The following is a 72,089-nucleotide window of genomic DNA, read 5'->3' on the forward strand; positions in this document are numbered from 1 at the left end:
AAATGAATCTTAAGATATCTTAAGGGTATCCCAAATATTGGTTTATGATACTCTAAGGGATCCTCATTTGAATTACAAGCATTTTTTTATGTCGATTTCGGAGGCTGTCGAATAGATAGGAAAAACACCAATAGTACTTGTCATTTTTTAGGTAACATGCTTGTCTCTTGATTTTCAAAGAAACAAAATTTAGTGGCAATATCTACTACGAAAGCCAAATACGTTTTTATGGCTAATTATTGTGCACAACTCTTATGATGATACAATAACTTATAGATTTTTATTTTGAATTTAAAAACATTCTAATCTTTTATGACAATACAAGTGTCATTCAGCTTTCCAAAAATCCTATCTTGCATTCTAAGACAAAACACATAGACATTAAACATCACTTTTTGTGTGATCATTTTAGTAAGGGTGATATTCAGATTCGATTTAGTGATATTAATCATCAACTTGTTGACATTTTTATTAAGCCTTTTGATAAGGATCGTTTTTACTAAGCTTGCTATGACTAAGGCAAATCAAGTAAGTGTTTAATGCTCTTATTGATATAAATTTTGATTGTGTTAACTCTACTATTATGGTATCTTGATTGATTATGATCTTAATTATGTAATGTTTGTGCTTATTAAAATGAATCTGGATGATTTGTGCTCATTTGAAAATGTATTTCCATTCACATAACATAAAAACATAATATGAATTCGAGTCAAATCAATTCAAACTTGTGTTCAAAGTTGATCGAATCTCAAATTATATCAAATGTCCTTGATTTGATCAAAATATTAAAATTTTATATTTTTTGGGGATATTTTCATCAATACATTTTTCTCTTTTTTTTTTGTTGAAGACAACCTATATTTTTTTTTGTTTTTGCTATAATTGTTTGGAAAACCTTGATCTGAAAAGACTTTAAAAATTTTATTTGATCTACATTGTCATTTATTTATGTTCCAGGCATGACAAAAATCAACTTTACTAATTTTTGGAAAATGCATCTATTAAAAAGGATTTTTGGCACAGCTAGCTCAGTGTGATCTGGACATTCACAATATTTGTATAAATTTATTATTTTATTTTTATACATATAATATTCTATCATTCTTTTATTGTATCACATGTATACATATTTACATATATTATTCTTTTTTTGTTCACGTGTGTCATAGTGTGCATGCAAATCATACCACCCGTGATAATGCTACTTTATGTATTTATATATTTAAAAAAAAAATCTATATGTGTGTGTGTGCGCGTCATATAGTGTCATATGTTACTTTTTATTATTTTTTTCCCAAACTGTCTATTCACTCTTTTTGCCAACATACATTTCCTTCTTCTTTGTTTCTCTTTGCTTCACTTTGCTCCATTTTGCTCCATTTTTTTCCCATAAAATTCTCATAAGGACAACATTCATAGCATACTCATGTCACATTATATTTCTTCACGAAAGCTCCTTGTTGACAAGTTCTCACAGTTTGCTCTCAGATTCATCACAATTCTCACAAATTTATATCGTCAACAAATTCAAGTCTTTAGTATTGTGATTCATCTTCATGGCTCCAAGAACTAGACAACCTAAATCAAGGATTTAGGTAATTCTCGATCATATTACAATATCCTTGTTAGAAATGATGAACAAAAGAAATGTTTGAATGAAATTAGAAATAGAAAAAATTTTATGGGAAGGAGTGTGTTCTCACCTACAATAGAGGAGATTGATATTGCTTATAAGTTTATGGAGATAGTAAATAGGATGAAATGGACGAACCTATTTTTCATAAGACTTAATGTTTATAAAAATCCGGTTTACAAGTTTTATAGTTCTTTGAAAGTTTGAATGGATGTTGAATATTACATTATAGATTTTACTATGAAATTTAGATTGAATGGTAATGATTATACTGTTGCTCTAAAAAAGTTTATCGAGTGATTAGAATGTGATTGTGATGGAATATTAAGTGCTTTAGAAAACTTTAATCATTTTATCACTTGGAATGAGTTATGAGGTCGAGAAATTTATGATTCATATTTGTCTAAATCCAGAAAGTTGGATAACTTGGTCTATAGGGTACTCCATAGGTTAATTACCGATACTCTAAATGCTCAAACAAACTCAATGGATCTGTTTCAATTCGTGACTTACAATTAATGTATACTGCTCAACATAGAATTTAAGTTGATATTGTTCATTAGTTTATCCATCGATTGTACCTCATTAAAATTGATGATCATACAATTCAATTTGGTATGATTGTATCCTTCATTGTAATAAAACTTAGATTAAACCTAGCAACAAAAGGTCTAGTTTACCTTGTACAATTCAGAGATCTAAACCTTCTTTCAACTCAATCCTTGATAAAGATGGAGTTGATTGAATGAACTGACTAAGAAGGCTATTGAAGGCATTAAAGAATTATTGACAGTGAAGAAGAACAAGTTCCTCTTAAGTATCAAGTTCCTTTAACACCTTAAAATATTCTAGGATTGAGCTCTCAGATTGAAAAATGACCCAAAATGGAAGGTGAAGAAATGATGAACCCATTCTAAATTCAATACACTAATATGATGAGTTTCATGAGTGAAAGGTTTCAGGCTTTGCATCTTCGTTTAGATGGAATTCATGAAAGACAAGATCACATCATGTTTGAACAACAACGCTTAAGAAAAGATCACGAAAGCTTTCAACAAAAAGTTCGTGATTGGATGTATTATCATCCATGATCATGTATTTCATATTATGACATTTTGCATTTTATAATTTTGGTTTCTTGTTTTATTTTTTTGCTATGTTTTAATGCTGACTCTCATTTATTATCTATTAATATTGAATGCTGATTTCTTTACTTGATTGTCATTCCCTATTAAGTTTGTGTAAAATTGTTTGATATTGGTGTTCAATTGATATCAAAAAGAGGGAAAAATTAGTAAAAGAAATATAAGGGCTAAAAGTGAGGGGGAGTAAGTGTGATACAAATTTAAATTTCTCACTTTGTATTATAATTTTTTTTCTAAACTATGTTCTTGTCATCAATCAAAAATAGGGAGATTATTGCATCTTAATGTTTTGATGATGATAAAAATGTAAGTTTACTATGTTAACATGTCCAAAGAATGCATAAATACATTACAAAGATAGACAAAATGTGAAATTTATAGATAAATCTTAAGCAAGAAAGTATTGATCCTACCTCTTCCATGAGGAAATCATGCGTTAATCATTTAGTGTTCTAGAAATAAAAATTACTTGAAAAGAGAAAATGTCTAGCTGTGATGTTCTAATTGCTCAAACCGTGAGTTTCATGCCATGTGTAAATTGCCCAACCTTACCACATGTAAAGCTATCCAGTTGGTCACTTCATCACATCACGTGTTCAAGTAATAGGAGCTTAAAATGTCCCAGCCGTGACACTTTCTCTTTACACATCACTATCATGTGTCGTCTCTAAGCAAGTGTCCAATGCATCATTGCCACGTGTCCAAGGAAGTATGACCAATCTATTGTCTCGGTACCATGTGTCCAAGTCACATGTTGCCTTAGATGTCTCAGCCGTGAAATTAGAAAATAATCTTAGTCATGACATTTTCTCCATTGCATCACTGCCATGTGTCAAAGCTCTTAAATGTCCCAGTTGTGACATTTGAAAAGTGTTCCAGCCATGACACTTTGCATTACTACACCACATGTCCCAGCCATGCCATACCACGTGTCTAAGGCCTTAAATGTCCCAACTATGACATTTTGAAAATTATCCCAACCATGACATAGAATACCAGTCTAGTTGTGATACACAATTCAATCAAATTGTGACATGTGTAAAATCATTCTAATAGTGCAGTTTTTCAAAACCTTTTAGTCGTGCCACACTTTAGTCCAATTATGGACCTCTTACAATCAAACTCATACTTCAACCATGTGTAAGTTAGCATGTACCCATTCAAGCTTCTAGAGTTTTATACTAAACATAAAAATGAAACAAACTGCTTGTGAACAGATCTGTCGCCCATGCTAAAAGCATTTAAAGTTATCTATTAAAGCATTTAAAGATGTCTATTACGACTCTGATTGAGGTTTTTCTTGGCTGAATTTTTCCATTGATTTTTCACAGAAACTCAATTCCAATGGCACACAACCTAACTCTATAAATTCAGATTGGATTGAAGAGCAAAAGGTTAGATAATTTATATGCTAAAAAGAAAAACCTAAAAGAATTTGTTTTCTTTATAACTTTCTCCAAGCTTCCTTTTATTCATTGAGAGACCAAGTGCATTGAGCTTGTATTTATAGCTTTATAGAGGCATTTAATACCTTTATCTCTTTGTAATCAAACATCTTAGGTGCAATCTCGTATCAACTAGTGCAGTGGGTGTAACCCCAAATATACTATGTGTAGAAAATTTTCAAGAAATAGTGAAACTCTAAAGTGTTTTACTTGGAGAAGTGGCTATAGGAGGCTTGTAAAAAAAAGCTTTGAAACACTCTAAAATTAAGCCTTTCTAAAATTTAACTCTTTAATTCTTTTTTCAGTTGTTTGTTGATTAATTGCCTATTTTGCATTGATTACTCTTGTTATTTATTACTTAAATTGTTGTTGTTGTTATTGTTATTTATTGTTGTTGTGTTTTTGTAAAATCTTACTCTATTTTTGTTATTTTATTGTTGCTATGTGTCTTGTAAAATTTACTCTAGTATTTATTGTTGTTCTGCATAAACTTGATTGCTAAGAAAGTGTTTCCTTTAATTTTTTTAAAAACCTATTCACCCCTCTCTAGGTATAGCCATTTCAAAATTGTTTAAAAGATATGAATACAAAAAAAAAAAATCTCGAGGGGTTAGATACCCAAAGAAAAGAATAGATATGATCACATAAAGAGAAAATATTAGGTAGAGAATAGATTGGACTCGAGATAAGTTCGAGAGTGTTTCAGTAGATTGGGTATCGATAAGGATTAGACATCCCATTGAGATTTAAGATTATATGATACTTATAGGACATCGAGATTGAGATTATTAGGCTAGTAAGAGAATACTCGCGACCTAGGTATACTCATAGATAGGACAGAGTCCAACGATTGATGTTCTTAGATGAAGAGATGCATCATTGCTAGGATAGTAGGTCTGTCAAGTGGCTAGGACTTTTCAAGGCATAAATAACTCGTTGATTTAGTGGTCCAAGACTTACCAGGGCGTAAATAGTCCATTGATTAGGGGTCCATAGATTAATCTAGTTAGGACTGTGAGTTTGTCAATTGGCAATGAGTGATATATGGTTCAGGACTGCATGTCTATCAATTAACTAAGATATACTAAGACTTAGAAAGTCTATTCATTGGGGTCCATATATTAGCTAGGACTACAAGTATGTCAATTAGCCTTATGAGATTGGATAACCAGGACTAGAGAAAGTTACCTAAAAAGTGGTCATTGGAATAGGTACATTGATTCCTTAAGATTCGAATAAGACCAATGACCTAAAATCAAGATCAAGATATCTTGGGTAGTAAAAAAAAGAGATATATTGAGATTTGAAAATGTAGGATAGGTGATCCTTACATACTAAGTTTTATACTCATCTCATTCCTTTACATTTTGCAGGTGATAGTGGCGGTGAGGTGGTGACTCAATGATGGAGTAGCATGCGAAAGATGGACTTATAGATGTAAATAGCCTAAGATGATGACTCTAATATTATGATCATGATTATATGATAGATTTGAATATATGATTTCTAGTACATGAATTTAAAGGATTTTATATTATATGCTTGAGGATTATTCTGTGATTATTGAATTATTAGTTTTTATTATCTTATTAATAAAAATTTTAGTAATTATTCAAATTAAAGTAGATACTGTGTATGTTGGAATTGATAACATTGATTTTAAATTGATATATCATTTATGCATGTAAAGATTTTAGTAATACTTCACCTCGAAGGATAAGACATTTGGGAAAGGTGTTGTAGAAACAATACTCTCTGACTTACTTGGTTTCCAAGCATACAAAGTTCCATGTTACTCACTTCTAATCTCTCTCTCCCTAAAATGATCTCTAGTTATTAAAATGAGTGAAAATATGTTAAAAGATACTTTCAATATTTTGGATGCTTTTTTTGGATGATAACATGAAAGTCATGGGATCATTCCTCATTTTATAGAATTTCAATTAGATAACCCTTGGAATAGGCATTCTTATTCAAATGATTTTTTGCCACTTAATCCATTTATGGTACGACATGTTATCTGATTCATCGATTTGGTACTTACTGAATGGGTGTTTACCCTCTAGAATTATCATTCAACCATTTATTTCTTAAATAATTTAACTTTTACAAAAAATCACTTAATCTTACATTTACATGAATTCATACTATATAAAATGGAAGAAATATTCTTACCATACATATGTGGGTATTACATTTTTGTGGTGTTTTTAATTTTTGGGACTTATTAGATCCTTTCAGTAATGATACCAAAACAATTAAGAAAGATGACTGTACAATTAAATAAAAATAATTGATAAGATAAACCGTTATCGAATTTTATTGAGATTTGGATACTGGACAAATGTAATAACTATAAGGTTAACTTTAGTACAAGAAAATTATATAACTAACCAATAACAATATCTGATATATGCTTAGGCTAATTAACCTTTAAATAATTATCCTTTAAAACCCTAGTTAAGAGAAATAAAAGTTTAACAAAACTTAAATGCATAAATTTTATTGAAACTAAAACATGATGGAATGATTGAAATTCCTCTTCTAGAATTATTTCATGGTTGTTTTGCCAAGAATGATCTCGTTTCCCCAATTGTTTGATATCTTGTCCAAATTAGGGAAAAATTAATGTTGCCTATTCAAGTGTGGAACGATGTCCTTCGCATGCTTGTTCATCATTTTGTCCACATTTTGTCCTTAAAATAAGCTCGTTCACTTGTCTGTTCAAAAATTTATCTAAAATTGGTGTCCTTGAAATTCCTATGCTAACACTCTGCTATTGTTAGAAAGCTCATTCCTACCTTGGTACACATATTCTATAATTTTTGCACCAGAATGGATTGCTTCTCATCTCGCTCGAACCACTTGTGTATCTTAATGGAATTGACTACTTTTCATCTTGATTGAACCATGTTCCAAATATGACAAAGTCAATAGAATCAATCTCATCTCCCATCCAATGGTGGTTGGTGTTCTTTCATTAAGGATTTCAATGTCTTTCATTAGAATATTTCAATTCTACCTATTTTTCTTATTTTGGCACATTTCACTAAGGTTTTTGATGTTTTTCATGGAAAGATTTTGGTGGTTGGTGGTGTTTGAAGGATAATTATAATTTAGAATGAGAACATTTTTGTTTTAATGATTGTTTGAGTAAAAGTAAAGTAGTTACAACAAAGGTTTAGGTTTTTTTTTTTTTTTTAAGTAAAGGGTTAGGGTTACTTATGATTTTAATTAAAAACAAGCATATTTTTTCTAAAATTTTAATAAGGGTAAAATTGTAAAAAATAAAAATAAATTTTGATAATTTTTATACCTATAATAGAACTGGTAATCAAATTAAATTATATTATTTATCACATCAATTTAATAAAGATAATATTATGTGCATAATTTTATACATAAATAATAATGTATCATTATGTGATTGAGTATTGTGTTATCTTTAATTTTTAACTGTTCAACTAAATAATAATATATTATTATTTATGCATATAACACATTAATTTAATAATAAGAGGACGTTTGATTCAAAGGGTAGAGAGATTGTTTGGATAATTTATCTTTTATTACTTATATTACTTTGTTTGGTTAATAAGTAATAAAAAGATTTCAGTAGTATTTTATTATTAATAATGATGTGGTAGGTAATATAAGAAATAATCTAATTATTATCTTCACTTTAGATATTAAAAAATTATCAAGGTAATCTTGATTTTATTATAATTATATTCGTATATATTAAATATTTTAGGATAAAAATAGTTTCATTTTCAATTAATACAATAAATAATATAAAATAATTAAACTCAATGACATTTTAGAAAAAATAATACAGTACTATTTTTTTATTATCTCAAATTAAATACAATAATTATTTATACCTACTATTTTTAACAAAATTTATAAAACATAGTAATAATTTATAGTCAAGAATTTTTAAGATAATATTTTAATTTTAATAATAAAATATTCTTCAAATCAAACATTTCCTAAAAGTTATCTTTCATTACTTGCTTTATTAAACATAGTTTTTAAGATATTTCATATTATCTCGAACGAAAGGCCACTTATTATTATTACACTAGTCTCTTTACTTGACTTAAAATATGACACTTATTTTTCTCTTTTTACTTTTTCTGTTCAAATTCAATTTATTGGATATGATTGATTTCTTCGTAGGGGTGATAAATGTAATTTCATCCAACAAACAAATAATTGAAGTAAAATACAATGTTTAATGGCTATGAAATTTTTATAGTTTAAATTATAAAGATAAACAATTAAAACAAAATCTAAAATTGAATAGGAGCGTATTTATAATTTGTACTATTATTGATAATAATTTTTATTAATACTAAACTTCTCAAAAACAGAAAATATTTTAAAAATAATGATATAAATAGGTTAATAATAAATAAATAATTTTCTTTAATAGTTATTATCCAATAAGATGAAAATTATTTCTCTCCATTTCCCAATATGTATAGCGCAAAAGTTAGGGCTTAGGAGGTTTCATCTTCGTATTGTGAACAGCAATGGCTGAGGAAACAGGAACAAAAACAGAAATGAAGCCATGGGAACAACACTCAAAAGTGATTCGCATTCCTCGTTTTGATTACAACGCACCTTCATCTATTCTTCAACATTCGTACTCTGGCTTCCTCATCACCTGCCCTCTAAGTATTCTTTCATTTCTCTCTCTTTTTTCTTTTATTGATTCCCTGTAATTTTTAAAATCTTTCTTTCTTTACTCATTTTGAATTTTTGTAATCAGAGAGGGAGAAAAGCGCCACCAAAGAAGCCATCTCTATTCTTCAAAAGGTTTCCTATTTGTTTTTTTCTTTTCTTTCTAATCATTCACCAATGTTGATTATTATATATTAGTGTATATTCATTTTAATAATTGGTAGTGATTATCATGTAGTTTAAACTCTATAGAGCTGATAATTTTCTAGTCCACAACTACTACATGTAATCTGTAGGAGACTTTCTTGCGTGACAAAATTTTATCATGTTTTTATAACAATTTTAATTACTCGTGCTGTATTATATTTACAAATTCGTTCATCCTGGTTTACATTTGAAAATTCTATAGTTGAAAATTTACCTGGTTGGTTTTTTTTGCATGTTTTTTGTCCTGTAATGAGTAGGGTAGTATTTGGATGAGAACGAAGTAAAATTTAGGGATAATTTTGTTTTGGGTAAATGGTTTTAATTACTGGCAATGGTGTTTAAGCTTATTGCTTTAAATGGGAGACTGCTGGGTTGGTGTCATAGTTGGCCTAAATGCACTATTATTCATAGTTCTGTATTTATTTATTTTGTAGTATCTTGGATCCTGCTACTGTAACAGTTCTGGAAGTCTGGACAGCTCAGATACAAATGGTGACACTAAGAGAAGGAAAATCTACATAGATGATACAAGTGAGAAATGTGCCAATGTTGTGGAAAGTGGGGGAACTAAAGAGGATGCAGGTTTTATTATTTCCTTCCAGACAAAAAGATAGATTCACATACAAAAAATGTATTTTAAATTTTGATTAGGGATTATTCTTTGCTTATGAAGTTATTAATTACACTTCTAAATTGTAGGTGGACTTCCAAAGGATGATTGTATTCCTGATTCAAAAATAGATTCAAATACAGAAAATGATTTTGATATGTCTCTAGTGAAGCTAACTAGAAGTGGTTTACTTCTCTTTACCTTCCCAAGGGAAAAATCTTCTAACGTTGTTAGTGTTGTGTCAAACATTGTTCAATCTATTGACTCTGGTAGTTTAAAGTCACCACTGTAAGTAGTTTACGTTCTTGTTATAATGTCTCCATTGAAACTAGTTAATGTGCATGTTTTTCAATATGCTTAATACTTTTGCATGCATATACTACATGTACATGAGTATTATGGATGTATTTATATCAAATCACTTAAGGTATGACATAAAGTATTTTAGCATAAGGGTTTCAAAGTTGGTTTAGTAATTTCTATTGTTAATTTTACATCTTGATTATTAAGGCCTGTTTTTTATGATTAGCAAATTTGTCATTTATCGTTTTATATATAGAAGTTTCGTTAGCATTGACATAAACCACTTAATTTTTGTTATAATTTAGTGTTACTTGTTATTTTCTAGTAATAATGAAGAATTGAAATTTCGTAGTTTAGCATTTTAAAAGTGTCATCTAGTTTCCTTCCAAAAACTTAAGCTGTAATGGAATATAAACTGTGCTTTTTTCTTTTAAGTGCTCTTGACCCCTTAGGTGCTATTAACCTCAAGATGATTAATGTCTTTTTATTGGAGAGACTATAAAGTATAATAGGAAGATTAACAACTTTTCTGCTAGTAAACTAATATGTTCCTCGGAGCATTAAGTTTTATTGTTCTTGCTTGATTCATATCCTTTTTCTTTTCTTTCTCCAATATTCAACTATAAATTTTTATCAAGTAGTTAGAGGGAATTTGAAACCTTTTATTTATGGAGACAACTTTTAAATTTAAAGATAATGCTATTTTATTTTGTTATTTCCTTTGCTTTCAATGAATTATTTCACTTGGAAATTTTCATGAACTTATGTGGTTAAAGTCGTCCAGTATTGATTTTTTTTTTTTGTCTGTTGGGACAATAATGAATTCTATATGGTCAAAATTGAATTAAACAAACTTTTTCTAGTCTTAGGGAAATTAATAACCTAAGAAATGCAAAACATTTCTTGGCCTATTGGTGCCAAACTGTGGAGATGATCTATGAAATTTAGTTTTTAATTATATGCACCATGAAATTGATGCATGTGACATGTCCTTGTTCATAGAAACAATCATTTCCTTGTGGAAAATAAAGAGAAGTGAAGCATAATTATATTAAGTAATAGCTAAAGCTTCCTTTGATATTCTACCGAAAAGATTTTATATTTTGTCAGATCGAGCTTTTGGGATTACTAACTTTTTCCTTTTTAAGAATAAAAAGACATTATTATTCTACTTCTTTTTGGTGTATTGGAATTGCATATGGCTATGAACTGTCTAATTCTTTGGCAGGTGAAGCATGATTGATAATTTTGTAAATTATTAAATTAATCCATGCATTCAAGTCCTATTTGAAATATGTGAGGAGCATTAATACGGGGCAATCAGATTTGAATATGGTTCATTCAGCTGATTTGCTTGTATTATTTAATAAATATTTGCCTTTGCCCTTTTGGCTATGTAGATGTGACTTGTGCATATTTTTGTTGTTTATATTATTTTATTTCAGTACTTATTTATTTTATTCATCCACAATGGTATTCAATAACTCTTAAGGTGAATCTTTTGCCAAGTGTATGCTTATGAATCTGTTAGTTTTGGTGGGTCTACTGTTGTTTCTGTGTTTATATGTTTTATGTGTTTTCAGCTAAAAATATGAGGTGCATATATTCCCTTTGATTGTATCTATTTGACTCATAAATAAATTGACATTCCCTTGGTGCAGTTGGTGTCATAGAATTTTTCCTATCCAATCTACTTGTATTTTGAAGGAGACAGACCTTCAGGCAACTGTATCAAAGTTGGTTCGTAAATTTGTGATTGATGAACAAAATAAACTCTCCCACCCCGTTAAGGTATACATTACTTTATAATTATTGCACAATTAAGCATTTGTATATGGGCTACATTCTTATAGGAGGACAAGAAAGCATGTTACTAATGAGACATATAATGGTTGAAAGTAACTAGCAAAGTTTCATTTAGTGCTCCTGGTTTATCTCATGTTTAACGTCTGTTTTTGGTGCCTTTATGAGGAAAATTTTTGTATTCTTGACACTTTAATCTCTCACATTAGTGGTGAGCACAGGAACCAGGAGAAATTGGAACCAATAAGTACTTGATGTTTCGGTTTCAGTTCCTACTTGAAACCAGCCTATCTCAGATAGGTTACGATTCTTTTTTTGTAGAATTGGAAAGTTATAGTTTTGGTTTTGGTTACGATTTCAACCCTCTAAGGAATCGAAATCAACCCGAGAATGAGATCTAAAACAAATTTAGGTGTTTGAGTTCCCTTTTTTATTTTTTGATACCGAAAACTGAGCGATTATCCTCTAGCGACACTAAATTTATTGAACTTTAACGGGATGGAATCTTTGGGGCTTTATGCAAACTGCAATGGAGAATAAGGAAGAGGAAGTTGAGATTGATCCAAGAAGACTCCCAATTGATTAGGATCTAGCTACTTATGATCCCACAGAGCATTGTAGTCCTCCAACTAAGCATATTTTGAGGCTTGTAGATGAAATTACTGGACTCACACTTGATGAAGTTGCAGAATTGGGTTCCGTTATAATGAAGAAATGGGGAATGAACAAACCACCAGTTGTGGGGGTTATGAAGCCAGGTGTTGCTGGTATGTTTGGAATGGCAATGAAGGCAATAGCTACAACAAGAGAAGAAACTTGAGAAGACTGTTTTTTAGGTGAAACTGGAATCATATGAAGCTTCTGCAAAGATTAAAATTATAAAGGAGGTTAGGAGTTTTACAGATTCAACTAATTTTGATCCTACTACATCGTAGATTAAAATTACATCCACTTAAAATCTGGGCCATTCTCTCCCAAAGTAACACCTATAAATTAATAAGGAGAATTAAACTTGGCCAACAATTCATGAGGTGTCTTTGCTTGATCACACAAGAAGGTATGATGCTGTTCAAGAGAAGTTAAAAGTCAATGCATTTTGTATCTCAATGAGGGTGGCATGGATCCAAGTCAAATGATTTGGATAGTTTGTGTTGGCAGAGTAGTGAGCCTATAGGAGAAGATTGGAGCAATGAGGAGTTCAACTAGTATTGTCTAGACACCATCGATATTGAAGAAAGGCATGTTGAAAGAAGGTTAGCAAATAATTGAGAAGATGAAAACTCTGGGGGCAAAGTTGTTATGGAATGAATGGAAGCTGATACTGTGTTAAAAAATTGTAAATAGTGTTAGGTACCCAAAATCTGAACCAGATCTGACTGCGTAGATTCTGGGTGGGAACCTTTCCATACAGGTTCCAATTCTGGTTCCCAAATCTTAGGAACTGGTCAGTTCTGATTCCGGTTTTGGTTTCTGCTTCTTCAACAGGATACTTGGAACTGCTTTTCCCTATCTCTCACTTCATCTTAGGGACAGTAGATTCACTTGTGTGTTGGAAAAAGAGAGCTTTAGAAATAAATTTTTTTTGGAAATACATGAATTCTGCTATAACTGAAATCAGCACATGAATTCTGCTGTAGATTATTTTTGTTCTTCCTGCTCATCATCATTATGCATGATACATAATAACTGCAATGTAATGCATGCAGATACTTGTCGCTACCCCACATTATCCCTTTTTAGGTGGGGTTCTCTGCTTATCTCTCTCTCCTCATGTTTGTGGTGGTGGTTTGTTACTTTCATAAAATGAACAATTGTGGTTTTTTTTTTTTATGATAGCTGTGTAAAAAATTGTATCCGACATTTTAGTTTGCAGTGGGATATAACCGAAGAGGATGTGAAGAGACACAGATGAAGACTACAAAGGATGCTTTAAATGGTTCTAATCTCTTTGCTCTGTTGGATCGCAACAAATGCTTCAATGTAGTGGCTGCTGCAGTTAAAGATGTTGTATCAGATTCAGAAGTTGACCTCAAATCTCCAGAGGTGAAATGCTGAAAATCTTGTTCTAGTTCCGAAGTATTGGAAAAGTCTTACCTTTGCCTTTCCCGTTACTCTGTTTGATTGACAAGAATGGCCCATTTTGCAGCTTTCTATTCTTGTAGAGTTGCTCCCCGTTGCTGTACCACCTACCGAGCCATTAGTTGTTGCCGTCTCTGTTCTTCCTCATAACATTGTGACGACAAAGCCTCGGCTATGCATCAGGGCATTGGCCTCCAATATGTATTCAAAGAATGAAAGGACTTGAAAGAAATCAATATGTGAGAAAATTTTACTTGACGAAGAATCAAGGCATTGACAAGAGGTCCAAGGTCCATATTTCGGTTAGACTTCTTCTCCTGATAGCACAAAATTGCTTTGTTTTTATGCTTTAAAGATTTTTGCAAACCAAGGAAATGATAATTTCTATGGGTGCACTCTATACCGACAGATTTCTTTGTGTTCTTGCTTCAACATTTTCTACTATCTTTTGTTTGTTTTTTAAACGAAAATGTTAATACTGTGAAATGCTAAAGGTTAGATGAGTTGAAAGCTCAAGAGTGTGCAAAATGATAACAGCTATTTTATTTTTCTTGTAATTTCTGAGAGAAGATTTATTTTCCTGTTTCTAGTTGAGGTGGAAATTGATTGATACTGTGCATCAAAAGCAGGTCAGTGCAAATAGTAGCATCTTGTGGGATGACATGAAACTGGCTAAAATGAGGAATGAAAATATGTGACATGTATGGTATAGGTTTGTTTTTGAATTTCCATTGGCAAATAGGACTGAGAGTGTGGTCATTACAGTGGATTGTGGGTAGAACTAGAAAGAGTAGGATATATACATATATTGAAGAGCTGTTTGTTAACCAAATTTGGTGTATTAGATTAGATGGTGATTGGTTTTAAATAAGGTGAGAGAATCACGCAGTACGGGTGGCCAAACCCCAAAACAAATATTATAATATATTAAGAAACTCAATTAATGGGATTAGGAAATGATTTAGGATATTTTAATATTAAATTCCCAAACTTTGATCCAATGATAATATTTAACCCTCATATTAATTTATTCACTCATTATTTATTTTAATAGAAAATGTTTGATTTCATTGTAAATTATTAGTTTATCATTCTTAATGATATTATGAAATTACCCTAAATACTTAATACAAGTATCAAATATTAATTTGTTCATTTTTTTTATTAAAATTATACAAGTACCTTTAACTAATTTTGATTACAATTATAAGTATACTATTTTGATATTTTCTTATATTTTTTTTAAATTTCATTTCTCTTAACCATTGGTGGCGACTGACTCAACGTAGCTCCCTCTCTTCCATGGGCGTTCATATGACCGGCTAGAGCTTCAACAGATCTTAGTTCTCTTTTGCAAAAGCTACATGTGTAAGATCTTGGTGGCCATGAAATCCTATTAAGATATTCGTCTCTATTGCTGTTGTTGTTGTTGTTGTTGTTGTTGTTTTTGTTGTCTTAAAGGATTTTACTTCCAATTTTCTGGTTTTTAGAGTTGTTGCTTTGCACCGTTGTTATGACATTGTTGGTCTTCCTTCATTTACGCTACGTGGACACATCACTTCTCCCTCTTCTTGATCATTTACACTTCTTAGACCTCTACGACAATTGCTAAATGGGACCATCATTTGCCTTTGTCAGGCTCGTCAACTAACTGAACATGATGCCCACATACAATACGTTTGTTGTGGATTTGAAGGATGTCGTGACCATTCATAGTGTGTAAAGTAGGGATTGCCGATTAGGAGGGGAGGCAACCGAAGGCAATAGAGGAGTCGAATTAGTAACCAGAGATGTGAATTTGGTCGACTTGAGTCAATAAAAAACTAGACAACTCTAAAGTTGATCATGGGCAATAGTATTCAAGCCATGATTTGACAACAAAATGTGTGTAGGTGAGATTGTAGATTAAAGGAATCAGAGAGAAATGTAGTCACGTGTGGGAAAATGGAAGGATTGGATTAAAAATTGATACAAAAGATGCAGGTTTTGATAGATTGACCAGTTGAGAGGGATTGAGTTTGCCTGATTAAAGTAGAAAGAATGATGTGGGTAGGGAAGGGGAGGCACTGTAGTGTAAAAAAAGAAAAACGGACATGTTTTTCCTAATCTTATTAATTAAGAGATAATTAATCTGTGTTAAATTTTACATTTTCGTAATGAAAATATATGACAAGTTTGAAAAAATAAATTTTCAAATTTAACGATAAAAAAATTAATATTTCAGTAAATTTCAGTGGTCATTCAGTATATTAAATTTTTGTAAACTCAATGGTGAGATTTCTGATGATGAGTATAATTATCAGTATCATACAATATGTGATACATATTATATGATATGATACAAATAAAAAATTATATATATCTTAAAGTATATTAAAAATTAATATGAGATGGTGTGCATGTCATACGTATAATACGTCTTGGTAAAATTAATGATATAGACTAATACATCTTTTTGAACTAAATTGGGTATGTAATTAGGGATGGATAAAAATCGGATTGAACTTAAACATTCTCTAGCTCAAGTTTAACTTAAATATAATATCATTTGATTCCGATTGAATTGAATCGATAATTTAAATTCGTGACTAAATTTGATTTAAATTTATGGCTCAGATTCATAGTTTGAGTTTACGACTTATTGACAAAACAATGTTATTTTACCAAATAATAGACAAAACCATTTATTCAAACTGAACTTGAGTCAAACTGAGCCAAACATAGTTGAATGTAATTTCTAATTGGATCAATACTGCAATGTTCACTCAAAAGTTGGATAAATCTCTCAAATATTGTTTTAAAGAGAATTTTAACCAATTGTTTATAACCTCCAACGTACTTCATTGTATTCTCATCATGTAGGATCTATTTTCCTTGGAAACGAATAGAAGCATAACCAGTCATTTAAATTATCAATCTTACAATAAAGGGCAAAAGACTATTTCCTATCCAAATTTTAGCTCAATCTCAAAAAAATACATATGACAAATAAAAAACCTAAACACCTACGTACTCATAAACTGTCATTAACTTTTTTATTAAATGCAAGGGTAAAATCGTTATTTAATAATAATATTCGAAAATATATAATTTTATCTCATTTTTTCCTCAAATTTTAAAAATTAATATTTAACCCCCATACCTGAACTTTAAAAAGTGACTCCCTCCAAATCTCTAATTTTTTCTTTACCTTCCCTCTAGCCACACAAGACCAATGTGGCTCGAGGTTAAACGATGAGCATTGTCCAAATTTGGACAACGCTCATCATCCTTCACTAGATGACAAAGCATCATCTATTCTCTGAACGACTCTTGTCGTCCATTTTAGATGACCCTCGTCATCCAAATCTGGACGATGAAGAGTCATCTAGTAAGGATGACGCTTATTGTCCAGTCTAGACGACGCTCCGTCGTCCAGAGATCATACTTGGACAATGATGGTCATCTACAAGAAAAACGAATTTTTTAAAATTTAATTAAGGGGGAAAATGTTACTTTTCAAAATTAAAGAGAGAAAATGAGATAAATTTTAATTATTTTAATATTATTGATAAAATGATTAATTTATCCTTCAAACCTAACAGAAAATATGTAGGTGTGCCCTAACAGAGTAAACTTTAGGTGGGTATTTGGATTTTTAATCTGCCATGAGTATATATTTGTCTTTTCAACAAAACTTGGGTGGGAAATTGTCATTTTCCCTACAATGAAAAATTTTGGGAAAAAATTAAACATTTATAAGAAAAAAATCTATAGTAACCACTTATGGATATATGTGTCACCTCTAATTTTCTAAAATGTCTCTATCTATTTCTAATATTTCATTTAAAGTTTTTTTACAATATTTAATATCAAAATACTCTCATATTTTTTAACATTTCATTTAACCTCCGTAATTATCTAAAATTTCATTTAACACCCTCATATGTTGTCTTGTATCAAAATGCATCTATCTATTCCTAACATTTCATTTAAAACCTTTTTATAATGTTTAATATCAAAATGCCCTCGTATTTTTCTAACATTACTTTTATCTAACATTTTATTCAACATCCTCATATATTATCTTGTATCAAAATGTATCTATCTATTCTTAACATTTCATTTAAAACTATCATACTTTGTTTAATATCAAAATGCCCTATTTTTTAAATATTTCATTTAACACCCTCATATATTATCTTGTATTGAAATACATCTATCTACTTATAATATTTCATTTAAAATCGTCTTACAATATTTAATGTCAAAATACCCCCTATAGTTTTCTAACATTTCATTAACACTTTCATATGTTGTCTTGTATTGAAATGCATCTATCTATTACTAACATTTCATTTAAAACCTTCTTACAATGTTTACTATCAAAGTGCCTCCCATATTTTTCTAACATTTTATTTAACCTTACATAATTATGTAACATTTCATTTAACACCTTCATTTATTGACTTGTATTGAAATATACCTATCTATTCCTAACATTTCATTTAAAACCTTCATACTTTGATTAATATCAAAATACCTCTATATTTTTTAATATTTTTTAACCCCTAAATTATTATTAAATATCCAAATGCTCTTTTTACATAACATATGAACTAGATTTAACAAATAAAATTAAGTTTAGAGTTAAAATTCGTATAAATACTTTTTTCTTATTAATTGATTTTTTCGATTCGAATTTAAGAATACGAAGTTGTTTCTTTTGAACAAACTTGTAATATCAAATATTGCGTAAAAATAAGAGTGAGAGTGAATGTTTGAATTATATGAGAAATGTATGTAAGTGAGGGGTTTATATAAAAGTGACGAAGGATAGTTTGGTATTTTAAAAAATATTTAAGGTATTTTTATTTAAGAATAAGAATAGTAGGTATTTTTGCTCAAAGGAGGGCAAAATGGTTATTTACTTTAATTTCCCTCCCTCAAGTTTTGATTCATTTCTATAGACGAACATCAAAGTTTGAGCTTAGTTTATCAAATTCAAAATTAGTTTAAACCTCAATTGGTTGATCTTGAGTTAAACTCAAGACGTGCTTTTTGGATTTGACCTAATATGGTGTTAGGCTTTATTTGGGTTTGGATCAAATCAACTCCGACCCTACTCTCATGAAGGAACCCAAACCTCATCTTCCTCTTTTTCTTTGCCATTGAAGAATTCTAATTTTTGTTAGTATCATAACAATTATTGAATGTGAATGATTTTTTTTTTCTTTTTCTCATATTTCAGAATTTAAATTATAAACCTTAAAAAGTAGCAGATCAAAAACGATACTCTTTCAAAAGCCCAAGTGTAGGTGATGAGTATCATTACCCCACATGGTTAGATGTCAAGGGAGTGATTTTTTAGCTCCCACTCATTTTATCCTTAACTCATTAACCCCCATCTTTAATTTAAAAAAAAAATAATTATTCATCTCCATATATTTACCTCAATGCTTTATTTACAGTTCTTAAAATCAAATTCAAATTTAAATCAATCAAAATAAGCACTAAAAATGTCAAATAAATTAATAAATACTACTCTCATATAAATAATAATTAGAATAAAATATATATACTTATTTTAAATATATAAATAAATTAAATATTATTTTATTATTAATTCAAAAAAAATCACTAAGTATTTGATGATACCTATTAAATGTGTAGTTGAAATATATACACATAGTTTAATTGTAATAATTAATTTTATCAGAAAATCGTAGCCTCTAAACTGTTACAATCAAATAATTACACCAATTGAAACAAAACACTTGGTATCATAAATTCATCATAACAAAAATATATATTTTTTAAATAGAATTTTATGCCATGAGAAATAACGTTTTTATAGTATTGTGGATGCTTCAATTCTTTCAAAAATATATATTTTACACCATTGTTTTTAAAGAGGGAGACTCTATATACAAATTTTTATTAATAAACTGTCTCATACAAATTAATATGTTTTAAGTATATACAAAATTTTAATAAAAATTGGTATGTTTTAAAATGATTGAGCATATTATAAAGTTATTAAATAATGTATTTTTTTTTTTGGGATGAAAATAAATTACAAAAATGAAACAGAAAGAAAACTAAGATACTCAAAAAATGTTTATTGTTTATTAGGTTGGTGAAGAAAAAGAAGATGAGTCAGGGGCTGGGAGTATGAGAATGAGACGCACATGAAGATTTAGTAAATAGGAATAGAGTAATAATTAATTAGAGATAGTAAAATTACCTAACACTTTTGACTTTTTTTTTTTAAGTGACTGTGTTTCTCTGACTGACGGACGTGTGATGAATGCATGCATGAAGTTGGAGGGCAAAAGCAAGAAGAATAAGAAGACAAAAGTGTAATCAATCAATATTCCTTATAATTTTCAATCACCAAATTACAATGAAAAAGGTCAAAGAAGATGGGGTCCAATTTATCCCGAACGTACGTGGTTGTGTTATTTTATTTGTTTGAAATTCCAATTCCAATTTTCTACTACATTTTTCCATTAAATAAAATATATATTTCTTCTTTGAAGCCCTTTCATGCAATTATTTTAATAATATGAATTCTCATAATATGAAAGATCAACAATGAATTGATATGCTATTAAATATAATTCTTTTAGCCAATTTAATCAAGTATGTTAAATGGGTTGGATAAAATTTTAAATAAAAATTGAAAATAAATGTAACATATGGTTACAAGAATGATATTTAATAATATTATTTATTTAAATGAATATTAAAATATTTTAAGGTTTGCGAGTTCAATCCTTGACATCACAATCATATAATAATTCTAAAAGTCATAATTAAATTAATATAATTATATGATGTGAATTTTGACAGCTAGAAGAAGTTGTCTGAATTATAATTAATTAATATAATTCTAACTTTCTACCTAATTCCATGCCTTGAGTTTGAAAAGTCTGGGTGGGACTGGGACTGGGACTGGGACTGGGACACCCAACTCTGTAAAATCTTTCAATTCCCATCTACATAAAATTAATTTATATAATAGAAACACGTAAATATTTACGTCATCTAATAGTGTCAAACTTAATTCTTGCAACGCATTGGATACCATACATTTTATATCAGAGGTCTGAGAAGCTTAAACAGAGTTAAATTTGGGTCAAAATGTTAGGCTTAGTTAAGCTATACTTTAAATATATAGGAAGACAAAAGTCTAATATTTGGACTAAAATTATACATAATCAACTACCAATGCTAATGTCTCCTCCAATTTTGACAATGCCTTAGGCCAGGGGAACTTGAGTCGAGGTAAAATGAAGAATAATTTAACCTATAAAAAAAATAAAATTTTAGATAACCTTTTTGACAAACAATTGCACTTGCAAGTGAAAGAGAAATATGTCCAAGTTGTAGTTAGTAGGTCATATTATTAATAAAGTCACGTGGACAAATTGAAAATTAAAAGTCAAGAAACAGATTCTCTTTTCTCCCTCAAATGACGGGCTACCTTCACAAATTCCAGATTATAATTAGTCAATCAAAAGAAATGATTTTGTTTTTTTTTTAAACTCTAGAGAAGAATATAAATTTATGTAAAGTTTGAATTTGTATCAATTAAATTTGAAAGGATTGACAACCCCATCATGAATTTTTCGATCAATCATTTTACTTGATTGATAAGTCATGAATGCAGACTATTGTTGATAAAATAATTAGTAGTAATTGACTTGATGCAATCAAATGACTTTTGAATAGGAGGCTTTGTCATGGCAATCTGTTATAATGTAACATTCAACCAAGTGATCTCATACAATATTATCTCTTTTCTAGACCTTTTTATGATTTCTCTTAACCTTTATGTTTTAAAAAAAAACAAAAGAAATCTCTTTGTATCTAATGAATCTAGTGGCATCTAATGAAACATGTATATTTCAACTTTACTCGAGATATGATGAAAAATACACATATACGCACATATATATGTGCATACATTCATAAACAAATAAATATATACATATTTTGATAATCAAGAAAAATAATACCAATCAATTATAATGTAAACTCTCACTAATTCTAACTATTAAGACTCTTAACACTCATATTTTCAACATGACTTTAACGATATTCTTTAATTAGAGGCTTAGATTATATCAACATTTTATTTATGTAATCTACCATAATATCTCTATTTTTATAAGGTTCATGATGGTAAAATATTCTATTTCTATATGTCTTAATACACTAGTGGTTCTACATAATTACACTATTATCACAGTAGATAATTTAACACCAAGTAGTCATAAAAATGTAATATTCAACCACACAACTTGATAAACTATCTTATAGCAAGTTACATATTCAATGTACAAGGTTAAGGATGCTACTAAGGACTATTTAATGTTTTGTAGGATATGTCCATTTTCTACAAGCATAATAGTATATTCAAAAATGGATTTCAAATTATTTTCATAACCATCAAAATTTTGATCTTCTTCAAGTATCTTATCATCTCCTTAGTTGCAACCCAATGATAAAGACTTAGATTTGAGAGGTTTTGATTGAGAGCCTTAAATGCAAAAGTTGTAGGACTGTTATTTAAATTCTTGGGTGGCCCCTACCATAGGTGCATATGTGATACATCTTGCTGACTACGTGAGAAACTAATTGAAATATCATAATCTCTTACAATGCGCACCTGAATTTAATTTAATTGAACTATGTGGCTAATGTGTTTGAACATCGAGTGCATGATGTATCTCATAGGTATTTATCTTTTGTATAACCTTATTGTTAGGTATTTATCTCTTGTATAACCATATTATTTTCACATATCTTGTCACTTACGTGTACAACTGGTGGTTATCTAGGTGTACATCACTTTCCCTAACTTTTCTTATGTTCAACTCTGATTTGATTCGGTTAGGGTCTGTGCCACCTTCCATATAGTCGAGCACTTGTACTATAGCTAGCTATTCTATTCTTTTGCCTTACTAAAGTCTTTTTATCTCTTCTTTTCTTTCCCCCTCTTTGCATATAACCTATGGGTAAAGTAGTTTTTTTCTCTTTATTAACATAAATAAGGGTGTCCTTCATCCCTTCTTTCCCTGTGTTTGTTACCTAGTTCCTACATAATGTGTCCTCTTATTTTAACACATACATCCACTTTTGGGGAAACCACACATAGGCATATATCTCATCCCATACTATCGTGCGAATTTCTATTCAAAATGAATGCATACTCATCACAAAAGTTTTTCTCTATAAGGGGATACACAAACATGTGAGACATCACACACAGTCTTGTATCATGATTTACAATTTTTTGACTTATTGGTTTTTAAGTTTTTCAACCAAACCATACAAAATTTTCCATTCACAAAAACATCAAACCAGATTCTAACTATCTTATTTTCATTCTTGAGTATCATGAATCACATAGCCATGCCATAAATCTCAAATCACATCTCAATCTTTGCAAATGATATACTTATAACATGAATATGCAAAAGCAAGTGATCATGTGAATAAGGCCCTTAATAGATTCAAATACATACATAAAGCTTACTGTTGCTCAACATAAAATGCTTTTGATCACACCAAAGTCTATGGACACAACACAACAACAATATTTATCAAACCTTTAAAAGAAAAAAAGGTGAAAGAGGTCAACTGCTTACCTTTCTTCTGAAGACTTGCTAATTCTTGAAGTAGCAATGGAGATTCTGATAATCTTTCTCCTTTCTTGGTGATCTTAAGCTACCTTTCAATGCTCTACACCTCTTTGTTTGGTTGCTAAACATATATGCATGAAAAATGATCTAAGTTAGACCTTGTGCCTATTTTTATTTTGCTAGCAAAACACAACACACAGACGTGTGTGATGTTATTCAATAAAGGCAATTTTCAAAATCATTGAGAAAGTGATCTTATCTAAAAATTCAATTTCCTTGAGTACATACAACTGTGTGTTGTTGCATACATGGGTATGTGCCCTTGTTTACTTAGTCATTTTACATGCTTAACGTGAAATGACTTTTTTGGCCTTCCACGACATGAATAGGCATCACCTTCGTGGTGTCTTACTAAAAAATTTATCATGACTTAACACAATTCATAAATAAATTTAGAGAAAAGACTAAACTGTCTTTGGCTGACTTGTAGGTGTTACATTTTCCCATTTTTTAAATTAATTTTGTCCTTGAAATTTATTGAAAGAATTGTGGAAATGTCTAACTCATATCCTACTTAAGCTCTCATGTGGCTTCCTTAACTTTATGATTCCTTCATCAAATCTTGACTGGGGGAATCTACTTATCTTTGAGCTCTTTCACCCTTTTGTCTAAAATTTACACCAAATGCTCCTCATATGTTAAACTCTCATTGAGCTCAATATCTTCAACATTTAGCATATAGGTTAGGTCACTAATATATTTGCATAACAATGACACATGCAACTTGTTATGAATGTGATTTATGCTCACTACAACACAAGTTAGTATGCAATCTTATCTACATACTCTAGCACCTCAAGCAGTTCTATAAACCTTAATGCTAACTTGCCTTTCTCGCCAAATCTCATGACATGTCTATAAGAGGCTACTCTCATAAAGACCTTATCACCCATCTTAAAATCAATACCCCATCGTCTTTAGTCTAAATAATGTTTTTAATGATTATGAGCTTGTCTCATTATTTCTATGATTTGTTTGATATCCTCTATCATTCTCTGGGTCATCTCTAGTACTAAAGCCTATTTTAAGGCATCCCTCTTACCTATTTCATCCTAATGTAATAGGGATCTATACTTTCTACCATAAAGTGCCTCATATAGAGCCATCTTGATGGTTTCTTGATAATTGTTATTATATGCAAACTCCATTAAAGGCAACACTTCTATCCAACTTGTTCTTTTATCTAGGTAATAAGCCTTCAACATTACCTTGATCACCTATTGACTTTCTCGGTTTATACATCTGTTTGAGGAGGATAAGCTATACTAAAAGCTAACTGTGTACTCGAGAGTTTTGCATACTTTGCCAAAATGTTGAGATAAATCTAGTGTACCCATATGGATTTTATCTAAAAGGGTTAATTGAATTTGTAAACCTATCAATTACTATGTCTCTAAGGCATTGTACATGAGTATGATGTATGAATGGAATTAAAGTGAATTTAATGTTAAAGTATGATTTTTGGGTGACACACAATCATGAATAAAGAGGCCATATCCATGTATTCAATGCCATGTTAATTGGACAAGGTGATCACGTGTTAATCTTGAATTGAGTAATACATAACCCTGTGTGGTAAAGCATACACCTGTGTATGGCGTTATGTGAAAATAACTTTTATAAGACATGTTTGCTACGTTTTAGGGATTTTGATCTCTATCTAAACGCACGTATTGATCTAAAAGTAACATAAAGAATTGAAGTATGAGTATCGATGATTTATGCAAGACCTTCAATGATCAATTTTCAATGACATGGTGAGAAAGAAGATAGAGAGAAGAAGACTTTATAACACCCTCTTTAGGCACATACCCATACACGAAATATGCACTACCAAAGACATGACCTAATAAACTTCCATGATAAGCTATAACAATTATTTAATGCAACACATTGAAAACGGTCCTATAATCCCAAAAATAAATTATGTATTTAAATCGATTACTCAAACAATATCTAAATAACATATATAAAACAACCCATACATAATTATGAATCCATACAATCCAATGCAAAGTAGATATCTATCAAGTCCGAGTACATAAATACATTTGAAAGAAAATCAATATAAATATAAATCAACAAATCATGTGAAAAGACATCTAAGCCTACCCTCATGCATCACATCAAGCTATACCTTTGGTCTCCCCACCTCATCCCGTTGCTTTAAGACTTTACCTATGGAACCATATAATAAACACGTGAGCGAATTTACACATAGTAAGTAGTAATGATAATATATGAAACAATGCAATTCCCTTCACATAAAAATTCACAAATGTTTTTCTAGCATCTCGTATACCTATCTAAATTATCTCAATGCCTAACACCCTTATTTACTTAATAGGGTGCCATCCTAAATGACAGACCGTAACGATTTAAGTTGACGTCTTGTACATCACATGAAAGTAGATGACAACCTGAATACATTCTTATGTTTGACTCATACATATCACTTGTACGTAGGTTGTTGATATGATATTACTCATATAGTGAGACCTTGGGCCCCTCTCATCTTTGCATAGGCATCCGAAATGCTTCGATGCCATCATTATTATGAAATCACATAGATTCATTAGCCTAATTATTTTCATTGCCACTTTACTCACAACTTGGTGGCTTGTATCATTATTATACATCGTTTTCAAATTTTTTGACCAAAACCTAATTCAGTTAGGGTATATGTTGTCATTCGCATAGTCGATCACGATCTCTGTATTCATGTCATTATTAACTTCTTATGTCCTTACTTGAGTGTGATTATACTCTTCTTTAAATTTCTTAGCTTATCCTTCATTTTTCTTAGAGACACATGGTTGTGTACTTTCTACATATGGGTATGTTCTCTTTTCTGGTACATGACTTCCTACAACACATACACAGGTGTGTATCCCTGGACAGGGCACATGACTATGTTTCTTATAATATAAGGTCATGTGTCTGTGCCATGCCAATGCCTTGTGTCTATCCACTACACTACTGTAAAAACTATAAACACACACAGCTGTGTATCTTCTTATACATGGATTTGTGTGACATCTTTTTTTAGAATTCAACAGATAATTTTGTTATTTCCAACACTCCAAAACAACTTTTTTCCATCTTTTTCAACATCTTAAGTGAAGCTTATGTTATCACATTAAGTTTTAACAACCAAATACCTCATCCATTACCATAAACACTACCTTAAAAAGTTATCATACACATTATAGTTGTACACAATTCTACTCCCTCATTTCCATTAACCCTAAACTCATTCCTGACTGTCCACTACAAATCATAACAAATTAAATTATGCATCTATTCACTGGATCACACATACTGCCTTTAATCTACAATATTAACCTTATTTCATACATCAACACTTCATGATTTATGATTTCAATCATAAAAAGAAATGAGCATACATACAACTATTAATTCACCTATAAACTAAACAGTAGATTTACACATTAATCACATCATCCAAATAACACAAAACTATACCATAAAACAACAAGCCAAACGAATCAGCCAAAAAAAGGAAGAAGAAACTGCTTACCTTAGTGTGACAATAGTGATGATTTTCTCTTGGCTTGAAACGACTCAAAAGACTTCTCTTTTAGCAAATTGTGGCTTTGGCACTCTTCAATACTCTCTTCTCTGTTATTTAACTAAAAGGAATTTAGGGTAAAAGTGAATGTTGCACATTATGCGATTGCTGTCATTTTCAGGTTAATCAAACATAAATAGGCATGTATACTAGATCGTGTACCTTACCTACACAAGCATGGATAATGACTAATTTTGACCAAAACATGTAATACATGAAAAAGACCATTTTACCCTCTCTATCATATCATATAGGGGCGTGTAGCCTCTCATACATGACCATACATATCACTATTCACATAATAAATTCTCAAGCATAATTTCACATAGAAAAAACTAAAAAAAACCAAAATAACCTCAAGCTTACTTGTGGATGTTACATTTCTTCCCTTTAAATGAATTTCATCCCCAAAATTCGATCGAATAGTTATGGAAACTTCTACTTCATATCCTACTCTATTTCCCAAGTGGTCTCCTCTATTCGATGATTCATTCAAAGAACTTCAACTAGAGAAATCTATTTACTCATAAGCTACTTCGCTCAACTATCAAGAATATAGATCGACCTCTCCTTATAGACCAAATCATCCTTAAGCTCTACATATTTAACTCTTAATACATAAGTTGAGTCACAGAGATACTTTTATAACAATGACACATGTAATACATTGTACATCTTATCCATACTCATCGATAATGAAAGTCTATAAGTAACCTTGCCCATGCTTTCTAAGATCTCATAAGGTCCCATGAACCTCGTTGCCAACTTACCTTTTTACTCAAATCTCATCACATGGCGGTAAGAGGTAACTTTTATAAGAACTTAGTCACCTATAACAAATTCTAGAACTCACATTTTTAGGTTTTCATCGACTAGCCTTTTATACAATTTAATCACTTATACAAAATCATGATTACATTTTTGAGCCTATTCCTTTGCGAATTCTTATAGACACCATATTTATCCCCATGCTTATGAATAAAGTGATAATTACCTTCCCAAGATTCGATGCAAATCATGGCATACTTAATATGTGTGCATTACAAGCTGTATGAGTTTTAAATAGAGTAGGTGCACTATAACATGTATGGATGTACACATGGCACCCCAGTTCAGAACAAATACATTCTTGGAATGCATCATTTTCGTTTAAAGTTGATTAGAGATTTCGTCCTTATTTGGCATGTATGTCATTTGTCCAGTGTACGTGTCATATATTCGGTATGCATGTTACACATCTGACATACACGCTACATGTTTAGGTAATGTGCATTGTCTTGACCAACAAGGTACATGGCTAACATTCAAGTGAACATCATGCATGCACCTACTATAAGTCCAACTCTTAGTAGTGACCCAACCAAGGCACAAACCTGCAATTCCCATGCGCTATCATGCCAAGTTGCTGCCGTTGTGCACTCCTGCTATATTACAATTTGGAATAACCATAATCATAGTTTTTTATAAGCTTCTAATACATGATTGTCACTTTTATTTCTCATGTAACTCAAGACTTATCCCGACATGCAAATTTCAATTCATCACCGCTTATATCATCATCTCATATCCAAATATATTCATTCACAGATGCCATTCACGTGTATCCTAATGTCAGAAGTATACACACACAAACTATAACATATATGATCATCGTTTAAGAGAATTCTGTATTCACACATACACAAATTTTAATCATAAAATTTGGCACAAGAAGAAATTGGGATTGAAGGTCTATCTCTTTTTCGACGATTATGACAACTTTTTTGTGGCAAAGGTTTCCCCTCTCTCCCCCTGTGAGTGTGGGTATTGGTTAAGTCAAAAAATATTCTCTAGTTCCTCTTCTAGTGCTGTTGCTTTTGAATATAAGCTGAAGTTGGTGCTGTCCAAGGAAACTCTCTCTTATTCACACTTATCTTGATGCATATTAATTTGGAAGTCATGATCATTAAGGTGCAAGATTTATAGGATCATTATTCTTAATTCCCAAATTCCAATTATAATATTTGCATAATTTCCCAAAATAATATATATATAAATATATATATATTTGTGTGTGTGTGTGTAAACATATACACAATTTCTGAATATGGGCATATACCCATAATTCAAAATCCAAATTTGAGCAATAAAAATATAGCACCAAATAATAGGAAAATGATCAAATTGCCCTTTATACTCACCCAAGGGTATGATATTTCTCCCCCCTTAAAAGAATTTAAGCCACGAAATTCACTCGAATAATTAAGGAAATCTTTGCCTCATATCTTCCCCTATCTTCTAAGTAGTTTTTTCCAGTCGATGATTTTGCCACTAAACCTTAACTCGAGGAATCTAGATGCCTAAGTATTTTAATCTGTCGATCCACAATTTGTATTAGGTTATTCATGTACCAAACTATCATCCAATTGAATATCCTCGAGTCTAACTACTTAGGATGTATTGCCAAGGCACTTGTGCAATAATGATATATGAAACACGTTATGTATATGTCCTATGCTTACTAGCAATACAAGTCAATATTCCATCTTATCAGTCCTCTCAATGATTTCATATGACCCACTATAATGAGGTGTTAACTTTCCTTTCTTATCAAATCATATCACATGCTGATAAGGCACAATCTTGATAAGCACATGGTCACCAACCTTAAACTCTATGTCACATGTCCTTTGGTCTGCTAGCTTTTTAATCAATCCTGGGCCTGTTTCATCCTTTCTCGAATCAACCTTACCTTATCAATCATTTGCTAGATGACCTCAGGTCCTAATGCCTTAACCAATTCATCTCTTTCCCCAATCTTATCCCAATGCAATAGTGATCAAAATTTTCTTCCATAAAGTGCCTTGTACTTGGCTATCTAAATAGTTGTTTGATAACTGTTATTATAAGTGAACTCCATTAAAGGCAAATGTCAATCCAACTTGCACCATGATTTAGGCTACATTCCTTCAACATATCCTCAATCACCTGATTGACCTTCTTAGTATTACTATCCAACTGAAGGTGGTATCTTATATTAAAAGATAATCAGTTACCCAATGCCTTTTATAGTCTCTAGTAGAAAGCTAAAATAAGTTGTATGTTTCTACTTGACACAATCTTCTTTGGTATCCTATGAAGCCTAACCATCTCCTTTAGATAAATTTGTCTTAATTGATTCGTGTTCATATTATCTTTGATTGGGACAAAGTATGCTGGCATGGTCAATCAATCCATAATAACCCATAAGACATTAAATCCACCTATGATCTTTGGTATTCTAACCACAAAGTTCATTGATACCTCTTCTCATTTCTACTAAGGGATTATCAAAGGCTGCAACGATTCTAATGGTCACTAATGTTTAGCCTTGATTTGTTGACAAACTATTCACCTTGATATGAAATAAACCATTACCTTTTTCATTTTAGACCATTAGTAAGATTTCTTCAAATTGTGGTATATCTTTACACATCTAGGGTAGGTAGTGTAAAAGGTATTATAGACATCTGTAAGACTATAAGCCCCCAAGTCATCCTCTTGAAGAACATATACACGTTCTCTTCCCTATGAATCACTGGAAATTTTGGTTTAAGTCCATTAGCAATCCCTTTGCACCATTTGTACACACCACTCATCAATATTTTGTCTAGCCTGGATCTCATCTAATAGAGTCGATCTAATGTCTAATCCAACTAATAACTTGGTGGCCACCTCAATCTATTCGTAGAGAATATCCTACTATAACTTAAGAAATACAATTATTTGAGACAACACTACCTTTCTACTCAAAGCAACGATTACTAAATTGGCTTTACTCGAATGGTATCTAATGTCCATGTCATAATCTTTAACCAACTCTAACCATTGGCATTGTTGCTTATTCAATTCCTTTTGAGTGAAGAATTATTTCAAAATTTTGTGATCAATGTATTCATTCGTCTTTTCCCCATACAAATAATGACGCCAAATCTAAAAAGCAAATACCACTGTAACAAATTCTAAATCATAGGTGAGGTACCTATTCTAATAATCTTTCAGCTAACAAGAGGCATATACAATTAGCTTGCCTCTTTACATAAAGAGAACCCCAAGCCCCTAATATGATTCATCTGTATACAGATCATATTCCTAACCACCCATCAATAGAGTCAAAACTAAAGTTATGGTTAGTCTTTATTTCAAGGCATGGAAACTATCCTCATAATCTACAGACCAAAGTAATGGAACATCTTTATAAGCTAATTTCATCAACAATCAAACTAATATAGAAAAGGGCTCAACAAATCATCTGTAATAACCAGTTAATCCCAAGAAACTTTAAACCTGTTTTGTTGATTTCATCCTTTGTTGTTCTATCACAACCTTAACCTTATCGATCCTTTAACCTGGGTAACACCAATCTCAGATGATATTCATACTCCTTTCGAGTCTTAGAATACACCACAATGTCATCAATAAAGACTATAATGAAACTATCCAGCCAATCCTAGAATACTTTGTTCATAAGATCTATGAAACTTGCCAAAGTATTGGTAAATCTAAAAGGCATCACTACGAACTCATAATGTCTATATCTAGTTCTAAATGTATCTTTAGAATATCCTTCTTGATAACTCAAACCTAATGATACCTTGACCTTAAGTCTATCTTTGAAAACATTACAACTTCTTTTAACTGATTAAGTAAATCATCAATTCTTGGTAATGGACACTTATTTTTAATTATCACCCAATTGAGCTCTTTATAGTTGATACATATGTGCATCAATCCATATTTCTTTTTGACAAAGAAGGTTAATGCACCTTATAGTGAATGGCTCGCTCAAATAACCCACTATCAAGTAATTCCTACAACTACTTATTTAACTAGGGAATTCTATTGGGCTATACGATAAGGTATCTTTGATACAGGTGTTATCCTAGAGCAAACTCAATGTTAAACTTAACTTTTCTCTTGGGTATTAGTCTTAGTAAGTTATTCAATAACATGTTTGAAAACTTACAAACCACTACAGTACTTCCCAAACTCAAAGCTGACTCAAAATCAGATTCATTTACTATATGAGCCAGATATTCAATACACCTTTTACTCAATATTTTACGAGCTTTGACACTACTAATCATTCTACTGAGTAATTGACCCTCACAAAAAAGAACTCATCCTTATTGTCCAAGCTAAACTTCGCCTTTTTTTGTTTATATTCAATCTTAGCTCCATACCTACTAAGAAAGTCTATACCCAAGATCATGTCAAAATCGAGTATCTTAAACAAGACCAAATCAACTATTAATTCTTGACCCCTCAACTCCACTATCAGATGTAATAACATGTTGTCACTTAGTATCTTGTCCCTATCAGACATTTTGATACTGATATAGTTTACCACTGTGGGCTTTAGCCTTATTCTCTATACTAATCCTTAAGTTATAAAACTATGTGTAGCACTTGAATTAATCAAAGTATACAAAGGAATAATATGAAAAAGTAACTGATATGTTACAGTAGATAGGTTGGCTTTAGCTTGTGCTTGATCAATTGTGTACACCATAGTTTGACCTTCTCTTGCTACTTGCTTTGATCTCATTGGAGTCACACCAACTCTTAAAAGACACTCCCAGTAAAATGTCCCAACTGATCACATTTGAAACAAACCCTCTAACTGGGTTTACAATCACTTGGATATTTGTTGCCACATCTCTAGCATTCATGAGGTTTCTCTTGATCAGACCTTTTATCTCTATCACCTCTTTTGGAACGTCTTGACTCAAAGGTTATTTTTTCCTCTTTTGTCCTTATCTTTACTAGTCCTTCGACTAATAGCGTCTCTCTCAACTGAACCCTGGCTAGCTCTTCAAAATGTTATTTGTGAATCCTTTTCTCTATATATATAGTCCAACATAATCTTTACCTTTATAGTTAGAATAGGTAATAAGGGCATGGTCCTATATCATCACCTTTTTAATGAGGCTAGCTTGAAGTTCTTGAATTAACATTTTTATCCTACCTTGAATTGTATCGATTACTCCAACAATATACATAATAAGAGTATTGAACCAGGTAGAATATTCTTGTACGATCATTCTACCCTGTTTTAACCTAAAAAACTCTTGAGTTTGGGATCTCATGACATTCATTGACCTATACTCCTTATCAAACATTCGCCTGAAACTGATCTAAGATATACTTTCCATAAGGCAAGTTGCACACATAAGTCCCCACCAAGCCTTGGCATCCCATTTTAGTAGATAAGTAGTATACTTAACTTTTTCCTATTTTGTCATACTAAACATGGCCACTGCCTCCTCTATAATTTCCAACCACTCTAAAGCCATAACTTGATCAGTGGTACCCTTGAACTTTGGTGGGTAATGTCTACCTATTAATCCATATATTGGGTGCATCTAATCCTTCATGTTAGTCATCTATTTGACTGGGGGTTAAGTAGACTGCTAAATAGGTGATGACTAAACTAAAGTTATTGATGCCTCAACTTAATTCCTTACACTAGTTGATAGCTCATGGTGTTCCCTCAACATCTATTGAATAATGTTTATAATCTCAATCACCTCAACCATCATTGTGTTGGGACCATTGTAGGTGTTGGTATTAGTGTCAATGTTGATACCAATGTCAATATCTCAAAATGGCTCTCCTCTAGGATGGGAACATTCAATCGATTAAACCTTATCATACTGTAAAACCATATAAATTTTAGAATGAGGTATACCAATAAACACAATAGGTAAATTACTTACAATGGTCAGGGCATAAGAGTGATCAACACTGTTTTGGTTACTAATTTATGCACATTATATATAAAACTATTTTCAACACCTTTTAAAGTTCCTAAAACCATGTTTTGATACCAAAAATGTAATACCCTACCCCAGATATATATCCCTAAAAGTAATTATCCTGAAATGACGTATTGCTTATGAATATTAAGTTAAAAAGAGACACCAATTTAATGTTCATGAAGAATAGCACCATGTATTTACTGTTAATAATTAAACGTGCCAACAAGTGTCCAAAAATGTAAATTCAATAGTTATAAAAATTATATTTATTCTAAGGTGCTTAAATCTAATAAAATATTAACTAAGACAATAAAGTAACTATAGTCAAGTATACAACTTAGCGTGTCGATCCACTAGTCTCCCCGTTTACCCCACTATCTCTTCAACTTATAAATATAAAACACAACATGCAATGATTATAAACACTCAATAAGTATTCATGCTTTTGATGGTATTCCTTATCGACATTCCCTAGGTGCAATAGGTCAGACACCTATCTTAGGTGTCTTTTATGCCTTTATATTGAAAAGGCTAGCCATTTCAGATACCTTTTACACCCACACCTATCAGGTGTCGCTTTCCTCCCTCGTGAAAGGGTTTTAAGGGCCGCTTGTCTTGAGCACTACTTACATCATCATTCCTTGTTAAGTTAATTCTGCTTTCACTGCCCAGTACTGAGACATCTCATCAAAGGGCCTATAAATTTTTAATAGCAGGATGTCTTATCAACTGGCCTTATATATAATTTTTAACCACCTATATAAAATCATGATTATGTTTCTAGGCTTAATCTTTTGTGAATTCTTATAGATACCAAATCTATCCTCACGTTTATGAATAGAGTGATACTTACCTTTTCAAGATTTGATACAAATCATAACATACTCAGTATGGGTGTATTATGAGATGCACCAGTTTTAAATGGTGAAAGTGCACCATAACATGTATAGGTGAGTACATCACACCCTAGCTAGAAACAAATACGTTCTTAGAATTCAGCTATTTCCGTTTGAAGTTGGTTAGAGATTATGTCCCTACTTGGCATGTACGCTATTTGTCCAACATATGCGTCACACGTCTAACATGTGTATTACACTTCTGGGCAATGCATGTTGTCTTAATGAGCAAGGTACTAATTGATGTTCATATGAACACTAAGCATGCACTTGCTACAAGCCTAACTCCTGGTGAAGACCTAGCTAAGGCAGGACCATGTAACTCCTATGTGCTTACAATGGATTGAAGGCCTACCTCTCCTCCAACTATTACGATGGCCTTTTCATGGTAAAGGTTTCCCTAATAATTTCCTTTCTTGGTCAGTGCATGACAAGTTCTCCCCTCTCTCCCTTTGTGAGTATGGGTGCTGTGTAAGTAAAAATATATTTCATTAGTTCCCTTTCCAGTGTTGTTGTTTTTTAATATAAGTTGAAAGTGGTGCTATCTAAGGCAACTCTCCTTTATTCATGCTTACCTTGACATAAATTAATTTGGAAGTCATGATCATCAAGGTGCAAGATTTATGGGATCTTAATTCTTAATTCCCAGATTCCAATTATAATATATGCATAATTTCCCAGAATGAAATATAATATATGTAACACCCAAATTCAAGTATGTTAGTAAACTCCATTTCCAAAATTACCCCTAGAGTTGATTTTATAACTTGTTGTTTAGAGAAATTGCAAAAGAATTATAAAGAACTACTAAATGAACAATAATTTTCAAAGGGGGTAAAATGGTCATTTTAGAAGGATTTAAAAGACAAAGTGGGAATGAAAATTGAATGGCACATTTGAAATTATATGGTGGTGCTAAGGGTTTTTGGTAATTGGCTAAGGATAAGCTAACCCTATTTCATCCTTAGCCAATTACCAAAAACCCTTAGCACCACTATATAATTTCAAGTGTGCCATTCAATTTTTATTCCCACTTTGTCTCTTAAATCCTTTTAAAATGACCATTTTACCCCCTTTGAAAATTATTGTTCATTTAGTAGTTCTCTATAATTCTTTTGTAATTTCTCTAAATAACAAATTATAAAATCAACTCTAGGGGTAATTTTGGAAGTGGAGTTTACTAACATACCTGAATCCGAGTGTTACATTTCTTCCCCCCTTAAAAGAATTTTGTCCTTGAAATTTAAACAAATAGGTTGGGAAATCTCTCTCTCATTTGTTGCTTAACCTCCCATGTGGCTTCTTCCACCTTATGATTCTTCCATAATACTTTCAGTAATGGAATTGTCTTATTTTTGAGCTCTTTTATTTTTTTGTCTAGTATTTACACTGATTGCTCCTCATAAACTAAATCTTCTTTTAATTTCACATCATCTGATTTCAATATATGTGAAGGATCGTTGATATACTTTCTCAATAAAGATTTATGAAATACATTATGAACTCGATCCATGCTAGGTAGAAGTGCAAGTCTATAAGCCACCTTGCCTACTCTTTCTAGAATTTCAAATGGGCCAATAAATCTTGGAGCAAGTTTCCCTTTTCTTCCAAATCTTATCATGTGCTTGTAAGAGGCTACTTTCACAAAAACTTTATCACTCGGTAGAAACTATACTTCTTTCCTTTTCAAATCTGTATAGCTCTTTTGTCTGTCTTCAATCTTTGTAGCACAAATCTCAAGTGTTCGACATGTTCTTCTTCTAATTTGGAGTATATCAAGATATCATCAATAAATACCACTAGAAATTTGTCAAGGCAATCATGAAATACTCGATTCATTAAATCCATAAAGATTGTTAGAGCATTAGTCAATCCAAAGGGCATTGCCACAAACTTGTAGTGCCCGTAACAGGTCTAAAAAGCTGCCTTTAGAATATCTTGCTCTGCAATCCTCACCTAGTGATAACCTGACCTTAAGTCAATTTTGGAGAACACAGACGCTCCTTTCAATTGATCAAATAACTCATCAATTCGAGGCAATGAGTATTTATTCTTCATTGTAAGTTTATTCAACTCCCTGTAATCTATGCACATACAAAGCGACCCATCTTTCTTTTTGACAAATAGTATAAGCGCTCCCCAAGGAGAGTGGTTGGGTCTAATAAAACCCTTATCTAAAAGTTCTTGTAACTATTTCTTTAATTCTTGTAATTCAGCTGAAGCCATTCGGTAGGGGGCCTTTGAAATTGGGGCTAAGCCAGGTTCTAACTCTATACTGAACTCTAACTCTCTCTCTGGAGGTAAACTTAGTAGCTTATCAGGAAAAACATCTAGGAAATCTCGTACTATTGGGACATCCTGAACACCTAATCTTTGAATATCACGCTCATGTACCACATGAGCTAAATATCCCATACACCTAATCTTTTTTCCTTGAACTGGTTTTAATCTAATGCCTAACTCATTCTATACTGATGGAAGATGAATTTTTAGTCCTTAAGCTTAAGTTTTATTCTGATTTTTCTTCTTCTGAAGTCTCCTTTTAGCTTTTTCTAGTGCCCTTAAGTTTTAGAGAGTTAGATTTGGTTTTTGTTTGTTCTTTTTTTTTTCCTTTTGACCTGTGGTACTTACCTTTTTACAGCCTCTGTTAATCATCGGGGCCACTCTAAGCTCTTTAAATTTCTTGTTGTGAGAAGTATGGATTTGCAATATGAACCTTTTCCGAGATCATTTTGTCATTTGAATTGATTAATTATTAGTTTGGTCCATGGATGACCACTAGGGAGGAATGATTAAGTGTAGTTGCCTTTATCAGTAGGAAGTTTTCTATCTCTGTGTGACTTCTTTGCTCTTAAAGGCTGGTTTATTTGGATGTTGCTGTTATGTGTAGTATGGAGTGGTAAGCAACTTTGTCTTTTCCTATTGAACTAGTAGTACAACCTAATTTCTTTTATTTTCTTTCTTTTAAATATAGAGATTGTTGAGAGCAGTTATTCCACACCATGGAAACCAACATAAACAACAATATGAGTTTACCTTGCTTGCTAATTACATATACTTGCATTATTGTAATCATCTTCATTTACATATGCATTACTGGTACACAGGAAAAGTTAGTACAAATCTTGCACATTTAAATTTTATTATTTCATGTTATATCTGCTGTTGAATGCAGAAATCTTCTGTCTTCGTTTTAAGAATTTAAAAAAATATATATTTTATATAATCTAGGCATGCAACTATTTCACGTGTCCCTATTATGTGTATTGCAAAATTAATGCTTAGGCACATAATTTAATTTGTAACAATAATCTAGATTTTCTTTCATTACATTTATGATTTAATGTTTTAATTTAATCTTTTCAAATATATCTTCATAAAAAGTGAGTTACTAATTAATATATCATTTTTACAATCATATCTCTGATCCTATTGATTAATACACTGCATAGCTACTAGGAAGCACAAAAACTTACCCCATGGTGTGTTTCTATGTTTCGGAAATATTTCCTTTTCTGAAACGCCTTGAAGCTTGTAGGAAACATTTTGGGGTATTTTGAAAATATAAAAGAAATTCAAAGTGCATTTCAGGAAAAGAAAAGAGACTGAAAATTGATTTCATGTATTACTCTCCTTTACAATTTCAAGCCCTAACTTTGATTTCATCTCCCCTCTTCTTCAACATTTGAAGTTTCTCTCCTCTCCGGTGTGTTAAAACTCATCTCCTCTCCATCTCCGACTTTTCCAACTGTCAGTGAACGGTCAAAAAATTGGATTAGATTTAATATACTGTTTATTTGGGTTGAGTGCACACCTTAATTTTGCTAAAAATTACTGTATTTAAAAAAAAAATACAGGTTGTATTTTTTTTATAAATTTTAGTATTTATAAAAACAAAAACCCTTATATTTTTCATATTTATATGTTTTCCCATGTTTCCATTTCTTATATTTTTAAGAAAATACGTTTCAACGTTTCTATTTCTTATTCTGTTTCCATGCTACATAGCATATCTATTATATTGCTGAAATAGAAATGTACTTGTTTCTGAACAGAGGAGGTCGTGGTGGTGGTTACAAAGAACTTGATGAAGAAGAATTAGAGGAAACCAAGCGACGTCGTCGGAAGGCTGAAGAAGTAATATTTTCTTGCACTAGTATCATGAGTTTGTATAACATATACTGAATTAACATTCTCTATGATCTAATATCAGGATGATGGTGAGTTGTATGATGAGTTTGGCAATGTCAAGAAAAAGTTCCGTGCTAAAACACAACAAGCTGAAGCTGGGCAGGTGCTTCCAGGTGCTGGACGTGCTGGATGGGATGTTGAGGAACTAGGTATTCCTGATATTTACATCTTGTGATCTCTTTGGACAATTGTTCTTGAATATCTATATTTTGCTTTGGACATTTTTTTTTCGTGTATGCAATCATGCTATGTGCATCATAACTGCATGAAAGTTTAATTTGAGAGCAAGAAATGAAGTAGAATGAACTTCTCTAATCATGAGCTCAGGCTCACCACTTAGTCTCTCATAATATGCCTCTGTAAAACCAGGGTGATTCAATCTGTTCTTGCTATGACATGGGTTTCTTATCTTATTTTAAAGATTTCAACTACTAGATTTTTCATTGTCTTTATTTGTATTTGCGATCCTATTATTGTGGGGGAACTGAAGGTCATTTTGGCAAATTTACCTTTTTACTGGAATATGTTGAACTTACTCTATTGGGTCTATCTTAGATATATTCTTGAGTTATCAAATCCTCGAAGCTTTTTAGTTGAAAGCACTCGTATATTTTATGTGCATTGTTGTGCTCTCAAGAGTTACTCAATTTTTTTTTTTGTTATAAGATTTGAGTTTGGTCTTGAGGGTTTTATTCAATTGTGTCATTGCTCTTTTGGGTCCTATTTTGTTGATACTCTGTTCACCTCTTGTATACTTTTAAAAGTGACAGGTCCTCATACTGCTGAATGAAAGCAGAACTTTAATTCATACTATCTTGAAAGCTTTGTTTCCCTCTTAGACAGCCTTAATTTGTGCTGATAGAAATTGTCTTGTTACTGCCGAAGATAAACAGCCCACCTATGTTGAAGTGATAACAAGTAAACAGCCACTTATATCGACTATTTAATATTCTGAACCATTTCCCATCATTGAACAGATTGAACAAATGCATCAAACGTTCCCTAGTAACTGACCCCTTGACAATCGCAGAGCAGGTGAATGGGTTTGTACAAATTTTAAACCAATAGCTGTAACGTGGCCAAGTGATAATGTTGAGTGATTGTAGACAGAATAGGTAGGTTTTTTACTGGGAATAGAATTTGATGGTTGAATCAAACAGATTGTTAATACTGGGCAAAACATGGGTTTTTATTCATCGTTGTTTTTATAAATTAGTATTAGCAAAGACATTTATTAGCATCCTGATGATGATTGTTCTTCTTCTTATTATTATTCTTTTTGGTTTTTTAAATTGGATGGACTTTTAAAGTGATTGCTTCATTAACAAAAATAATCAATATGCAGGTGTGACTGATAGACATGGGAGAGAGAGAAGCAGAGATAGGGGAAGGGATTGGGATGATAGGCAAAGCAGCAAGAATAGGTATCATGATGATAAAGAGAGGCACCGAAATCAGAGTAGAGAGAGGGATCTAGGTAAATATAGAAACTGGGATTATAATCATGATCGAGACAGAATATGGACGAGACAAAGACAGAAGCAGGTATTGTCATTGAGGTTTCAAGGAATACCTAGGGGTTCTGTAGCCTCGTCTTTTTTAATAGGAGTGGCAAATTTTCATTTCTTGGAGAGTTTTAGCATAAGAACTTTACATGGGATGATTTAGCATCTTAAGCAAATTGATTCTGGGATTATGTTCACTTGTTCTTCATGGTATATTTCTTGCTATTGTGATATGCGCTGTATTTTAAGATTTTCTTGGAACCTTGTATTGCTTGGATCAATTAGGAAGGCTGGTTGCCAGGTCAGAACATGGATTGCATTGCCACGTCTCTTTAATATTTTTATCATTCAAGAGTGGTTTTGAGTTGATTTCAGCTTTTGTTTGAATTAGGTGTCTATTATGTAACCCTTGAACCTGGAAACCTACAACCATGGTTTAAAAAATGACCAGTCTGATTCTGTTTAACTTTAGTTTGGTGGTGTGATTCTTTACATCGTGGACCGTAGTTAATTTTAAATTTATTTTTTAATATTTTTAATTAAAATCAATGTAATTCAAGGGTAAAAATATAATTAATAAAATTTGGGAGACTAAACATTATTCAACTTAAAGTTTTTTTTTTTACTTTTCAATAATTTTATAAAAAATATAACAATTTTTTTTTTAAATAAATTTAATTGATATGCATGAAAATAAATTATTTCTCTTTTAATCCAACATTGGGTGAGAATTGGGACTAGACTCACAAAGTGGCAATCTTTCGAGGATATACAACCTTTGCTCTTGATATAGTATAATCTGAAAATTTCTAGATCTATCAATAAAGCTGTTAGTGTATGCCCTAGGAACCATTCATATTGTCGGTTTCAGGGCATTATATGTTGTATAAATATGTAATAATTTATTAATAAAAGAAATAATTTTTTTGTTCATATATATAAACTGCTTCATTTATTTCCATTAATATAAAATATGTGTGTGAATTGTTCAGATAATTTACTTAATATATGAAACTAACTTATTGATTTATTTCCTACAGATGTGATATAAATTGGGCGATAATACCATATAGCAGGCATACTCTTCTGTTGAATATCATACGATGATATTAGAGTAGATAACGATAATGATTATATTATTAGGGCACTTGTGTGGATTAACAATTAATGAACCATTTTTCAAATGTGACCAATAACGATAAGTCACATGGTTAGTAAATCATAGTCAATGACTTATTGTATGATTGTACAATTGTATGAAGTAATTTTTTTGATTTGAAATATCATGATCGAATCTAATACGGATGCATATGGTTCTTATGGTGTAGAAATATGGGCTTAATCATATGCTATATGAAAGGTCATGTTGGTTATACATTGTTTATATACAAAAACGAATAATGATCAAGACGAGATCAGTTGACTTGGTGATATTGGATTTAGAGCATCTGCTGACGCAATCTAATTTGGAGTTCAACGAATGTTAATAAATATTAAAAACAAAAATCTCTAGTTAGAGTATAATATGAGTCATACGAAGAATGCTCATGATGACGTGTTCTAAATATATCAATCGACGATTCATAAAGAATAAAAAAATAAGGGTTTTGATGAACCATGAACCCGAAATTGATCAGTATTAGACAATGGAAGGATCTTACCTACACGAAAAGTATGATTAGGAAATTAAGTTCGATAGAGTGTTTCTTCATCATGGTTTTAGGGCCTATGACATATTGCTATATGGCTATTATAGTCTTTGGGTTTTTTGACATATTTTTCAAATAATCTGAAAAATGGCTTACGATTATACCATAGTGAACTTAAAAGGTCACATTAATAAACCAAACATTTAGACAGTGATGATTAGTTATTTGGGGTTGGTTAGCACCTTCCAAGGGGTAATAAAGATTAAATCATATAAAATGTTATATGGGTGTAAAATAACACTTTAAGAGTTAAGGTGTTTATGAGATAAAATTTGGGTGGCTAATGTGTATGTATGATATACATGCATGACCGTTGTTTAAATTGAGAATTTAAAAAGGTCGTACAATAATTATCTAATTGCTAACTAACATAACAATATATAAAGCTAAAATTAATTCATTTTTTGAAATATGAACTCATTTTTAACTAAAACACTTCTTTCTCACTCTAGAATTTCGTCCATAACTTATTTTGCTTGGTTTGGTGCAATTCTTCGAAGGCTTAACAAGTGTGAAGTTATTCTCCATCATCCTTCATAAAAAACTTAAGCTTGGAGAACGTAAAAATCTAACTTTCTTGATATAAGTTGTATTGTGTTGATTCTTGCACATTTGAGAAGGTGCTTCTAATAAGCCTTTTTAAAAAAAAAAAAAAAATTGATCAATAAGTCAAGTTTGACATGAGGATTTGTTATCTATAATTACAGACAATAATTTCATTTAAATTATTAGTATTTATTTTAATTACAGATTTAATTAATTAAAATACTTCAATTATTTTCCTCAAGCTAATATTCCTCACAATTGTACTCATAAAGTTTCGGTAAATTTCCTAGTGGACCGAGATCTCATTGCATTAATTCTTCCCTTAGCTTTGGCGAACAAGTTCGAATTAATTGAATAAGTAAATTTCAAATTAATCATCAAAAGCCCATGATCTTAAGCTAAATGTTACCCAACAAATCATGCAACATTAAATGTGACTTTCGACATAAGTAAGGTGGATACTACATATCTCCTTACATCGATAAATGTAATATATTTTATCTTTATTTGGCGAACAAGCAAAACACATAAGTTGGACCCAATATGATCAACTCTTAATTTTTCACTTGGTAGAAGTGTACCATTTACTTTGATGAATAAGATTTCAATGAACATGGGCTTAATTACGGTGTCATATTGGATGACACCAATTTAATTTTAGACTTAATATTCGATTTAAGGGTTTTAATTAAACAATGTCATCAATTTTTAATTCGCATTTTAGGTGATATTTGCAAAAATAAAACCTATACATATATTCTATAACGTAAATCAAATATGCTAGTACATAACTATAACTAATGTCAAGCTTCTCAAGCTAAGAGGTTTGACTGGTCAACCTATGTTAATCTTTATCTTTAGGTTTCCACGCATGTCCATCTTTAATCTTTGATAATTATGAGGCTTTGTTTCCTAATTACAATTTTCAATGAAACATAAATTTAAACCTAGTCTAAAAGAAGAATAAAGAGAACACAGGGCATGCATAGTCTATTTAATAAAATTACAACAAAAAAAATAAAATAAAATAAACACATTAAACATATAGGTCCGTTAGTTATGTACTAAGCACCTAACATACATCTATACATATCCGATCCAACTTAAAAATTAAAAATTTTAATAACTATTTACCAAGTGTCAAATTACCTTTTGATCTTTAAACTTTTTTACAATTATAGTTCAACCCCAAAGACAAAGGAAATTGTAATTTAGTCCTTACACATCAAATAGAAACTAACTCACAAAATTCACCTCAGTCGAGCATGCAAGTTGGTGTACTAGTAGTGCAAGCCATGCTTTTGAAATTCACCCAAATTTTAGAAGCATGTATGAGTTATGGAACCACTTGATGTCACCTATGCTTCATTGAATGTTCACAGAGTACGGTTTGCGCACAAGGAGTATCCAACTGACTCTTCAATGGAATTTTTAGTGTGTCAGAAAGATGTTGCCCACTCTAGCTAGCATCCACATCAGATACTACCCATGCATAGTCATATGTCAGACATTCCAGACATGTCTTTTCGTTGAGTTGTTATGACGTATTTCATTGGAAAATTTTGGTAAGCCACAGTATTGGGGTGAGATGATATGACAGATAAACCATACTCACACTAGCAGTAACCCTTAAATCATACAACAACACGATTCGAAGTTGATTTTATGTAACTACACAAAATCAATGGTAATCAACCAAATTGAATAAACTTGTAACTTAATGAAGACAACTAAAATCTAGAAAAACAAAACTCAATAATATTGACACAGTTTAAGTTGCACATGAAACTTAACGATTATGCGACATCGTGATTGCAAATCATCATTACAATTTTGAATAGGTTTTGATTAAGTCAAATACATGCAATCAACATATACAATTAACCAAAACAAATTATAAGTATATTTTTCATGAAAAATATGTTAAACAATGACTTTGATACCATTATTGGGATTTTGAGGCATTAGAAACTGGAAATGCAATAGAATTAAAAACCTTTAAAAGTTGCACAATCCTTAAAACCCAGGCCAAGATACCAGTTTTGCACATATATTTCAAGAACATGCATTGATAGACACATAAGATGTTTACAAACTTATACCTGTGCTAAATGACTTATTCATTATTTATGTGGCTAAAGAATAACATTTTCCTACTCTCAAGAGGTAATGCCTTGGTATCCTAGTGAAGCACAAACCCAAAAGCAGGTTGGTTCAATCACAAGAGGCTACTGAAGCTCCATGATTGAATGTTTTTATGTTTAGGGTGAGAGGGTGGCTAGAGTTTTTACAAAAATAAAACTATGTAATTTTCTAGTGAAAGACATCGTTTTATAAAATTTAGATGTCTAAAACATTCGACTCTTTATCATGGAACGATCGTTCCTTTTCTCACAATGGCATATGACTTCATTAGACCAACCCAGTCCATTTGCAATCTCACCTTTATTACATCAAGATTATCACCAAATAATCCTTGCCTTTAAGTTTGAATAAACTCTTATGTGTATGTGACCCATTAGCTCTTTATTGAGTCAATAGTGTTTGGCTTTGGGTCAAATCTAAGCACATACTAATAATAGCCTTTAGAAAGGCATCATGGCCACTCAATCAATAGAGTTTTAGTAGACATCTTTTAAACATTTGTAACATTACAGTTATGTGTAATTCAATCTTTTAATCAACCAATATACTTTGAGATTGAGACATGTGTATATCTCAGTAACTCTTCAATATGAATTGATAATCATCTTCAATTAACACCGAGTAGGCTACAATCTAATCCCACTGCGGCCATAGATTCAAGTGGTTATAGATGTTTTTCAATATTCCCATATAAGATATCTCCTTTTATGCTTATAATACTTATAGGTATGTCCAAAGTTATTTTCATCTTTTGACTCTTATGTGTGATTGATTATGCTTGAATAATATTATATGTGATTTTGGGGTTGCACAACTATGTAGGAAGGTCAGACAAAGGCAAAATAGTCTTTTCCTATGTGATGCATGAAAATTGGCTAAGTATGGTTAACTTACACACTTGTACATATAAGTATACATGTTCGTGTATGGTCAATGTGTTTAAATATTGGATAAGGATTTGTTTTGCAATTTTTCAAAAATTTCCATTAATGGGTAATAGACTACATGCCCATGTGTAAAGGTATACAAGGTTGTGCATGGTGTTTTTCTAGAAAAATAAAAAAGAACTTGGATACACTTTGACTATATATTCCTCCACTATTTTCATATCACTTAGAGAGAATTTAAGAGAATTTAAAGTCTTTGAGGCCTAAAAGTGGAAAAGGTGATCAATAGATCATTCTATATCACCCACTGGTAAGCCTAAGGGCATTTTAGTCTTTTCTTAGTTTTTAATTATGACAATTAATAAATTCAGGGTTACACACCCATGTATGATCAACTAAAGTTAATGAATGGACCAAATTGTGATCACGACAAAACAGAAAGTTGCCTTAATTATGCAATTAAACATATGATTGTGTATGGTCTATACACACCCATGTATCGCATCTTAGAGATAAAAATAAAACATGATCAACCCTTAATTCTTACATATTCTTTTGTATTCCTAGCTATTTAAAAGGTGAGAAAGTGTGAGAGAAAAGTTTGTGCTCACCTAAATGAGTCATCACCGATCATCGGAGTCATCGTAGCTATGCAAGAGAGACATTTTTTGTCAAAATCCAAGTAAGTGAAGCGAAATTCCTTACTTAATTATGAAATCCATGAAGTTATCAATTCTATCTATGATCCAGACTTAATTAAGCATGAACGAAATGTGTTTTATAATGTCTGTGACTATATGTTTGATTATGAGAAATCATATGAATGATTAGTCTCTTGATTGTATGAATATTATGTATGTTGGTTTGATAGATCAATAAAGTCATGGATGTTATGTGTATGTTGATTGTATGACATGACTTTTAGTAAATAAGTTACTTAGGGGACATAGAGATTCTTTGTATTGGCCTGAATATGTGTTTGATTAATTGTTTTTGTGACTGGAACAACATAGAAACCCTAGGGTACGATTTCCAGATCATGACACACGACTATGTATGGTTTCTTGCATGCCTGTGTCATTCCAGAGTTTTGAAAACCTAAAGATCCCATATTCGTTTTAAGGGGAGAAATGCATGATCATATGGTATAGGACACACACTCATATATGATTTTCTAAAAGTGAACAACATGTGCTAGAAGACAGTGACTCGTACACATGAATCCAAGTATATGAGAGTGTGTCCAAATTAACTCCTCGTGTTCATTTGCCCTATACACGACCATGTGTTAAGTGTCACATGTCCATGTATATGGTTCAAGAGGCACATAGGCATGGATTGAGAAATACACGATTATGTAACCCTAGACAAAATCAAAAGATGATTATACCATTAGGCTTTGTGTAAAAGAGGGGTGAAAGTTATATGAGGAAAATAATGAGCTAATAAGGGATATAGAATTCAAGAGAGACATTGATAAGGTATCGATTATGTGAACGATAGTAAAAATTTAGATCGAGTTGAAAAGTCAGCAACCTTAAGGCTAGTGTCACATAATTAGATAATCACAAACTGTATGCATAAGTGATGATATTTGTGAAAGTAATAGAGTAGGATACCCATGAGATGTATCATGCACTTAGCGCTAAGACATATAGCTATCTAGTTCAGTTCAAGTGTGTATAGTAAGGATGTGGCTTTCAGATATTTCTTATATGATCAATAGAATGCACCATATAGCAACTTTCATTAGGGCATCAAATATGTCGACTCTCGTTTGGGTGTTAATGTGTATGTTGATTGTATGACATGACCTTTAGTAAATAAGTTGCCTAGGGGACATAGAGATTATTTGTATTGGCTTGAATATGTGTTTGATTAGTTGTTTTTGTGATTGGAACAACATAGAAACCCTAGGGTGTGATTTCCAGATCGTGACACACGACTATATATGGCCTCTTGCATGCCTGTGTCATTCCAGAGTTTTGAAAACCTGAAGATCCCATGCTCGTTTTAAAAAGAGAAATGCATAATCATATGGTATAGGACACACGCTCATGTATGATTTTCCAAGAGTGAACAACATGTGCTAGAAGACACGTGGCTCATACGCATGAATCCAAGTATACGAGAGTGTGTCTAAGTTAACTCCCCGTGTTCATTTGCCCTATACAAGACCATGTGCTAAGTGTCACACGTCCATGTATATGGTTTAAAAGGCATACAAGCATGGATTGAGAAATACATGATTATGTACCCTTAGACAAAATCAAAAGATGATTATACCTTTAAGCCTTGTGTAAAAGAGGGGTGAAAGTTATATGAGTAAAATAATGAGCTAATAAGGGATATAGAATTCAAAAGAGACATTGATAAGGTACCCGATTATGTGAACGATAGTAAAAATTTAGATCGAGTTGAAAAGTTAGCAACCTTAAGACTAGTGTAACACAATTAGATAATCACCAATTGTATGCGTAAATGATGATATTTGTGAGAGCAATAGAGTAGGATACCTATGAGATGTACTCAGCTTTAAGACATATAGTTATCTAGTTCAGTTCAAGTGTGTATAGTAAGGATGTGGCTTTCAGATATTCCTTATGTGATCAACAGAATGTACCACATAGCAACTTTCATTAGGGCATCAAATATGTCGACTCTAGTTTGGGTCTTTGCAATTTTCATGGATGATCCATATTAAGCACTAAGGTGGCGTAGTATTATAATATTTAGCTTACAAAGGGAACGTGAGTTTTATTGCCAAATAATTTAATATCTGGAGATGTCGAAAGGTTTCTACTTATAGGGTTTTACTCATGCGTTTTCTTTTGTATGTTTTAAAGGTAAAGGTAAGTAGTAGGGTAGACGAGGATCCAACGATCCAGTGAGCAGCTGCACAAAGAAAGGTGCATTTATATCATTTCAACTTTACCAAATATATATATTTAGCATTTTTATTATTATCATTATTATCATCAAACACATTAGTTTACCTAAGATTTATATAGTTATTCTTTTCAACAGAGGTTTCAGATACTTGTTGTTTTATGAGTTTAATTAATAAAATATTTATTTTTATTACATCACCTTTTTGTATGTTTTATAATTATGATCATGCATTAAAGTTTTTAAATAGTCTAATTATGTATGTCTCTTTTGGTATATTCCTATCAAGGTTATGTATCTAAAGAGGGGTGTTACATTCATGGTATCAGAGCATAATCTTGGTACCCAAAAATGTGAAAAGTTTAATGTGTTTAAAAAGTGCATATAGAGTTAACTAAGAAAGTGGCCCGTTATACAATGTTGATTGCCCCTGCATGCCTACCGCTGTAAGTAATATACACCTGTTTTCAAATTAAAAGTAATATATACCTAAAGGTTGTTATGATTTTAGGATAAAGAGATCTAGAAGATTAATCAGAGATGTCCCAAATATCTCTAGTTAAGAGAGGAGCTAAGCTAAGGCTCAAGGATAGGCATCTAGTATGCCAATTGCACACTCTATTGATAATGCTACCATTTGTAAGATTGTGAAGGCTATTATGAGGTATAACATAAAGGTGTTGGCTAGTGTGAGGTATTTAGCCCAAACCTCATTGATGTTATAACAATAGTAGGATACAGAGGCATTGTCCCAACAAAGTAGAGGAAGTGTAAGAGTACCTCAAGTTGAGATTAAAGTAGTAGTAGAGGATAAACACATCTTATTTATAGTCTATCTAATTATCATTAGCCCCTATATTTCAAAAGTAAAGCAGTGTCAGAGGGACTACCAATTGAAGAGTGGCTAAAGGTAGTAGAGGATGTCATAAGGATCTATTTAATAATAGATGTTGATAAGATCTAGTATGTCAATCTCCTGTTAAAAGGGGTGATGCTAAAGTTTGGTGATGGACATTGTGTAGAACTTACCGAGTTTAAAAGATGTCATAGGTAGATTTCAAATAGGCCTTTAAGTTAGAGCATATGTCAGCCGATATCATATATGTGAAGGCCTAAGAATTCCTCCATTTGAGGTAGAGGAACATGTCGATCAAGGAGTTTTCAACCAAGTTGAACTCATTGGCCGAGTATGCCTTTAGCGGGGGTAATTTAGAGAAAAACAAGTTAGATATGTTCATAGGAGGATTGAGACTAGATATAGCCAAAGATATGGTGATAAGAGATAATCTTCCTAAGACTTTTTCAGAGGCCTTTAGTTAAGCCTTGAGATCTGAAGCCATAAGGCAACACATGGCCAAAGATAAAGAGTTATCAGAGGAGCCCACACCTCCAGCCTAGGTTTAGAGGCAGAGTTAATTGACTAATTGTGGCAACTGAAGAAGAGGTAGTAGGGATAGTCCTCGTAGAGATAACAGAGGCAAGAAACCTTTCTAGCCTAAGAATAAGAAGAACAAAAGAGGTGAGAAATAGAGAAAAAAAAAGGTAGTCCAAACATGATGATTCCCCGATATGTTATAGATATAGTAGGAGGCATAATAACAAGTGTTTAGCCGAACAGAGGGTGTGTTATAAATGTAAATAGTTAAGATACCTTACTAGGTAGAGCATAGCCCCAACAACAACATCAGCCCTAATAGAGCAAATAGTTAAGAAAAAATAGGTTCGTGTATTCGTAGGTACTTAGACGCAGGTGGATGCTAGCTTTACATTATGACGAGTTAATTGTTGTTTCATACTTGTCTTTTATATGTTTTAATTGACTCTGGTGCCAAACATTGTTTTGTTGCTAATGGTATAATTGAGAGATTAGGATTAGAGCCTTCAGTTGTTCCCTAGATTAGAATAGAGATGCTAAATGAAAATCAAGTTCATAATAGTTTAATGTTGATAAGGGAGATAGTCTTCCTAAGAGGTCATGTAATGGTCATAGACTTGATAATCATGAACTTGTTAAACTTCATTATGATATTAAGCATGGATTTCTTGAGTAGATACAGAGCTAAAATAAACTATAGGAAAAAGAAAGTTATATTCAATATAAATAACAATGAGTAATTCAAATTCGCAAAGGGTTGAATCTTCAGCATTATAGTTAGCAGTATCAAGGCTAAGAAGATGTTGAGTAATAGGTGTATGGGATATTTGGTACTCACGGTTTAGAAATTAGCTGAGATCATTCTAGGTATAAAAGATACTCTAATGATGTAAGAGTTTCTAGATATTTTCCTTGATAGCCTTCCAAAGTTAGCACCAAAGAAGAAGGTAAATTTTAGAGTTTAGTTAGCCCCAAGAACAACACTTATTTATAAAACTCCTTACAGAATGGCCCTAATCGAATTATAGGAGTTAAAGAAACAATTACAAAAATTGACTATCAGACTGAGCCACTAACCATAGGGTACATCAATCCTTTTTATAAAGAAGAAAGATGGACCGATGAGGATTTGCATTAAGTATAGAGAGTTAAACAAGGCCACAGTAAGAATAAACACCCACTCCCAAGAATTGATGATGTATTTAACCAACTCAAGGACGTTTTAATGTTTTCTAAGATAGATTTGAGGTTAGGGTATCACCAAGTTAGATTAGCAGAGTAAGATACATTTAAGACTGCCTTCAGAATCAGATATGGCATTATGAGCTTGTGGTCATGCCCTTGGGATTTACCAATGCCTCGATAGTATTTATGGACCTTATAAACAGGGTATTTCAAGATTGTTGGCTAATTGATAGTAATTAGTAGTGCAATCCAAGATTTTCTTATGTGAATACACGAGTATAATTATTGGGTGTCATAAGATCACCTACTCATTAAATGTATTTTGCTCATGCATTTCTTTGTGATTTTACAGATAGGATTGTAGAATAGCAAGGTGGCAGCAAGAAAGCCAATAGGTCAGCTCGTGACAACATATGAGGGTAAGGGTATTTTGGTCATCTTATTTGTTGGGCCATGTTATATATATTTTTTGGACTTATTTTTTTCTTGTTATGCATTATGACTTTCAGTATTTGATTTTCAAACTTTTATATTTTGTTATATGAAATAATAAATGCACTTTTGGGGATTGTAAGAATTAATATGCTTTCACTGTTTCAAGTTAACACGTCTTCTTGGATGCATGTTTTAGATAAAGGTATCTATCTAAGAATGAGTGTTATATTTTTTTATATCAAAGCATGGTTTAAGGAACCTAAAAGTGTTTGAATGTGCAAAATAGATGCTAATCACTCTCATATGCTGATAATTTTAAGTATTGTTTAACCTACAATTAGAGATACGATATATTTGTCTGAGCTTACATGTGTGGTTTTAGGATGAGAAGATCGAAAAAATTACTTGGTAACGCTAATACCAATACTAATGAGGTCATAACCCAAGATGGTAGCCATGGAGTGGTATAAAGACAAACTTCTAGCATATCTATAGTGCCTCAAATATATAACTCTATAATCAAACAAATTATTTAGAAGGTTCTCTAAGTGAATCAAAAGTTCTTAGAAATTGTAGGCTCTCTACTTCAGGTCCCTCCTATTGTTAAACAACATTCACTGGTTGTTGATTTGTTACCCTAACATGAGAAAGTAGGTGAAAATGTTCAGATAGTGATTGTAGATGGCAGCAGAAGGTAACTTCATCTTATTTATAATTTGGCTGACAGATACAACCCCTAGAGTTCTATAGTGGTACAAAGATCAAATCAATTCCAACCAAGGTTGTTGAAGAGGTTATAAGACTCTTTGATATGATGAACTATGAAAAGTTTTAATATGCTAATTACCTATTGAGAGATGATACTAAGATTTAGTGATAAACATTACTTGACACTTATTGAACCGATATGATAACATGGATTAAGTATAAAGAAACATTTGAGAGGGAGTTTATGATAGCTAACATCCTTTATGTTTGAGCACAAGATTACCTTAGCCTAAGACAAAAGCATATGATTGTTAAGGAGTTTTTTACCAAACTCAATGCATTAGCCTGATGTGCCTCTAATGTAGCCAACACTGATAAAGGTAAAATAAAGATGTGTTAATAAGAGATAACCCTCCCAAGTCATATTCAAAAGCATTTGGTAGAGCTTTTAGATTAGAGGTTATAAGATAGAGGATAGTTAGAAAGAAGAGAAAATAACTCGAATCAATAGCCCCAGCCTTGAGGTATGATCAAGTATTTCTAGAAGCCAGTTGAAAAAGTGGAAACCATGATAATAAGGGTAAAAGGAGTTTCCAAACCCGAGGTTGCAAAAAGGGTTAGAAAGGTGAGAGGCCAAGACATGATAAATGACCCTAAAAAGATGAGTAGTTGAGGTATGACAACTTTCCTACTTGTTCTAAATATGGTCACAAATATGCTGGTGAGTATGTTACTAGACAAAAGGTTTGCTTTAGATGCAAGCAATAAGGAAATTTTGCTTATGAGTATACAATAGCAACAACATCCCTCACTAAGTAAACTATACAGGAAGATCAAACGAGAATGTATGCAGTGACCTAAACTCAAGCTGAGGCTAGCCTATTTACTTTTATAAGCAAATTATCTTTCTACTCTTGTCTATTATTGTTCTAATTTATTCTTGTACTACTTACAACTTTGTTGCTTAAGGGATAATTAAGAGGCTAAGGTTAGAGCTTACACCTATGACAAATATTGGCATTAAACTGTCTAATAGAGATAAAATATTTAGCCAAATGTTATAGAATGAGTTAATATTCCTAAAAAGTTGAGAAATGATCATGACTTAATTATATTTGATACGTTAAATTTTGACGTTATCTTAGGAATGAACTTCTTGAGTTGATATGGAGTTGATATCAACTCTAGGAAGAAAAAAGTTCGATTTCAACTTGATGATGATGAGGTTTACTTTTGGTGAGGGTCGTGTGTTGAGTATGATGGTCAATAATGTAAAGGCAAAAAAATATTGAATAAGAGGTGTATAAGATACTTGAAGCACATTATAAGGTTGCAAGTCAATCCAAAGCTTGCAAAGTACTCTTATTATATATGAATTTCAAGACATGTTTCTAAATGATCTACAAGTGGCATCAAAGAAGAAGGTTGAGTTTAGTATTGAGTTAGCTCAATAGATAACATAAATCTTTAAAGCCTCGTATAGAATGGCCTTAACTAAACTCTAGGAATTGAAAAAGTAATGGTAAAAGCCTTTGGACAGTGGGTTTATGGACTAAGTCATTCAACTTAAGGTGTTTTGATCCTTTTTATAAAAAAGAAGGACAAATCGATCCGCATGTGTATTGATTATATGAAGTTAAACAAGGTGATAGTTAAGAATAAATACCTATTACCAAGGATTGATGATCTGTTCGGTTAGCTAAAATTACCTTAATGCTTACCAAAATCAACTTAAGATCAAGGTATAATTAAGTATAGGTTACCAAAAGGGATATTCTAAAGATTGTATTTAGGACGACTGATGGTATCTTGGTAGACTCAAGTAAGACTGAGACAATGTTAGAATGGTAGAGGCCCAAGACAGCCAAGAAGGTATCGAGTTTTTTTAGATTGATGGGTTACTATAAATGGTTTGTGAAGGATATTGCTAGGTTAGCCTAATTATTGATTGAGTTGACTTGAAACAATATTCCTTTGAGTTGGTTTGATGCTTGTGAGAAAAGTTTCTAAAGGTTGAAGGAAAGATTAACTTTTACATCGATTTTAGCATTACCAACTGAAGGTGAGAAATATGACTTGCATACAAATGTTTCTCACCATGGTTTAGAGATTATGTTAATCCAGAAAGGGAAAGTGATTATTTATGCTTCCCAACAACTTAAAGAATATAAGATTTGATATCACACCTATGATTGAGAGTTAGCTATGGTTGTGTTTGTATTAAAAATCTAGCAACGTTTTTTGTATGGAGTTAAGTACAATATTTACATAGGTCATAAGTGTCTAAAATACTTCTCAACCCATAAGGAATTAAATATGAGACAGAAAAAGTGGTTAGAACTTTTAAAGGATTATCATTGTAATATAAAGTACCACATAAGGAAAACTAATGTTATAATCAATGTCTTGAGTAGAAAGGTGATATTGTCTTAGATTATTGCTTGTCAAGAGTTATAACAGGAGTTGATGAAAGACCAGATTAAGTTGGTCACTAAGTTAATGGTTGGTTTAATGATTTAGTTGACCTTATTAGATAAGATCTATATGGCTCAATTTGCAAATGAATGATACATTCAGTTGAGGCAAAGAGTTATTAAGGGTGTTAAGTTAAAGTTTAGTGTTGCTGATAATGTGTTAAAGTTTAAAGGTTTAGTTTATGTTCCTAATATCGATGAGTTGATTAATAAGATTCTTGTAAAAGTTTATAATTCCCTTCATACTACCTACTCTAGGAGTGTAATGATGTATCAGGACTTGAGAAAGTCTTTCTAGTGGTTAGGAATGAAAAGGATATGGTAAAATTTGTTTTGGTATGTCAACAGGTAAAAACTAAACATCAATTATCATTAAGGTTGTTATACCTTTGAGTATCCTTAAGTAGAAATAAAAGTACATCTCTATGGATTTGGTAGTTGGATTGTCGAGGGTCAGAGATGGATATAATGCCTTATCAGTGATTTTGGATAGACTAACCAAGTCAGTGCACTTAATTTTGATTAAGGATAACAGTAACACCGATCAGTTAGGTTAAATTTATGTCAAAGAGATTATGAGACTCCATGATGTACTTAAGATAATTATGTCAAATATAAACATGAGATTTGTTTTAATTTGGTAGAGACTATAGAGATTTATAGGTATAGGATTAGTATTCAACATGACCTATCATCCATAAACTGATAAGTAGACTAAAAGGGTAAACCAAATGATCGAGGACATGTTAAGAATATGTTGTTTGGATCAAGAAATGAGTTGGATTTATGTGTTATCATTGATGGAGTTTGTTTATATTAAAAGTTATCAGATGACCATCCAAATGGTTTTGTGTAAGGCATTTTATGGGAGAAAGTATAAATTACCATTTCATTGGGATAAGAAAGGTGAGAGAAATGTTTTGGCATAGGCTTTGGGGCCAAAGATGACCCAAAAAATGATAGAGGATGCAAGATTAATCAGGGTGAGGATGAAACATGCCCAAGATCATTGAAAGAGCTATATAGATCAGAAGAGGCAAGACTTGGAGTTCGATATGAATGATAAGGTTTTTGTTAAAGTTACCTTTAGTATCATGTGAAGAGATTTGGACAGAAAGGTAAATTGGCTTTGAGGTTTGTAAGACTTTTGAGATTTTAGAGCATGCAAGTAAGGTTGCCTACTGACTTGCATTACTAGTGAGTATGGACCAAATTTATAATGTGTTCTATATGTCAATGCTACATAAGTACATCAATGACCCAACTTTGTGTTGAGAATTGACGATGTAGAGCTTAAGGATAACTTAAATTATTAAGAGTCCTCAGTTCAAATATTGGATAGACAGGTTAAGTAGTTCAGGAGCAAACAAATTCCTTTTATTAAGGTTCTTTAGAGAAACCATTAGGTCAATGAGGTGTAACACCTACAGGTATATCTCAGGGCCAAAAAAGTCTTTATGCATGAGTTAATTAATGTATGATTATATTATGTGGATTTAAAGTGAAAGTATGAGTTTTAGGTGATGCATGGTCGTGTCCAATGAGGTCACACCCATGTGTAGTTATCAAGTCAATAAGATAAGATGATTTTCATATGATTTTCAAATTTAGTGACACACGACTATATGCCTTGGATACATATCTATATGTATTGTATGGAATTTCAAATTTTAAAAAAGTCATGACAACTATGTTTTACAAAATTTCATCTCTAACCTAATGCATGCACCACTTTGACAGATACATAATTTATAGTCTAACCTTCCAACTTTCCGTTGGTAGGTTTTGATGACATTTTTTGGTGAAATGGTGAAAAGAAATGAAATAAGAATGAGACCTGCTTAAGCATTTTGGCTTCTATGAATTTGAGGTAAATAAGGCTTGCTTTCTTCCACATTTTCTGTTAAAATGATTTTGATGATTAGTTGAGCATATAAGGATGTTATTAATGAGATCAAAACATATGGATTATGTTTTATTATTGTTCATTGATAGATTTGCACATTAATAGTGATATTGTTCATGGTGATGATATTTGATATATGGGTAGTACCTAGGCTAGTCTTAAGAAATTGAGATGAGATTATAAAGCATATATGAATCATTGAGTGATTTTTAGTATGATGTTTGTGTCGTATTAATGTGAATTGAAAAGAGAAATGATTGGTTCCTAGTTATACTTTAATTATGAGTTCATGTTTAATGTTAGATGAGTTTTGTCCAAAAATGCTTTAAACTTGATATCGAGAATACATTTATGGTGTTAGAATAAGCATTATTAATGCTAAATCTAGAGAAGCAATGCTAAACTGCATAGAAAAGATTAGAGTGAGAATAAGTTCTTAATTCTAGGTTTATAATATTGTCGTGTGGTAGGGACACACGTCTACACGCCTATATGCATGACACCTAAAACTTAGATCGAGTTTTTCAACATTCTAAGATCATCAATTGTCGTTGACTAGTGAACAATCAATCAGGACAGGTAAACTTCATATGCATAGTTTTAACATGACTATATGTAAGGTGAAATAACTGAAATACCCTTAAGAAGTAGTGTTGTCTAGATGAGAACAGAAGAGGAAAGTGTAATAGTTTTAAGAAGGGACAAATTTTATATATCTAAGGCACATCTTTTTACGTCTAAAAAAAATGCCACATAGGAAGAGGCCATAAAGAAACAACCATATGCAAGTAAATAAAAGGTCATACCCTTGTGTGTCAAAAAGCATGCCCATGTTTACAGTAGAATAGTGAAAAGAGAAAAGGAACTAGGCTAAAAACCTAGAGGTCATCCAAAAAGCTAACAAAGAGATCTTGGTATGCAATAGTACCAAATATGTCTAAAAGTTGAGATTTTAATTCGTAATAATACCCAACTCAGGCTTCACTAACACAGGCTCAAGGCTCAATTAAGGTGACTTATGCACTAACAATAACCTTAGTAACAGTACCAGTCAAGACTTAATTACATCCTATCTTTAACCTGTCTAACATGCATCATTGTTAGAAATTTGATAATGCTAAGGACCCGATTGTAGTTGAGGAATGGCTAGAGTTGGTAAAAAATGCAATAACCCTTTTTAATATGACAAATCATGAGAGAATCAGATATGTCACATACTTCCTCATGTCTAATGTTAGGACATAGTGGAACCTAGTTTGAAAGAGAATAAAGACCTTTGAGATATTCTGGTCAACGTTTAAGATAGGTTCAAGGCTATGTACAAGAGAGTAGATACAATATGCATCAGAGCTCAAAAGTTCCTTACACTAACTTAGGGCACAGATTCAGTATTCAATCACTTGACAAGGTATGCCCTAAGATAGCCAACACAGAGATTAGGTAGATTCAGAAATAATATAGGCTCGATCCAACTATAACTCTAGATGTGATGACAAGTACATAACTACCTAAGACTTACAGTGAGGTCTTGAATAGAATCGTAAGGGTTAAAGTTCTTGTTAAATGGATGTATGGCCAAGCCTAACTCAGTTAGCCTTAATACCAATATCAGCATTATTACTACAGTCAAGCAATAATAGTGCCTCGATTCAAAGGGGTCTTCCTTTACAAAGAAAAGGAAATAGGCCATTTTAACCCAAATAGAGTAAGAAGGGTTGGAAAAGTAACAAAAAGCAAAGGGAACAAAAGATTCCAGCTTGTCAGAGGTGAACCAGTCATTATATAGAAGATTGCCTGATAGGGTAAGCAGTCTGCTATAGGTTTCATCAGCCAAGGCACATAGCCAAATCTTGCCTTGTGGCTCTAATTTGAGCTAAATAACTAGTAAATGGAGCCATTGCTAGAGTTTTCAACATCACCAAAGGGCCCCTTAAAGCTAACCTATCAATAGTTACTAGTCAGATTTCTTTCCTTAGTGTTCTTTTATACATTTTAATTAATTATAGTGTTATGTATTGTTTTATAGCCAAAAGTCTAGTGGAGAGATTAAGAGTACAACTAGTAAGGGTAACCCAGAAAGTCAATATAAAGTTACCAGATGGTAAGGCAATGATAATTGATGAGATTTTGCTGGGTTAGGCTATAGAAATTCAAGGTAGACAACTTCTTGTGGACTTGATAGTATTTGAGATGCCAAACTTTGAAATGATTTTGGGGATGGATTTCTTAGAAAGGAACAGAGCTCAGATTGGTTACCAACATAAAAAAGTCTGGTTAAGCCTTAAAGATAGAGATCTATTTGAGTTCAATGTAAGGCATATTAAAAACATGATAATTAGCATTATAAAGGCAAGAACAATGTTAAAAAAATGGTGCATAGGTTTCTTAGCCTATGTGGTGAGTAAGGTGGAGACAAGTCTAAGTATAAAGGAAACGCCAGTTGTATAAGAGTTTCCAGATGTTTTCCTAAATGAGTTATTCAAATTAACTCTTAAGTGAAAGATAGAGTTTAGTATATAGCTGACACAAAACATGACACCTATTTCGAAGGTACCCTACAGAATAGCCCTAGTTGAGTTACATGAATTAAAGAAACAACCCCAATAATTACTTAAGAATAGTTTTATCAAATCGGGTCATTCTCCTTGAGGAGTTTATATCATTTTTGTTAAAAACAAAGATGGGCCAATAAGCATGTAAATAAACTATAGAAAGCTGAAGAAAGTGACATTTAAGAACAAATATCTATTGCCCAAAATTGATGATTTATTTGATCAATTGAGAGGATCAATGGTATTCTTCAAGATTGACTCGAGGTCAAGTTACCATCATATGAGGATGGCTGAGTAGGATATATCTAAGATAACTTTTCAGACATGGCATAGTCAATTTGAGTTTGTTATGATGTCATTTGGACTAACAAACACCCTTACAGTGTTCAATGGACTTGGATAAGTTCATTATGGTTATTATTGATGACATTCTAATGTATTCTAAGAGTCATAAGAAGCATGAGGAACACTTGAGATTTACTTTACAGAGGTTAAGGGAAAAACAACTATATGCAAAGTTCTTAAAATGTGAAATTTGGCTTGATAAATTTGTCTCAACAGAGGGTATATCAATTGACCTGAGCAAGATTGAGGTAGTGCTAGACTAGCAAAGGTCAAAGACTATCAAGGGCATTCATAGTTTTCTAGGTTAACAAAGTATTATAGAAGATTTGTTGAGGGATTTGCTAAGCTAGAGAGGCCTCTCATAACTCTCACAAAGAAGGAAACTCAATTTCAATGGTTAAATGCACGTAAGGAGAACTTTCAAGAGTTGAAGAAGAGATTAACTTCTACTCCAATGTGGGCCTTATACTAGAGGATGGGATTGAGTATGACTTATACACTTATGCATCTTACGATGGTTTGGGAGTAATCACTAAAACAACATTCATAAAAGGTGACAAAATTTTTGTCCTAAAAAATATTTAGGATGAAAGATCAAATCGTCAAAAAATGGCATTAGCAATTGGTAATGCCCACGAAAAAAGGAAATCATCCCTAATAACTAATCATTGTGGACGAAATCGTGTTTCGTCATAAAAGGATACATTATTTAAGACGAAATTTTTTGTCTATAAATAAAGTAGATTTTGTCCCAGATAACTTTATTTTGTCCTAAAAAGAACATATTTAGAGATAAAATTTTTCATCCCAAAAAGAACACATTTAAGAACAAAAGTTTTCATCTTGATATTGTGGTAAATGCATGACGAAATTTTTTATCTTTAATTGTATAATGAATTAGTGACAAATTTTTTCGTTTAGTACAATATCTTTCATCCTTGATTGTATAAAATTTTTTGTCCTTAATTATATTATGAATTGAAAATAATTTTTGTTCTCATTGATTGTATAATGAATTTGAGACATAATTTGTTATCATTGATTATGTGATGAATGAAAGACAATTTTTCATGTCCTTGATTGTGTTGTAAATTAAAGACAAAAAATTTAGTCCTTGTTTGTCTGGTAAATTAGAAACCAAAATTTTTATATTTGTTCACTTGAAGAATTTGATAGTAATAGTTATATTAATCTTTGAAATTCAGCCATTCGTATAAAACATCATTAAATTGTGACTACTACAAATTAACTCACAACTAAACATTAAATTGTTACTACTGCTACAAATGATATTAAAAGCTTTAACAGCAAGCATACAAGGCAACATGGCTACTAGAAGGTTGAGCAACTCCAAACCTCTCTTCTTTTCCAGAGTGCACAATCAAAGAAGAAACTATCAGGCACACTAAACAAATAGCTGCATAAATTGGCCTAAGTCATTGAATCAGTTTATTTGTCATCATAATTCACATAAAATAGACTTAAAACATACCTAATCTTTAATTTTGGTTTATCTATAGCAAAAAGATGCCTTGATGAAAAGTTTATTACAGGAGTTTTGAATGACTGTAAAATAGTATCCTAAGAATCAAAACAGAATAATATGAAAAAAAAAAAAAAGAATCATGAACAACAACATAAGTTATCAACAACTATTCTTCACATACATTAGTATCTTTTTCAATATGCAAATAGAAGCAATACGAGGACAACAAATAATCAAAGATTAATGTCGACCACTTCTTAAGCTAATTGAACAGATAACCCTCAAATACCATTAAACAATACCTAACACCTTTATGCACCATATAACAAATATTAAGCATCTAATATGACGAAAGACTTGAATAAATATTTCACAATGTTAATTTACTAATCAAAGATGTTATTTGGTGAATCTCAAATGCAACATATAGTCAAAACTCTTTTTTTTTTTTTTTTTGCAAGCATCAAAATAGAATAAACTTGTATAACTTTTAGAAAAAATGAGTTGTTAAAAAAAGGATAGAAAGGAACAAGTAGTCTTGTACTATACCTATTTTCAAAGAAATGTCGTATTTTGACACAACCCATTTTGTACTTTGAAGCTATTGAAACATTACATCACAAATTTGAAGTAATGACACAGGACAGGCAGAAGATGATGTTTAATGTTAACTGTTTCTTAAAATGTGAAAAAAGAATCATGAAAACCGTATGGCTTGTAAGAACATCTGATTAAGATCATACTATTTTGACTCATGCAGCATTGAAACAAGTTGTTTCCCTACAAAATTCATGTCCACTAATAATGACCAAAGCCCTTAACCCCTTCGTAAGAAAGCAAGATTCTTTCAACTAAACTACCTAAACCAAATTCCACTTCTAATAAGGTTGAATCACTATTTTCCACCTCACAATCTCTTTTACCTTCCTTAAATCAACTATATAGAAAGATACATATGAGCAGCTCCACCTATTTGCTATATTAAATTGGATTCAAAGGAAAGAATGAAAGCATAGAGACCAAAAAGACGGCTGCAATAACAATGACATAGATCATTCTAACTTGTTTATAAAAAGACAATAGATACTGTTGCATAAGATAGAAAAATCAAATTAAATAAGCTATCAATTGTCAACATTTTCACATGAATATATTAAATTGCATCCATAAGCTTAATCAACAACAATTTCTTATAACTAGAAGTTGTCCAATGGCTCAGATGACATAATTGTCATGGTTGTAAACATTAAAAAAAAAAAAGAAAAAGTCATATCTAGCAACCATGCTTTATAATCAACTTTAACATAAAAGACGGAGCATAACAAACACATCATATACATAAATCATATGTAGCGAGGCAAGGTAATAGCATATGCCTCCAGATAGTTAAAGGATTTTAAGCCAAGATACCCCATTTATGATTTAAAGTTAGTAGTAGTGGTGTTTGCCCTTAAAATTTAGAAACAATACCTATATAAGGTGAGTTGTAATATATACATCGAACATAAGAGCCTCAAGTATTTCTTCACTTGGAAAAAGCTAAATAAGAGACAAAGGAGATCGTTCAAGTTGGTGAGGATTACAACTGTGATATTTAATCATCTAGGCAAAGTAAATGTAGTCACAAATACCCTCAGCATAAAGGTGTTTTTGTCATAACTGATAGTTCAAAAAGAAATTTAGACAGATTTGGATTGAGAGTAGATTAAGTTAGTGATTGGGGTTTTAGCAAGATTAGAGATCAAATCTATATTGGTGGAGGAGTCCAAGTAGCTCAGTTACAAGATATTTGGTATAGATAAAATGTTCAGGGGATTCAAAATGTTTTCAAGTTAAATTTCTAGGTAGTTGATGGTATTCTTAAGTTTAAGGGTAGAATGTATATTCTATCCATGAATGAGCTAAGACAGAGTTTATAGAGGCTTATAGTTCTCTTTACCTGTCTATCTTGAAGGGGTAAAGATGTACCATGATTTGAGGAGGAGTTTCTAGTGGTCCAACATGAAGAAAGATATGGGTGAGAATGTTTCTAATTGTCTCACTTACCAATAGATCAAATTCAAACATAAGAGACCAACAAGGTGGATTCAACCTCTTAGTGTACTTAAGTAGAAGTAGGAGCACATTTCCATGGACTTTGTTATTGAGCTTTCAAGGGTTCAAAGTGGTTTTAATGCACTATGGGTAATAATGGATAGACTAACTAAGTCGACGTATTTCTTACCTATTAAGGACACCATAAAAAAATATGGTGAAGAAAAATGATGAAAAACAATATGCACAAGAGAAATGTGTAAGAATCAACACAATATAAGCTTATATCAAGTCAAATTTTTACCTACTCTAAGCATGAGTTTTTTTATGAAGGATGATGGAGAATAACTTCACACTTATCAAGCATCCAAAGAATTGCACCAAACCAAGTAAAATAAGTTATGGACGAAACTCTAGAGTGAGAAAGAAGTGAGATAAGGTTTTAGTTCAAAATAAGTTTATATATATAAAAAAAAAAAAAGGCCAACTATTTCCCATACAAGATATGTTGTTTTCCCAAAATTCTCTCCAAAATAAGGGAATTTGATACTTTCAAGAAACACGAAATTGATGCAAAACTTGCATCGAGCATCATATTGTCTTTGTTGACTCGTGATACGCAAACAGTCGATTTATCTTATATAATCAATCAATTGCGTAATATCTTTCAAGGTCATGCTTATTAGAGTGATATCAAGTAACAAAGGAAATCATTAACCAAAAAATGGAAAACAGAGCAGAGAATGGAACTCATATATTTAATATAATTAAACTGATCGAGAGGGCCAAACCCTAGGCTCACGTATGATGAATAACATAGCCTTCAACCATGTTATCTCATCTTTACTCAAATCTTACACTAAGTTTGTTATAGACCTTTTAAAGGATAACAAGGAAGAATCCTTTAAAGGTTTGATAAGGATGGTAGCGAATATTAATGTACAAATTAAAAAGGTTAAATAAGTCAAAACTAGTTTGAAAAGAGAGGATTAAAAAAGTAAGGCTAGTGTCAAACTAAACTCTGAATCTCAACTAATATGTTAGAACATACTAAACTCTCATAAAGGCGTATTTGGCAAAATTAAGGCAATTTTCTTTTGTTTTGGTAACATTACTAGCTAACGAAACAAGAAAGATTGAGTCTTCCAGGTAAGATTGAGAATTGAACATGTGATACAAACCTTGACGATTTGACACAAGATCTAACACTCAAGAAGATATTTCCCCAAGATTGAATCAGTTTCATCACTGAATGACCTTTGACCCGAATCGATATGGGATTGAACAAACCTCAAAATCGTAATGTTGAACGCCACAAGACAAAGCTTGATAAGTTTAAAGGATTGATAGTTTCAACAGTAAGTGAAATTATGCTAAAAGTCAGCCAAAAAATCTTTTTATCATAAAAATTTTAGTTTTTATAGTACAATGTAAACTTAACCTTAGACTATCTATGACCCAATGGTGGATTTCCAAACTTCCCAAGCCCATTACCTAATTAACTACCCAAAACACTAATTAAATTAAAAGAAAATATTTAATTGGGCTCAATAAAGTCTATCTCGGTCACAAAAAAGATCAAAAGCATACAAACCAAAAATCTTAAATTTGGTAAAACAAAAACTGTGTAATACACACTAAAATGGTTTTACTTGGTCCTCTAAATTAGGTGCAATAGGCAAAGTCATTATCGTTATAGAGCTTGAAATGAGCTTCACATTGATATGTTATAGGTCTAGTAACTCCTCTCATATCAAAAGTTATGATCGTTCAAAATCTGTCTGCACATAAGCTTGGGCTTGAATCAAATTGACCTCTCTGTTGGCTCCTTCAAGCATTTAATAGTCCTTGAGTGAGTTGGTTTTAGTCTCTAAGCCCTTTACAAGCCTAACTAAGGCCTGTTGCATCTTCTTAGCTCTACTCCTTATAATTAGCCTAATTGAGATGTGTAGTGGATCTCCTTGATGGCTCGATACTCTTACGGTGCCTCTATCATTCCCTCCCTTTTGAGAAGGATTTGTCCTCAAATTTGTATCATCAAAAAGAGATAGGTCAAAAACATTAAAAGTAACACTTATATTATACTCACCTGAAAGATCCAATTTGTTGGCATTATTGTTAATTCACTCAAGTACTTGAAATAGACTATCACCCGTCAGATGTAACTTAGATTTGCGTTGGGATAGAAACTGTTCCTTCCGCATGTGCACCCAAACCCAATTATCAAGTTGGAAGACCACCTTGTGCCTTCATTTGTTAACTTGCTAAGCATATTGTTCAGTTCTCCTCTCAATATTTTGTCTAACTTTCTCATAAGGCTGTCGTACTAACTTTACCTTCCTTTTACTTTCTAAACTAGTACATTCCTTAATAGGTAAAGGTAACAAGTCCAAAGGTGTAAATGGATTAAAACCATAAAAAACTTCAAAAGGTAAATAACTAGTAGATGTATGCACAACTTTATTATATACAAATTCTATATGTGGCAATCTACCCTTCTAAATTCTCAAGTTCTTTTCTAATACAACATTTAATAACTGAGATAAAGTTTTGTTGACTACCTCTGTTTATCATCTACCTGCAGGTGACACATTGTAGAAAACAATAGTTAGTACTTAACTTACCCCATAATACCTTCTAGAAGTAGCTTAAGAACTTCACATCACGATTAGATATAATACTTCTTAGAGCTCCATGCAAACACACAATCTCTCTGAAAAACAAATCATCAATATAAATGGCATCATTAGGTTTACGACATGGAATAAAGTTTGTCACCTTTGAAAACCTATTAACCACGACAAAGACTGAATCACTACCCTTCTTACATCTAGGTAACCCTTAAAGAAAGTCTATAGAGATATCCTCCTAAGGTATAATAGATATAGGTAAAGGTGTATATAATCCATAGGATAAAACTCTAGACTTGGCTTGTTTACACATAATACACCGAGTATAAATACGTTTTACATCTTGTTTCATATGTGGCCAAAAGAAATGCTCTTGTAGTACATCTAAAGTCTTGGATATACTGAAATGACTCATTAATCCACCCTCATATGTTTCCCTTATAAGCAATTCACGCAAAGAATTTATAGAGACATAATCTATTTTCTCAAAATAAATAACCATCATGCCTATAAAATTTACCAAATGCAGTTTTCTCACAAGTTTCATAAACAGTAGAAAAGTCAGAATCATTCATATACAATTCATTTATATACTTAAAACTAAGTAACATAGTATCTAAAGTCAAGACTAGAGTATACCTGCAAGAGTGAGACAACACATCTGCCACAATATTTTCCTTACCTTGCTTGTAAAAAATGACATAAGGAAAGGTTTTGACATATTCAACCCACCTTGCATGCCTCTTGTTCAACTTACCTTGTCCCTTTAAATGTTTTAGGGACTTATGATCTACCCAGATAACGAACTCGCGAGGCCAAAGGTAACGTTGCCATATCTCATACACTTTTACCAAAGCGTACAACTCTTTGTCATTAATAGGGTACTTTAAAGTAGGTCTATTGAGCTTCTCACTTAAATACACTATAGGCCTATTTTCCTACATTAAAACAGTTCCAATACCTATACCTGAAACATCACAATTAAGTTTAAATGGTTTAAAAAAATTAGGTGAAACAAGTAAAGGTGTAGAACTTAACTTATCCTTAATTAATGCAAATGCACATTCTTATTCCTTACCCTACCTAAATCCTACATTCTTGTTAATAACATCGTTAGTGGTGTCACTAGTGTACTAAAGTCTCATATAAATCTCCTACAAAAACTAGATAAACTATGAAAACTCCTAACCTCGGTCATGGAAGTAGGCATTGGCCACTCTCGAATAACCTTAAGCTTCTCCTCATCTACCTTAATACCCTTAAATGAAACCACAAATCTTAGAAACACAACTTGGTTGGTGCAAAAGGAACATTTCTTAAGATTACCAAATAACCCCTTTTTCCTAAGCACTAGTAAAACATCACCCACGTGTCCTATATGATCATCTAAACTACAACTATAAATAAGAATATCATCAAAATACACGACTACAAACTTGCCTATAAATGCATGCAAGAAATGGTTTATTAATCTCATAAACATACTAGGCATGTTAGTAAGTCCAAATAGCATTACCAACCATTCATATAGTCTATGTTTAGTTTTAAAAATAGTTTTCCATTCATCAACCTTTTTCATTCTAATTTGATGATACCCACTTTTCAAATTAATTTTCGAAAAAATACATGATTCATACAACTTATCAAGCATATCATCTAACCTAAGTATGGGATAGCAATACTTTACAGTTATTTTGTTGACGACTCAACAATCAATGCTCATTCTCCACGTCTTATCCTTCTTAGGTACTAGAATCACTAGTACGATACACGAACTCATGTTTTCTTTCACGTATCTCTTCTTCATCAACTCTTCCACCTGCTTTCAAAGCTCATTTGTGTCTTCTGGATTACTTCTATAGGCTAATTGGTTGGGTATCTTTGCTCTAGGTATAAAGTCAGTCTGGTGCTTGATCCCACAAATTAGAGGTAGTTTATCAGGAATCCTCTCGAGGAATACGTCTTCAAGCTTCTATAAAAGAGAAACAAACACACTAGGAAGAGAATTATCAATGTTAATGAAAGATAAAAGGTTTTTCTTGTAAACTAACAATAACGGATATTGTTTTGTCACAAAGGTAGTCCTCACATCACTCATTTTCCCATAAAAACTCTCTTTTTTTGCTCTTTGTTTTCTCTCTTGTTTTGTCTCTTATGGTCGAATTGCTCACCCTCTTTTTCCTCTCCCCTCTTTTTGGCTTACTTTTCTTTGCTCATCCTTATTCATATTTTCTCTTTTTTTGTTTTCACTTTCACTTTCCTTTTTCTCTTCATTCATTTTTCTTCTCCTCACTTGATCCTTATAAACCTGCTTTGGTGACAATGGTATAAGTGTAATGAGTTTATTGCTCATTATGAAAGAGTATCTATTCTTGAATCCTTCTTGTGTCACTTTTCTGCCATACTACTATGGTCTCCCTAACAAGATGTGTCTAGCATACACGGGCACAATACTTTATCTTGATACTTACCTATGAACAAGGTCATCACCACTTGTTTATTCACCTTAATTTCTCCACAGTCATTCAACCACTAAAGCTTGTAAGGCCTAGGGTGTTTGGTTATAGGTAAACTAAGTTTTTTTATAAGTTCGGTGTTGGCTACGTTCGCACAACTACCCTTATCTATAATTAAAGTGTACACCTTACCCTTCATATGACATCTAGTATGGAAAATATTCTCTCTCTGCTCATCATTTTCTTCTTTATATTGTAAACTCAAAGTTCTCCTAGACATTAATGCCTCACCCTCTACTACATACTCCAATTCTACATCACTAACATCCTCTAATGGTGGCATAGACTTATCACTAGATTCTTCTTCTATCTCATACTCTTTATCCTCCCTCAACACCATAGTTCTTTTGTTAGAACACTGAGAGGCTATGTGACCCTTACCAAACACTTAAAACATTTGACCTTACTATTTCTCTTTGGTAGTTCAGGTTTGCTACTAGGCTTCTCTCAGCTAGACTTCTCTCTCTTAGGTTTAAAGTACTCGATTTTTGGCTTAAAAAGTGGTTTATCATCTCTCTTTGACACATTCAACCTTCTAGGACTAGAATAAGAACCTATATCCCTTTTACCATTCCGCTGTAATTATCTCTTTACCTTTATCACCATATGCATCAAATCTTCTAGCTCTATAACATTTTTTATTTCCCTATTCAACCCATTTAAAAACTTAGTCATAGTGGTTTCCCTATTTTTCTCTATATTAACCCTAATCATGGCTATCTCCATCTCCTTGTGATAGTCCTCCACATTTTTGGTCTCTTGCCAAAACCTCTGTAACTTCTAAAGTAAATCCTTATAGTAGTGGCTAGGAACAAAACATTGTCTCATTACACTCTTCATATCATCCTAAGTATCTATGGGTCAACCCAAGTTCCTATGTCTATTTTTCAGTAATTGGTTGCACCAAATACTAGCATAATTAATGAATTCTACAACAACCAACTTCACATTTTTCTCCTCAGACTACCTATGTATGTCAAAAACTTGATCTACCTATGCTCTCACTCTAGATAGGCTTCTAAATCGTTTCTACCCTATAAAGGTGGAATTTTCATTTTAATACTATTAAGGCTACTATCACCTTGCCTATTCTTTTTGTGCATACTGTTTCTATAACTCTTACGAACTCCCTTACTCCTTGTACTATTTTGCCTATCACTTATTTCCTTATCTTCGTTGTCGGTAACTATCCTATCTTCATTCCTCATCGATGGTGCCTTTCTCCTACCCTTAGTCATATTACTTCCCCCTCTATCACTATTTTGCTGCTCTAATATGTCCAATCTATCATTAACACTCCCTATTACATTAAAAAGTTGCTTGCATTGTAAAAGCCTCGGTTTTACCTGAATCTTATACAACACTGGTGTTTTTTGTTTCTACTATGTTATAATTTCAGCAAACAAACTGTCTATAAATAGGAATCCTCGCATGCTCTCTCACATGTTTACACTTATGCTCGTGTTTTCACTTTAATGTTCTCACACTCTCAATAATTCTGAATTTTTTTTTATGTAATAGAAAAAGGCAGTACTTACGACAAACGACCACTAGTCAACCTAGATTACATTACAATTACCTATTACTACATTAAAAAAGTTTAAGAATCAGAAAGACAACAAAACCTCAAGAATGAATAATCAAAGAGAAGGAATTTTGAAAGAGATAACAAGAATAATAAAACAAATCAAATTCAAAAGAGGTAAGGATGCTAATTTTCCCCTTAATCTTTTTCTTTTTCTTTTAACATTTTTTTTTCTATTTTTTTGCTTTTTTTTTTACTGTTTTTTTTTTAAGACTACTTGGCTGAAATAAGAAAAGAAAAAAATAAATTCCTTAGATCACACAAATGTTTTTCCTAAGAAATTCAAAACAATTAAAGAAATAACCAAGGCCTAATCTCCAAATTTAGGAATACCTAAATTTTCAAGGAAAATTTGAGATTGTAGGAACAAATCAAGAACTCAATCTTCCAACTTAGACAATTACAAGGTTTTTTTTTCCCCTAAAGGCTAAAGGAAACAAAGGCAATTCTCATCCAAGATTATTCTCCCCAATTTTGAAATCCCCAAATCCCATTTTTCTTTTTGCTTTTGTTTTTGTTTTTTTTTTTTTTGCTTATGTTTTTTTTTTCTTGATAATCAAGGCAATCAAGGTTTTGACAAGTTTCAACAATAATTTCCACCAAGAACTATCCTTTCAAATTCGGCAACAACAAAATCTTTCCCAAGAGACCAAGAATCCCATACAAAGCTAACCCTAATTCACTCCCCAAAAATTTGTTTGAATCTAGATCGAAAAATCACGCCATCCCTAATTTAAATTACTTTCGACCTTTAACAATTTTTTTCTTTTTTTTTTTTTTGGATCAATCAAGAAAACAAATTAGACACCCACACAACCTAGAATTCAACTATACTAGGGTTCAACATGAATTCAAGAATTTTAAGGAAACAAGGACACCAAAAAAAAAAATTAAGAAAATGAAAACAAAATCACCAAGAGAACCAAATCAAAAACACACTCAAAGACTCCTAAACTACACCACTATTCAAGAAGAGAACTTCTAATCGAAAACACAAGAGAAGACAAATACGAAACCTGATTCAACTTGGCTTTGATACCAACTAATGTAAACCTTAATGATTTAACACAAGACTTAACACTTAAGAAGATATTTACCTAAGACTAAATCAGTTTTGTCACTGAATAAACCTTGACCTGAATCAATACAGAATCAAACAAACCTTGGAATCGTAATGGTGAATGCCATAAGACAAAGCTTGATAAGTTCAAAGGATTGATAGTTTCAACAACAGGTGAACTTGTGCTAAAAGTTGGCCAAAAAATCTATTCATCATGAAAATTTTAGTTTTTATAGTACAATGTTAACTTAATCCTAACTACCTATGACCCAATGATGGACTTTCAAACTTCCCAAGCCCATTACCTAATTAACTACACAAAACACTAATTAAATTAAAACAAAATATTTAATTAGGCTTAATAAAGTCTAGCCCAGTCACAAACAAGATCAAAATTATAAAAACTGAAAATCCTAAATTTAGTAAAACAAAAACTATGTAATACACACTGAAATGGTTTTATTTGAGCTTTTAAATTGGGTGGAACTAGTGAAGTGTTCATGTTATAGAGCTCGAAACAAGCTTCGCATTAATATATTACAAGTCTTATAACTCCTCTCAGATCAAAAGTTATAGTTATTCAAAGTCTATCTGTTCATAGGCTTAGGCCCGAATCAAGTTAAACTCTCTGTTGGCTCCTTCAAGCATCCAATCATCCTTGAGTGAGCTAGTTTTAGTCTTTACACCCTTCACGGGCCCAACTAAGGCTTGTAACATCTTCTTAGCTCTACTCCTCGTAATTGGTCCAACTGGGATATGTAGCAAATCTTCTTGAAGGCTCGATCTCTTATGATGCCTCCATCAACATGTTCCCAAAATCTTGCGTAATTTGAAATGAGATTTAATTCTTACATTTGTCCAATATGAAGAAACCGAGGCATAGTAGATACTTGCCAAGAGAAAAGGTAGGCCTACACGTCGAAAATATTGCATGTACATGTCACATTAGTTATAAGATATATGTATTTAGTCTAGCCTACAAGTAAGATGAAAAGAAATAAAAACTAGTTATAACATTTTTCAGAAATAAAACATCTAAGAGATTTATAA

At 31.8% G+C, this 72,089-nt stretch overlaps 2 protein-coding genes across 3 annotated transcripts; both read left to right on the forward strand.

Annotated features, from left to right (window-relative positions):
* Positions 1 to 8,689: 8,689 nt before the first annotated feature.
* On the forward strand, positions 8,690 to 15,436 carry LOC123217619. 2 transcript variants are annotated; one of them, XR_006502509.1, is made up of 8 exons: positions 8,690 to 8,909; positions 9,004 to 9,050; positions 9,557 to 9,704; positions 9,822 to 10,020; positions 11,697 to 11,826; positions 13,705 to 13,881; positions 13,985 to 14,219; positions 15,207 to 15,436. XR_006502509.1 is itself a non-coding variant. In XM_044638711.1 (7 exons), exons 1-7 carry the CDS (start codon positions 8,765 to 8,767, stop codon positions 14,141 to 14,143), a joined length of 1,005 nt encoding a protein of 334 aa, XP_044494646.1. In that variant the 5' UTR covers positions 8,690 to 8,764; the 3' UTR covers positions 14,144 to 14,474. The 2 variants fall into 2 exon arrangements, 1 of the variants encoding a protein (XP_044494646.1); XM_044638711.1 differs by lacking the exon at positions 15,207 to 15,436 and having other exon boundaries at positions 13,985 to 14,474.
* Positions 15,437 to 38,911: 23,475 nt separating this feature from the next.
* On the forward strand, positions 38,912 to 40,931 carry LOC123216325 (transcription initiation factor TFIID subunit 15-like). Its single transcript, XM_044636763.1, has 3 exons — positions 38,912 to 39,013; positions 39,090 to 39,216; positions 40,426 to 40,931. Exons 1-3 carry the CDS (start codon positions 38,912 to 38,914, stop codon positions 40,542 to 40,544), a joined length of 348 nt encoding a protein of 115 aa, XP_044492698.1. The 3' UTR covers positions 40,545 to 40,931.
* The last annotated feature ends 31,158 nt before the right edge of the window (positions 40,932 to 72,089 follow it).

Source organism: Mangifera indica, chromosome 5 (assembly GCF_011075055.1).
Source record: "Mangifera indica cultivar Alphonso chromosome 5, CATAS_Mindica_2.1, whole genome shotgun sequence".
NCBI classification, from domain to species: domain Eukaryota; kingdom Viridiplantae; phylum Streptophyta; class Magnoliopsida; order Sapindales; family Anacardiaceae; genus Mangifera; species Mangifera indica.

Coding starts and splice junctions, on each gene's coding strand:
- LOC123216325 (XM_044636763.1), top strand. CDS start 38,912: ATGTACTTGTTTCTGAACAGAGGAGGTCGTGGTGGTGGTTACAAAGAA. Junction 39,014..39,089: donor GTCGTCGGAAGGCTGAAGAA/GTAATATTTTCT, acceptor ATCTAATATCAG/GATGATGGTGAGTTGTATGA. Junction 39,217..40,425: donor ATGGGATGTTGAGGAACTAG/GTATTCCTGATA, acceptor TGTGACTGATAG/ACATGGGAGAGAGAGAAGCA.
- LOC123217619 (XM_044638711.1), top strand. CDS start 8,765: ATGGCTGAGGAAACAGGAACAAAAACAGAAATGAAGCCATGGGAACAA. Junction 9,051..9,556: donor CCATCTCTATTCTTCAAAAG/GTTTCCTATTTG, acceptor TTTATTTTGTAG/TATCTTGGATCCTGCTACTG. Junction 13,882..13,984: donor TTGACCTCAAATCTCCAGAG/GTGAAATGCTGA, acceptor CCCATTTTGCAG/CTTTCTATTCTTGTAGAGTT.